The sequence below is a fragment of the Crocodylus porosus genome, unplaced genomic scaffold, assembly GCF_001723895.1.
Source record: "Crocodylus porosus isolate Cpor-Errol unplaced genomic scaffold, CroPor_comp1, whole genome shotgun sequence".
Taxonomy (NCBI): Eukaryota; Metazoa; Chordata; order Crocodylia; family Crocodylidae; genus Crocodylus; species Crocodylus porosus.
In genome coordinates this window covers 56653988-56720059 of record NW_017728931.1, presented here as the reverse complement: position 1 = coordinate 56720059, position 66072 = coordinate 56653988, and the positions used below count along the sequence as shown (strand labels likewise).

General features: G+C 40.7%; 1 long non-coding RNA gene across 1 annotated transcript; it reads right to left on the bottom strand.

Moving 5' to 3' along the window:
- Positions 1 to 6981: 6981 nt before the first annotated feature.
- LOC109316078 lies at positions 6982 to 18541 on the bottom strand. The gene is made up of 3 exons (XR_002102668.1): positions 18531 to 18541; positions 17919 to 17925; positions 6982 to 7082 (listed from the first exon to the last, which is right to left on the bottom strand). It is a non-coding gene; the product is annotated as an uncharacterized LOC109316078 (long non-coding RNA).
- Between the last annotated feature and the right edge of the window lie 47531 nt (positions 18542 to 66072).

Sequence of the window (66072 nt, the reverse complement as noted above, 5' to 3'; positions counted from 1 at the left end):
CGGCACCACATTGGCCTTCTTCCAGTCTTCTGCCACTACACCAGAGCGCCAGGAGTTTTCAAGGTAACTGGTGCTGAGACAAACTGTCACCCCCCAAGCCTGCAGTTGGTCCAGGGCAACCAGAAAAGTCTAGGCGGGGAGTGCCGGACAGGCACGGCTGGTTACATAGTGGCATTTCATTTTAATCGTTGACAATGATGGATTGGGGGGGGCGTTAAATCAAAGAATTTTGGATTTTTAAACAGAGAAAACAAGGATCCCTGGTCATAATGTGTTGTCACATACTTAAAAGGAAAGATTCCTGAGTCACATATTAAGTTTTTGAGGGTTAAAAAACCCACACCAAAAATCAAATAACTGTAGACTTGGGGTAGATTACAATATATCAGCATGGACACCTCATATTCACATATTGATGAGTTACAGAAATAGGCTGGAAATCCTTAATGGATCCAAATGATGTTACCTAAGGCCTTCCTGAATCTCTTACAGGATGAAGGCCAAAGAAAATTCACTCTTAATGCCATGGCAAAAGCATAGACACTCAAGCTAAAAAGTGGTTTCGACTGCCTGAACTATGAGTGCTCTTGGCCCAAATTCTCAGGGACTTTGCAAGCTCCAGAATTAAACTCGCTGTTTTTTAGAGCCCACACTTTTAAATATGCCATGATATCATCAGTAATGTTGTTTGTCTGCAATGTGGTTGTACCATCCTGTAAAGGAATTTTCCATCAAACTAACAGTGAATATTTCTACCACTTGAACAGGTTCACCACACTTTTTAGCTGACTGTGCCATATGATCTTTTGTCTGTCTATACTCCTACCCATCTGTTAAGATGGAATGGTGCCCACTCTCAAATTGGACAGACCCTGTCACAGAGGTGCCAGATGCAGAATGAATACTTGAACAAGAGGGAAAAGTAGTTCATAGATACTTCTGTCTGCCAGCAAGATAAGACTGCATTACAGACAGCATACAAAATACCAACTGTGACTAACTTTCCAAAAAGGTAATTACTGAATTACAGTTGCAAAACAGACAATTGCCCAGTCAATCAGTGTGAATACATTTGCATGCCTATGAATATTTTCAGCAGAAAGTAAATAAAAATTAAGGTTTACTGAGTGTATAAATTAAAGAAAAAAGTAAGTTGGTCAGCTTAGGAGGATATTACTATTTAAATGTTCCAACCCTCATGGACGCAGAGGAACAGAATTCCACCTTCAGCTTCCTCTGTGCAAAAATGAAGTTTATTTTCTACCTATGGGGACTTTTTAGCATCTTTAATTTTCCCTGAGCCTGAGAAAGGGCGTGTGCACCCAAAAGCTTGCAGAAAAATATATATTTTTTATGATTTCTTAGTTGTTCTAATAAAAGGTATCATCTCTGAACCAAGAGTACTGGAGTTTTACATTTCTTTCCAGTTTTCAACATGCATATGAATGATGAAAGGGGCATTGACTAGTGTCCTGTTACCAGTGTAGCAGGCTTGCCTTTTGGAGCTTGGGTTGAGTCCCAGGCTTGAAATCTTGTTGTTCTGATTGGTGAAGCTCATCCCCAAACAGGAGACAACAGGAGGAGTTCAGTCTTGCCCCTTTCCTGAGGTGGGGGAGGGGAGAGGAGTTCCCCTGCCCTGTGGACCGGATTGAAGACTGCAACACTCAAGTCTGCAAGACTTCAGGGGCGGAGCCCTGGAGCATATAAAAGGAGCTGCATGCCCAGCATGAGGGGAGCACATCCAGGAGAGTGAAGAGAGAAGAGCAGGGCTTAGAAGAGCTGAGGGCAGCTGCTTAGCAGGGCGAAGCAGTAGCCCAGAAGCACCCCTGAAGACTCCCATGAGCGGGGAATGGCAGATGGCTCCATCAGCTAGGCTCTCAGTGTGCAGCATGGCACAGGGCATCCAGACCCTGGGAGCTGCATGAGGCATCTCAGCTCTGCAACTTTTTGCATGCAGCCAGAGACACAGTGCACAGGTCGGTGCATGGAGTAGAATCTTTAGGAGCACTTGGGTGGCTCAGGTCCTCAACCCCTGAAACAAGGCTGGAGGAGGTGCTGCATGAGGGTCTGGGAACAGACTGAGCCTGGTGGTGTATGAGGCAGCCCAGGCCTCTAACCCATAGCAAAAGGTTGAGTCCAGAGAGCCAGATGGTGATTGGGCCACTGAGCCAGCCAACTGGGTCAAACCAGAGGCCCCAGAAGCCCTGCATAGTGGAGCCCTGTACTAGGGGACAGTGACCCCCCCCTCCCCCTGCCAAGCCCACTACAGGAGACAGAGCAGCCTGGCACAGAGGACGAGGACCACCATCTAGGCCTGGGAGCTGTAAGTTGCAGAGAAAAGAGGATTATTTGAGGGCTCCTGAAAAGGGAAGTCCCACTGAGAGCGCCCCCCTAAAGTTACCAGCTTCTTTGTGGGGCTTGGGAAAAGTTTATCTTTGGGGTTTATCTGTTTCAGATCAGATACTTACCTGTGACTTACCTGTATCTGGAGCACTGGTATAAGGTTTTATGTCATTTATGCAGAGGGTATTGTTTATGTTACTGATTTAGATATATATTTTTTTCTATATATATATACACACACACACACTATACATATGTTTATATCCATGTTCCTTTTTTTTGTGATAAGTTAATGTAAATAAATTTATATATAGTTAAGTCCCCTGACTGTCCTGGCCTGGATCTATAGGGACAGAGGGGAACTGAGCAGTCTGCAATTCCCAACCCACAGCACACCTGCCAGCTAACAATCCCCTTCAGTTGGAGAAGGGGAGTATATACCCAAGTTACCTGGGCTATACCAGCATTAAAAATCTTCACTGAATTACCCAAAAAATCTAATGACAGGTTGCATACACCACTGGGTCCACACTAAGTAAGTTTTTGTGAGAGAACAGTGAACATTCTCTTATTTCTGGTTGTACTAGGCACCTCAGAAAAAATATTATTTGCATGCACAGTTTCGCACGACTGCACCAAAATGTGTGCTTAAAATTAATTTTACAAGTCTAGCCCTTATCTTTGTCACCTGCTATATAGCTGAATAGTCTCCGCAGACAAATAGACACAAGAGGAAATATTTTATCACTGAGGAGTGAATTCAGCAGCGTTCCAAACCAAGTAATACACTCTGCTAAGTCAACAGCTCTATCAGGCTATGGTTATCTCTAGAGTTCCCTTAGCCTTCCTGGTAATAGAGTTATTAGAAACACCTAGATAGATGATCAGATAAATAAGCAGGGTTTGGTCCAGTCTGTACTTCAGTAAGAGACATCCAGAAAGGAGAGAGAAGCTCCTGGTGGTAATAGTCTTGTTGAACCAGTACCCCAACAAGCTGTGAGGTATTTCTAAGGGTATCATTTGACTGCCTGTGACCACCATGCCTTCCCTCCCCCCCTCCCCCTTGGGCCAGGTCTCAAATGCTACTTACATTCTAAAAAAAATTGCACGTTAGGCATACTTTTGTGAAATGTACATGAAGGTCCCACTAACACTGATGGTAATTGACATTGTAGCAAAGACCTTGCTCACGATTGTTTTGTATTTTTCCCCTGCTGTGTCAGTTACATGCACCCCTCTACTTTTCACCCTGCCCTGAACTATTGTGTTGGGGCCTTTTTTTGTGAACTAGTAAAAGGTTTCTGCAGTTCAGAAGAGTGAGAAGAACTTAATGATATCATAAGAAGAGTCGTGAGAATAGCTAGATAAGCAAATAACATATTTTAACAGAGAGACCATTAGTAGTCTCAAGTGTTTTCAAATTTCTAGAGGAAATAAATCTTGTGGGTGATTTCCTTTATTGAACCAACTGAATGGTTGGGATAAACATAGGCAAACTTTCTGGTATCATAATATTCTTCCTTAGGCCCTTGGGAGAGAAGTAGCTGCAGCAGAACTAAGTAGCATATGGAACAAAAACTGGCTTAAAACTACATGTGTGACTAAAACAGGATATAAGAGAAATTATCAGGTAGCCAGCAGGCAGGAGAGATGCAGTAAAGTCCCGATAAAGGAGGAACATGATTATTCATGAGGTTTGTTATCACCCAGGAAGTGCAAAGGTTAGCACGGATCAGGGAGATTATAATGCACCATGAAGTTATTGTCTATGTAAAATACCTGGTATTTATTGTTCAATAGGATAATCAATGTCTGTTCCCATGTTCATCTTGTAAAGTTTTTGGGTAGATTTCCTCTGAGGACAAGAACTGTCAGGTCAGAAAGTGAGTGATTTTTCTGTAGAAAAAAATGTTCTCCAACTTGTGTTCTTCTACAGTGTCTCTGCCCTTTTTCTTTTTTCAGTGATCTTTCATTCTGGTGTGCTATTTTTGTCTGGTTTTTCCCGCAGAGTTTCCAAGATGGCATCTGGTGCACTGGATGAAATATTCTGAGATAGAGAGGCAGATGATTCATGGATTCTGATAGTTTTATTGTAAGGAGTATTGATTGTTGTGGCAGTAGACGTGTGTTAATAGGTCTTACATTTGTTGTTGGGCAGGGCTAGATCACATTAGGTGCCTGTTAATCATCAAGGGCTGCTTACAGACATAAAAAACAAAACAAAACAATGCTTTAATTTTAAACTTTGCGTGCCCCCACACTGAGCCCAGCACATGTCCAGAAGAGTTAGTGCAATAATTTGACCCAGATCACCCAACATCTGTATAGACTGGGCACTTCAGCAGGCTGAGTAGTTTGTGCATTTCAGTGGGCTTTTTGGGGGTGCTTTTATCTAATAGATGATTGAATCAGCTGTCCTGGGGATAGTGAGAGGAGGGGCTGAAAAGCCCTGCTCCCAGGACCCGATGCAGGGAAAAACAGTGAAATAAAGAAAGAAATACAAAACAGTTACTTACCTGCAGGAGGAGCGGCACTAGAAGATCCAAAAGAAAAGCCTGCATGGTTTACAAGCCATGCATTTATGCAATTGAGGCTGGTGGGGTGATTTCACAAGAATGCACCGGCCTGCAGGAATAAAAACCCCTGCCGACAGTAGGGAGGAGAGAGCCAGTGAGGAGGTGGAGTCTCTCCGTGCCGGTGGTAGGCAGGACCGGCACACAAATTAGAAATGCCTGAGTGATGGGCAGTGAGAGAAGCACTGAGAGCTCCTCACACCAGAGGCACTAAGATCAAGCCCCAGGAGGGGCAGAGTGTGGGGAGGGACTTCCCCCCTGTGCTGCCAAGGAGGTGCATTGAGGGAAGTGCTGAGCAGCGGTGCAACCAGGAAGACGAGCCCAAGAGAGAGGCTGAAGCCAACCTTGGGGAAGCAAGGGTGTCTCCACTTGACCACTCCCAGGTACCAGGTCAGGGAACTGGGCTAGGGGTGGAGAAGAGAGGGGAGCCCTGCAGGACCAGCATCAGGGAAGCACTGCCGAGTTCAGGCAGGAAGGCTGAGAAAGCCGACTGGTAGGACACCGGATAGGGAGACCTTCCAGTCCCTTTTTTTGGTTTCATTTTTTGTTTTATTCCTTTACCCCTGCTCAACAGGGACACCCTTGGACCCCAAGAGGAGAGCCAACCAGCTCAAGGGAATCACAGGCCTAGAGCCAGGGCCAGCTAATTATCCTTCCCCAAAGATAGAGGGGGATACGATTGGGCACGAGGAACATCTGCACTGGAGAGGCTGCCATGTCAAGATCTGGCACCCCACCAGAGGTTGGCATAAGGCTGGGGTGTAGGGAAGATGGAGACCCACGAACATCCTGCAAGCAGAGTGGTCATTCCTGAGGGGAACTTCGAGGCTGAACCCCACACTGATATAATATTCAAAGATGTAGCAGGTGAGTTTGGGGAAGGCCAGAGGAACAACCAAAGCCTGCCTCGGGGAAGCCATGACATTAGAGAGCATATACCCTCTACCACCCAGACCAAGGTGGCATGCGAGCGGGCATTCGAAGCCAGACAGGCACAAAGTGGTGCATTGGCCAGGAAGTGCAGTGAAGATTCAACCCCTAGAGGACCTCCTGCCATGCAGCTGGCAGCTATGACCCCTCCAGATGTGCTGGGGCAGAACTTGCAAGCCCTGATGCAAATCCTCGATGCCCAGCAGCAAATGAAGGAACGGCAGCAGGACTGGCTGTGGCACAGTTTGACCACATTCAGAATGCCTAGGATGATGCGGGAAGATGATCCAGAGGCTTACATTGAGGACTTCAAGAGGCAGCTTGGATCAGAGAGCGTCCTGTTCAAGCCATCCTAGATTCGGGGTGTGCCCATCTCATTGGTAAGGGCTGATTTGATCACCCTATGGCAAGACCGGCAGGTGGGCCCAGTGAAGTTGTCATGCCTTCATGGGGAAGTGAAGCATGTTAGCCACCAGTGGATATGCCTCCGGGTCATGGAATATCCAGGAAAGCAGCTGGTGGGGATGGTGCCCCACCTGGCTTGCAACATGCTGCTAGGATGTGATTGGACCCCTATATATAATGCACTTGAGAGGGTTCAAGACACCGAGGCCATGGGGAGAAGACTATGCAATAGAGAGGGGTGGCTTGGGGAACTCTAAGGCAGTGAGGAGCTGATGGATGATACGGACTCACTTGACCTCCATGACATGACCAGCACCCAACAGTTCCAGGAGGCTCAGGAAGAGGATGCCAGCCTTCGAGACCTGAGGGCATGGGCTTTGAACCTCTCCACCACCTTGACGACAAGGACCAAAGATGCCCCTCAGTTTGAAGTAAGACACCAGCTCCTGTATCATGTTTACCCCAAAAGGGGAGGGGAGCCCGAAAAAATGCAGCTCGTGGTACCTGCCCGCTTCCGCCATACTATCTGGTGCCTCACTCATTCCAACCCTACCAGGGGCCATATGGGTTGAGATAAAACAATGGCCTGCATAGTGCAGTGGTTCTTTTGGCCAGGGTTGGGGGAAGACGTTGCATGCCACTATGCTGCTTGCCCTGAGTGTCAGAAAGCTAGGGAGGATCACCCTGCAAGAGTGCCTCTTCAACCCCTACTTATTATTGATGAACCCTTCTCAAGGATAGCCTTAGATGTAATCGGGCCTCTTCCCCGCTGTAGTGTGGACCACCAATATATATTGTTCTTGATAGATTACGCCACCCGGTACCCTGAGGCTATACCTTTATGACCGGTGATGGCCCCACGGATTGCAGAAGAGCTCATTAAGTGGATGGCCAGGATGGGGATTCCCCCAGAAATCCTTACCAATCAAGGACGCAACTTTATGTCAGGAGTGTTGCAGACAGTTTGCCGTACCCTGTAGATAAAACATCTTCATACTTCAGTGGATCACCCCGCAGACAAATGGTTTAGTGGAATGTCTAAATGGGATGATTAAGAGAATGCTACATCATTGCATACAGGGGGACCCCCAAAAGTGGGACCTACTCCTCTCTTTAGTTCTGCTCATCCTGAAAAACACCCCACAGGACTCATTGAGATGTTCTCCTTCTGAGCTGGTGCTAGGTCACTGCCTTCACAGTTTATTACAGGCACCAAGGGAGGATTGGGAACTCGGCAGCAGGGGGGACAAATGACCCAACTTCATACTGCCAGGAGTTCCAAAAGTGAATACAACTAGCTCTTGATTTTGCTAGGGGTAACCTGTAGGAAGCACAGCTCCACCAAAAGGAGCAGTAAGACGCCCACACCAAGGAGAGGGAATTTAGACCTGGGCAGAGATTGCTGGAGTTATAACCCACATCTTCCAGCAAATTGTTAACTCAGTGGCAGGGTCCCTTAGAAGTGATCCGTCAAGTAGGTCCAGTAGACTACGTGGTACGCCACCCCGGCCATCTCTGAGAAAAACAAATATATCACGTTAATCTCCTACAAGAATGATGTGGACCTGAGGGGTGGGTGGCCTTCTTGGCAGCCAAGATAGAAGACCTGGGACCACAAGGCATGACATGGGGAAAGGCAGCGGAGGAACTGGAAAGACAGATCCAGATAGGAGGAGACCTATCTGAGATGCAGAAATCTGAGGTGAAAGCTTTAGTAGAAGAGTTCCGTGACACGTTCAAGGGGGAACCAGGATGGGCCCGAGGAGCCTATCACTCCACACAAACACCCCCAGGGACCATAGTTTGGGAAAGGTGGCAGCTGGTGCCTCATCATCTTTCTGGAGAGATACAAGATGAAATCAGTAAAATGATAGAACAGGGCATCATATGCCCATCCCATAGCCTGTGGTGTAGCCCTCTGGTCCCAGTGCCAAAACCTGACAGTTCCTTATGACTGCATTGATTACCAGCGGCTAAACACCATGGTGATTTTTGATGCATTCCCTATGCCTCATCACGGAGCTGGTGGAACGTATTGGCAATGCCCAGTATATCTCATCCTTAGATCTAGCCAAGGGATATTGGCAGATCCCAGTAGCGCACAGGGATCGATATAAAACCACTTTTGGGACTCCATGGGAGCTATACAAATTTGTTCGTATGCTGGTTGGGCTCTACAGGGTGGCCGCAACCTTCCAGCATTTGATACAGCACAGAAACAGACTGAACACCTAGGATTTCTGGTTGGACAGGGCACAATACAACCCCTAAATGATGAAGTGGAAACCATCTGAAATTTTCAGGTGCCCCAAACCACCAAGCAACTTTGATCCTTTCTTGGTTTAACTAATTATTATAGGCAGTTCATTCCCTAATTTGCCGAATTGGTGGCACCCCTCTCGGAAGAACTAAAGGGACCACGAGTGGGGGGCAGTAAGGTGGATGGATGAAATGAGGTGAAACTTCAAGCTATTAAAAAAGGTCCTATGTGAAGAAGTAATGATATAGACCCCTGACTTCCATAAACCTTTTATATTGCAGACCGATGCCTCTGAAACAGCAGCGGGGGTCGTGTTAACCCAGGAAGATGCGGGGACTGAGAGGCCATTCGCCTATGCCAGTAGAAAGCTACTGCCAGCAGAAACCAGGTATGCCACCACAGAACGGGAATGTCTAGTGAGCCCCTGGGCTATGGAACACTTCAGGTATTACCTGATGGGAAGAGAATTCACATTAGTAACAGAACACGCCCCCTTGAAGTGGCTAAGCTCAACCAAAACAGATAATGCCTGCATTACAAGGTGGGCCCTAGTGCTCCAACCCTTCCAATGTCATATTTTACACCATCCAGGAAAAAATAACATAACAGCGGATTTCCTATCCAGGCACAGAGATGACTACAAATATGAGCTCAGACAACAACAAACTAAAGAAACAACCATCGATGCAGGTAGAAACCCAATGCAACGGAATAGACAACCAAAGGTGTGCAGTCAGTGGGGTTTTTTCCTCTGTATTGTAGTTGGATGCTGCAGGGTATCTGGGTGGCTCTTTCTAAGTTACAGTCTGTTATACTGCTGGAGCATCCTTGTGGCTGAAATTGTGGTATATTTCCTGAACCATCATGGCAACAATACCACTTCAACTTATTCAAACTTCTACCCAGAGTAGGTTAATTAGTGTTAATAGTTTCACTTCATTATTATTATTTATTACTTTTGACACCTGGAATTGTTTGGAAATTACATATTCAGAGATTCTGTACTCTCTGTTCTAAAGAGCTCACAATCAAAAGAGGCGAGACAAAAATGGAAAAGTACCGTATAGATGAGAAACTAAACCACAAAAGGATTATGTGACTTGCCTGCAGCGACACTGGACATTTGTGGCAGATCCTGAAACTAAACCTAGATATACTGATGACCACTCCAGTATGTTAACCACAAAACCATCCTTTTTGTAAACTTCAGTTATCTTTCATGTTTTAGGGCACATGGGTCCAAGAGCACACAACAGATGAAAATGTATAAGAATGTGGCCTGAAACTGAAACACATCTGTGAAAGCTAATGTATATTATCTTTCATCCAAGTTGACCAGGATCTTACCTGACACTCTAAGTTATGCCTGATATCTAGGAGTTGGTTGCATGACTCCTTTCGTAGAGGTTTGGAAATATAGCTACCCTGTGAGCTACTGAAATAGCTAACAGTTCAATGCTGTGACAGCTTCTAATGTTATGTTAAAAATCAATCCCATTTTGAATATTACAATGAGAAACAATGTGAAAGTAGAAGAATGTTATATCAATATTAAGACCAAGTGATATTAACATTTACTGACCTAAGGAGGCATTGAGAGGACTTCAACATTTGAAACGTTTGGTGCCCTCCAAAAGCCACTTTACTAGTTCATCTTTTCCCTAGTGCTGTTGCTCAGTTGTCTACACTGCTACTATCATTCTGTCTTTTGGTTGTTTCTGTTTGCTCTCCCTGAATATCTAAAGCATTTCAAATGTCCAAGAAGATAAAAAAAAAATCATTTGAGTCCTGATACATATTACATTGTTTACATGTGGCATACATAGAAGATAGGAGGGTATGGCCCTGCCATTCTGCTTTTTTACTGTTGAAACATTAGCAGGTTATCAGTGTCTCTTAACATTGTGGCAATTTGATTTTGAAATTGGTTTCAGCGCTGCCCTCTTCACCTCATTTCTTGGAAGATTTGATGTTACATTTTCCATTGATTCTCTTCCTCTGACCTTAAGTAGATTGAATGGATACTTAGATTCAACTATAATATTCACTAAAGCTGAAGTAAAAATGTGTCCTCACTTTTCTCTGCCAGGCCTTTGTTTTGATCAGTCTGCCAGCAGATGCATCAGCCACCTGAGCAAGCTACATAAATGACTATATTAGTGATTTTGGAATACTTGTGGATCTGTCAGAGGGCTGCAAAATCTGGTTACTCATGGTAAATATAAGCAATTATCTGTTACTTGAACACAACCATAAATATAAAAAAAACTTTAAAAATATGCTCTGTAAATAGATTTCAGCTAGATGCCTTTGTCAGTGTTGTGAGATATACGTTATTGTTTCATCTTACACTGGTAGGTCTTTTGGTGCCATTGATATATCCCTCACTTTAAATGCTGAATTCTATGTCTGAATAAAACTAAGGAATGTAATCTCACCTCCGGTTTTTGACTGAGCAAAGAGGATGGTATTCAGTTGGAACATTTGTCTACAGGAAGTATTGTCTTTATATGCTAAGACATATTTTTTGCTCATTCCTTGTGCAAGAAGAATGTTGAATGTGCTCTAAGTGCAGGAGTAACAGCCATTTACCCAACTATTTAACCCAAGTCATCTGATAGACTACCCCTGACCAAGAATGTGTGAAAAATCAATCCTTCTATCTTTGGTCAGACATTCCCGCTTTCCAAAGTACTGTTTCTGAAGGCCTGTCTTTGATTTTGACAGGAACTTTAATTGTTTTATCTACTTGTGCACAAGCTAATGACTTGTGGAAGATAAGCATTTTTCTATGCCCTACATAGAGAAACATTAATTCTGTAGACATCTATGTCCTTTTATTGCAATTACTTATGTATCACTTTGCCCAATGATTCATGGGGAAAAGGCAAATTTGCTGTATTGTACTACAAAGTTATGCATTTTTAGAAAGCATGTACATGAGTATGCATTAATTTCTTTCAACTTTAAATCAATCCTTATGCATATAAGTGGGGTTTTTATCTGCAGAGAAATTTCAGCAATGAAAACAAAGACTTTATTCAGAACAGGTATAGTAAGAAAGTAGCTTCTGTCAGCAGCATCTTTGTTCATCCAATGTCTGCAACTGCATACAATGAAGATTGCTGCAATTTATAACCAATAATATACCAACAGTATGTTACACTTCACTTATCAAGAACACCAGAAGAAAAACACGTGTTCACAGTTCTCCATATCTAACAGAACATTAGAAGTACAATACATGCTAACATGAATTTTCAACATAATGCTCAATAATACATTTTCATCTTAATGGCATCTTTTATTTGAATCCTTAGCTAAACCTTTTCAAACCAATAGAGTGAATAAGCAGGGGAGATCCTAATTTTGTATAAATAAAGACCACCACTATTGAACTTCCAAGTGTAATGGAGGACAGATTCAGTACCTATAACTCAACAAGACACTGAATTTGAGGTGAGTTAGCATTTCTAATTTAGAAAACTTCTGAACATACACAGAAAGCTAATTTACTTCTTAAGAGATCAGTCATTTTACCATTTCAATCTAATTAGAACAATTTGTGTTTAAGACAATATTGATTTTAGATTATAGCTTTCTATTGTATTACACGAGGCAGCATTTCCCTTATTTAACCTTAGCGACAACTATGTCAAACTCAGATAAAAACCTATTTATTAAAGAGCACTGTTGAAACAACCTTGACAATTAAAAGAGAAAATTACTTAAATTGCTCCTAATTGTTCTACCAAATAAATATAGGTTTTAAACTATTAAATTAGGTTATAAAGAATGCTCATGTCTAGATAAGGTTTCTCCTGTGGCAGATAAAGTTTATTAGGTTTTTTCTACTATGACTGCATTCACTAGAATTATTGTTTGAAAAACCTGCTCCATGTTAAAGAATTTTTTTTTCTTTTTTTTCTTTTTTGATGTTTGTATTCTAGTGCTAAGTCTCATGGCTGATTCTAAAGTTGGCAGAATAGTATCCATTCTTCAGCCTTTGTAGGACTCTACTTTAAACTTTCCTAAAATCTACTGTTAAAAATATTTAATGTTCTTTCATAAAGAACTGGATAGAGTGGGGTACCTTTTCGTTCACAATTGATCAGCTCTCCACCAGAAGACAAAAATACTGGGAATTTGGAGTTTAATTGCAAATAAAAAGTAAAGAACAACATCCATAAGAGTTCAGAAAAGCAACAGGATTACTGCAGTGCATCCTGGGGAGAGTAGCAGTGAAGTTCCCCACAGTCTTCCCCTACTCAGACAGTTTTCAGACATAAGATCCTCATGAGTTTGGACAAATGGGATAGTAGAATTAGCACCATGTCGATGGATCAGATCCAGTTTATGCATATTAAGTGCATACCACAGGTTTGTGGGAAACCTACATAGCCGCTTTCCCAATTTCAGGAGCAATTCTTGAATGAAGGTAATAGGAAGGGAACTCCAATGGGCCTTCTGAAGATCATAAAGGCAGCAGCGTATAGTATATGTTAAGGCAATGAGGAAGAAAGCATTGCTGCCCCAGTACCGCTGCCGTCTGGCTCAGTTCAGGAAGATTTGTGGAAGGGAATCTGAGAAAAAGGATAAGCAAGGAGAAGGGGGAAATTAGGAAAAAGGATAGTATAGTATACCTGAGGAATGTTTGATTGGTTTGATTGATAAGGGAATTTAGGTAGAAACTAAGAAACTGCATGGGAAAGAATTTTTTTGGCAGCAGATCTTGCAGCAGGCTTCCATTTGTACATTGTACATTCGTATAATTGTACATACTAGCAATAGTCGATTTTCATTTTAATGGCGTGGTTTAAGTTTTCTTGCAGCCAGGAAAGTGGCAGAAATTGAAGATGAGTTCTCAGGATCCACAGTTTTGAGACTATATCAGTGCAGGCCATACTGCATCAATTTCTCTAAGTACATATATAACATTATTTGTAACTGCTGCAACCTTACCAGAGTAATGAGTAAATTCTTATTTACATAATCTTTTTTTTAATAGACATGTTTAACAATTGTAGACATAATCCATGTTTCCTGGTACCTCTTTCCATATATTATGTAGATAAAGTTGTTTGTAAGTTTGTATTTACTACTGGTTTTTATTAATACTTTCTCAATGTTATGGGGATTTAAGATATTAAGAATTGCCAATGAATATTTATTCTGGGCTATGAGCTCTTAGTTTTCTTGTTTCCCAGAGGAGATCCAAAAGCCTATGCCTGCTTCTACGTGAACTTGGACAGATTACCCTTTCTGACTGTCATCCCAGTGTTATTCTTATTTTCTTAAGAGCATGTCTTATTTTTAATGGCCAGATAAATGCATGTATTTTAAGTGATAGTATGGAAAAAAATTAAGTATTTTAAGTAAACGTCATATGTAGTGTATTCTTCATAGTTCTTGATGATCCTGCACCCTCTTTTATACCTTTTAAACTGCTGAGAGGAGCTATGCCCAGCCTACGCATGCTACTTCTCAAGCCAGAATCAGTGGAGTTAGCATATCTTTGACATAGATAAATTAGTATACCACTGGTGGAGCAAAATGGCTGAACTGCTTCAAAGAAAGAATGGTGAAGGAAATAGCTCCAAGAGGGGTGGGGAATCATGTAAATTATGACAGTTTGTCTTTTTCTGGACTGTTTGCTTCTTCAAGGACTTGGAACAAGAAGCCCCATGCAGTGCAGAACACAAAACTCCCTGCCCTTCAAGACATCCAGTCAGGTGTTTCAGCTTATTACACTTATCTTGGGAAGGATTACTAGAATCATGAGATGATAAAATGGCGACTCAAAAGGAAGCTCCAGACCCAGTCTAAAAGTGAGTTACTAGAGGGAGAACTCAGCCAGCACAGCTTCATAAAGGAGAAGTGCAAAGACCTCAAATTTTAGAAGAGACACTAGGGAGAGGGCAGGACTGAAGATCCATGATTCCAAAGAGGAGGGTTACAAGACTCCTAAACTAAAAGGAAAGCTATTCTGAGAGGGTAGAGGTAGGTAGACACTAGATGTGGGAGCTCATGTAAAAGAAGGGAGGACCATCCCAAAACCTGAAGGGGATGGGTGAGGGGAGGCACTCAATAGCATTAATCTCCATGTACCTATCTGGGGCCCTGGATCCTAGCTTGGAGTCCCTAGGCTGTATTGAAATATAATAATGCTAGGCTCTGCTGCAGTAATAATTGTAGACCCTGATCTTGCTATAAGCAATACATGTAGACAACCAACAATAATAATACTCTCTAATAGTCTACAAAATTCTCTCATATAGCAGGGATTATACCATGGAGCTGAACAGTAACTAAGGACACTTTCACCTTTAAGTTTTATCTTAGTAGAGCATTTATTATTAGAAATGCCAAGCACTGAGAAACCATTGTTACAGACCTAACTTTGCTGACAATTTTACCTGAAAAAGTATAAGGAATAATGAACTTCATTTTGTAATAAGTAATACTTTTAATATTTTCTAATATCTAAAGTATTTGGCAGGAAAGAATTGTGAGGATTCTAGACCAAATATAAATGCTTTAAAGCCATCCCAAGACTAAGATTTGTATTACAATGTCTTTTTAAAAAAAGCTATTTGTAAACAGTGGATAATAATTAATTCAATATTCAGTTCTATATTTCCCTTAAGCCCTTAAGAATTGTTTTCCAGTTTTAAAAGGCCTATCCATTTAAACTTATTTTTTATTACCAAAAAAAAGCAATTTTGGAAAAGAAGCATTTGTTTCACATTAAAAGAAGGGAAAGTAGATTGTTTAGGATTCAATTATCAGAACAGCCTCTGCACATAAGAAAAAGTCATAGAATCATAGAAAAGTAGGACTGAAACAGACCTTCAGATCACGTAGTCCACCCCCCCAGGCAGAGGCAGGTTTATCCCTATCCAAACCATTCAATAGAAATTCCATTGTCTAATACATTGTCTAGCCTCTTAGTAAGACTACACAATCTACACAGCCCCCCTTCCCCTTCAACTGCCCCGCTGTACGTGGGGTAAATTTCTTCCATGGTCTTATATATGGCGATCGGTCTGCTTCTGCATGGAGGAACATCTAGGTTCAAGTCTCAGTAAGAGTACTGGCACATCCCAGTCAAAATCCCCAGCCTTGACCACAGCCAACACCCAAGGTTTCTGAGAAAGGCAAACATAAATAAAATAAATAAATAACCCTTACACATGTAACAACAGGGGAGGGGAGTGCAAAGACTTTTTGTTTCCCCTCAAAATTAGATCTCTGTGAAGAGGCTCTCCCATCTTGGAACAGGACTTGCCCTCAGTCCTCTGATTACAGCGGTTAAACCTGAAGGTTACTTTTGGCACCAAGCCTTTTTCTTTCAGCAGCAATTTCCCTGTATTCCTACCCAGTTGACTCTTCTTTGCAGACAAATTGCAAAAACACATTTACTGCTGTACAGTACAAGTGGGTGAACTTATGGACTAGAAGGTACTGAATATAGTTAAGAATGACTAAGTGATCTAGGAACTTAATTCATGCTGACTTTCACTTTTGCCCATCATAGTACCTCTGTCTCAAGAGGCTCATTCAATTTGACCATTATTCATTGCTAATTTTCAAAGCAACAAACCTGTGTGTCAAACATAAGATGATGTTTTGTACATGTATAAAGAGTGGCCAAATCTTCAGGAAATATAATTGTATTCACATTAAATATTTTACAGTGAAGATAATAAAGAAAAACAATGGAACAATTTTTTTCTATAAATATTATTTTCATTCAAGTTGGTTCTTCTATAAAAATTCCCCTTTACACCTGGTGAATGAATTATGATTGTACCTAAGAGAGCCCCTGCATTGCCACAAGTGAGGAAGAAAGAGAAGAAAATCTGTAAAATTAAGGGAAAGCCTATGATTGCTATCCCAAGTAAGCTAGGAGATTAAATGGCTATTCAGTAGCCAGCTGTTACAAAGTCAGGTTTTTAGTTCAGTTCAGTGAATTGACTTGCTCAGTTGTGAATAGTCTACTACTGTTAATGGGCTTCTTGGACAACAGCACATCTTGATAACAGTTTAATTAAAATGAATATATGTCTAATTTGCTTTTTGGGGTCTCATATGTGACACTAGAACATCTACTGTATCAGATGCCAGTTTTTAAAATTAATCTGTGTATAATTGCACACTGAGTGGCTGGGAACACAGCAGATATTTTCTTCCCGTTGCCTTTATTGCTTTGATTTTTAGTCACAGCAGCTAGCTGTGGGTACAGGAGTAGCATTTTTCCACTTGAAGAAGGATCCTAGGTTTAACTTACTGACTGATATTGATACTGAGACTCAAAATACCTTGCAGCATTCTGTACACACATCCCACTTCATCTGCTACCAGAACATAGTAACTTCCAAGCATGGTACTTAGCAGCCATTACAATGACACACAGTAGTGCTTGGCAACTGTTCACACCAGGAAATAAAGAATACCTTACCTCTTGTAATTAACTTAAGACTTGTCTATGCTGTGGCAGTTATATATCCTGTAGGGCTATGCAAAGCTTTGGGTGCTGATTCAATTTGGAGGAGATTCGGCCAGATTTGGTGGCCAAATCTCTGAATCCAAATAGAATTAGGGGACCAATTAAAAGGTTCGAAATGATTTGGATAGCTTCAGCAATTCAGGCAGTCCCTGCTCACTGCAGCAGGGAGCTGGACCTGGGCACCTTGCCGGTAAGTAGGGGGTGGGGAAGGGGGGGCTGAAGAAGGGGACCATGGTGGGGATCCCTACCAGGCCCTATCCCCTGCCTGCTCTCCCAGCCCCCTGAGCACCCCCCAACCTCTGCCCACTCTCCCAGACTCCCCATGGCTGCCCCACCTGCCCCAGCTCCCAGTTGTTTAAAAAAGAGCCCCTACTCACCAAGTATTGTTGGGTAGGGGGGCTATCCCCACTGCCCCACACTGTGTGAGGGGCTCTGCCGTGAGCCCCCCAGCCCTCCCCATGGCTGCTCCACCCAGCCCAGCTCCCGGCCATTTAAAAAAAGGGAAACCAAAAACCCCAACTCACAAGCTGCTGCAGTGGCCTAGGGGCTTCTGGGGGCTCATGAAAGAACACCCCCATGCAGCGTGGGGCAGTGGGGATTGCCCCCTGCCTGGCAAGAGCAGTGATGGGAGCACCCTCAGGGCAGAGTCATTGCCACATTTCCAGGATTGGTACATAGAGAAAGAGGGAGAGTGGGTGAAATGAGCTTCTTGGCAGTGCTTCCAGGAGGCCTTGGAAGCAGAACGGACGTGTCCCACATGGCCCCTGCCACCACAGTGCCTGATGCACAACACCCCTGTTGGGGAGGGAAGTGCCATTAGTTCCAGTTTATAGCTGGGGAACTGAAGCACAGATCCTTGCCCAAAACCACAGAGGAACTTGGTCTCAGAGAAGTGAACCTGAGTCCTCCCAAGTGGCAAGCTATCAAGCTATCACATTAACCCTGGATCAATTTTCCTCCCAACTTGAATGATGTCACCAAAATCTGTTGAATCCCAAACATTTGTCTTGTGAGGTACATCTCATTCCCATCGGTGATGGTCTCTTCTTGACCTAATAATTCAACAAGGCCCTTCATTTCTTCTCATGCTTAGTCATGTTGCACTAAGAAATAAGCCTCCCAGTCCTAACATTTCAGTCACTTGAAAAAAAATTCTGTACTTCTGAACATGTAGAAAGGGCAATAATGCACATTTTTGTTTAGAAGGGGTTTGTTTTTTAGCTGTAGAAGCAATGCTTAAATTAAAAAAGCAAAATTTGAATCCAAGTTTCTTTTGGATTTGTTTTAATCTAACTAAATTTAACTACATAAGGATACTGAAAAACGTTAATTCACGGTATGGATGTAACAGAATCAACACAGAGCAAGACTTCCCACCTTGCCAATGCATTTCAGCTCCCTTCTGGAACATGTATCTTTAGTGATCATAAAGCTAGTTCATTTTCCATGCTCCTAAACTCTTCTCTGCTGAGGCTGTCTGTCTGTGATAGGGATTTTTCCACCCCTCCACCCTGTGGACAGCTGTCCACTTGGAACTATCTAAGCCACAAAACAGCTGTCAGACAGTAACAACTTTTGGTTTCTATGAATTAGGGTTGGATCTAACCCAACAATAACTGAGAGGTGAGAGACTTGGTATTACCTTATCAGTTCTCTCAGCCATCTGGTTCCAAACATGCAGTTTAACAGTGACATATTAGCAACAAGAATCTAATGACATTTGTGACATGTAATACTAGGATTATCATTTGAATATATACAATCACGATATTCAAAATATAGAAACTGTGTGACCATGAAGCAAAGACGCCATTAAATCTAATGAACTTTGGAATAACTTTTGTATGTAGGTGAAACCACCTCCAAATACTTCCTCTAATGTCAAATTATCACATGTAACTCCAGGTAAGTTTAGACATTTAGTGCCAATATCCATATTCAGGTCCAATGTAGATTGCTTTTACTGACCTAGTGCAGGCAGTTGAACCTCTCAGAATATCTCGGCTGGAGGCACTTGGATTAACCACAGCAGAAGAAATGCAGAATTCTTAATTCTTGTCTGAACGAGTGAAAAGAAGCCCTTTTGATTATTTCTTTAGTCTATCCTAGCTACTCATTCACTTCCATTTCCATACCTTTTCAGCATCCCAACTGTGTTCATCCTCATCCCTTTTTTGCAGTACAGAAATACCTGTTATACCTAATTTCTAGACAGGAAACTGAGAATGGATCATTTCCCCAAGGCTACAGGGAGTAGCCCAAACAAGAAGTAATTTGTTTCTCCCGAGTTCCAGGTTAGCAGTCCAAGCCCTTACCACCGTTCCTATTTACGTCTTTTCTAAAAATGCATTTATTGCTTTTAACTTGGGCATTATTCTGGTAAGGATTTGGAAGCTAAGACCCCAATTCAGATCAAGACAGCAGGTCTTTGGCAACTCTGAAATCCTGTTGAAGTTAATGGGTCTCTGTCTGCATAGATTTGACTGAAGGATCTGAGCCTTGAGGAGTATTTTATATGAATTGTGTAAAACACTTTAGTTGGTTTTTAGGAACATGGGGCAGGTGCATGAGCATTTTACCAAAAATAAAATTATTTAAAAATTAGGGGAAATGGAACACCAGACCCTAGCAGTGTTGAGGTATAGGATCATAGAAATATCCTATCATAGGATCATAGAAAATGAGGGGCTGGAATGTTAACTCCCTTGCAGCATCTTCCTATACAAAAATGTGCAGAAGCAAACTGGGAAAGTTGTCCGGAAGATCAAACTCAAAACCAACACGTCCAAAATCTGGACGCTGTTTCCTGAACATCCAAGATATAACTGAGCTCAGATTTTAACTTTGATTGTATATGAAGTTTGATTTTACTGTTTTAAGAGTTTTAAGAGTACTGTTTTAAGAGTCCAATACTGTAGCTTCATGACCGGATATCCTAGTGAAATCAATGAGACTGCTGTTTGCAAAACTACTGCAGAATTGTATTCAAGATAGCCGTCCGCCTGTTCTCACAGCTGAGGAGGAAGACACAGTTGCGTCACTGACATCAGTTTCTGGTGAGGTGTTTAAAGCCCTTTTGAAATAGAACAGAATTATGAAGGCTGTATGGGAACAAAATTATTCTCTCTAACCAACATCTGCATGTGCATTTGGCAGATGCCACACACCGATAATTTAAATTAAGGCATTTTTCATTCTCAGGCATTGTGATAATTTCAGGGCATTTCTTCCATTATATTTGTAACCTATTCATTAAACCATTTTACTGCATAATGAAGACAAATGCCAACAGTTTAGCAACAGATTTGGATAATGACAAGATGTACAGTAATACAGAGTAATATGACCAGGCCCACAAATTCTAATTGAATATTTTTGCTGATCGTTTCTTCATTAATCTTCTTTCATCCCATTTCATTTTTACATCTGTTTCCTTTTTACCTTTTCAAAGTGTAGACCTGAAGCCTTTTAGAGAAAAAGATTTTGCTCCTGTTGTGGAATCAGGTTTTCTCCTTATCAATATTGTGCTGTTTATCTGACGATGAGCCATTGAGTTTCTGAGGGAGGAAATAGCACACAACCCAGACATAGCACTTAATTGGTATGCTAGCCCACGCAAAGCTATCTGATTGCATTCAGTAACTGGCAGGGACAGAAAGCATTTCCAAGGGAAATAATATCTAGCTGTGAATGTGGGAATATGTGTGTAAGAACTGAACAGTAAACACTAGCCTTAATTTTAATATCTCACATTATGCAAAACTTAAAAAAGATGAGTGTTCTGATATTCAAGCGGACCCCTGCGGGATAGGAATGTTATCATAAGAATATTATGGGAACCAATGTCAAATATCCAGCTGCTATGAAAAGCATTGAGAGTTTTAGGGGCATCAGACATTCTTGAATCACCATTTCCTTCCATAAATGAAAGTATTTACCTATTAAGAACAGCAAAAGTCTATTATTTTACCAGGCTATGTGACTAGAGGCCACATTGCCTTTCAGGTTAGGATTTGATGGGTTAGCATGTAATGTTCTAAATAGCCCTTAAATGCTGCAAGGTGGAAATGTAAAACCATAAGCCAATGTTAAATGGTCATTTTAAAAGCAATCAATCCAAAGCTCAGAAGTCGCTTTATCTGTTTACAAGGCATTCCACCTAAAACACTTATACTAGAAATGTGTTGAGGATGATACACATTTAATTTTATTTTTTTCCCTCTATAATGATAAAAGGTAGTTGGAACTACAGCAAAAGCCTAATTCTGCTCCCTTTACTTACCCAGATAATCACGTGGTTCACCTCATGAGTAGCAAGCAGGATTTGGCCTGAATTCTTATGGCACCATTAATTATCTCTCTTTACGACCAGATTCTCTTTTTGTCCCATCACAAATTTTATTCTTGTATTTCCAAATGAAATATGCAGTAGACAAAAGCAAAGATGTGAAAACAGCAGAACAAAATGTTAGTTAAGACTTGAAGATTCATACTTAAGGAACCAAAAAAAAAAAGAGAGAACTACTTGACAAGGATTTGTTTGCTATACCTAATTTTATCCTAGGCTGGGGGAAGGATGTTAGAAGGAGGTGTATTTACACAGAGCTATTCAGACAATACATGTATTGGTCATCCTTTAGGATTTAAGTCTACCTTTCTGAAAATGTGAAGGTGGGAAAGGATTTGTGATCTTTCCAAACAATTAACATGCAAATCCTGACACATTCATAAAGCTACTGTAAATGTTAGCAAGTATTAGAAATGTTCTCTCTCCACCCTAATTCTTCTTTTGTTTTAAGGAACGTGCACCAAAAGATAATTAAGAGCTTATCTGATTGGACAGTCCTTCAGATAAGGGAAGTCAGCACAAACTGCCTGCAATGTATAGGATACTATTTAAATCCTGCCTGGTGTGAAGGCATATAAGCTCATGCTGGGAGCTGTTCATATCTCACAAGCTGAGCAAGGGCAGGCTTGGTCAGTTCTTGGCAACAGCCACTTCAGGAAAATCTGCCTGGTGCTGTTCATGATAGACTGAGTCAGCGTTCCAGCATGGCTGGAGGCACCACTTTTTTGGAAGAGTCTTAAATATGAGGTCTACATGACTTGTGTTCTTTAAAAATGTCACTGTCTCTTTTGAAAATAGGGACATTAACCCCAGAGTTATGGCCCGGCTCCAATTTGGATGGCTATTAAGGGTGTGCGAAATGGGCCATATTCAATTCAGATTCAGCCTGAATCAGGGACAGTGATTTGATTCATTGATTTGGATCACTGTCTCCATTTCAAGTTGGCCAAATCTGAACCTGAAAATTTGGAGCTTATTAAGAGAATCAGTGATTCGGCCATAGACAGCTTTAAATGTTTTTTCTACCTACCTCGAGGTACCAGGCACGGCTCATGAACACTGCAATGGTGGGACAGATGGAGAGTCCCACAGGAGTGAAAGGGGGAAGGGGGCCCCTGCATGCTCAGCAGTAACCCCAGAAGTACTTCCAGTCAACTTCTGGGTACACCACCAGGTGCACTGGGAGGGCCCCCTACATCCACCCAGCTCAGTGATCAGCCATGGAGGAACCCCAGATGCTCCCCCCAGACCCAGGAGGCGCTAGTCACCAAGCTGGGGTGGCCCTCAGCATGCTCCGTGGCAGACCTGGAAGTGGATCGGTCTGTGGCCAAGCTCACGGGGCACCCCCCCACACACTTCTGTGGGACACTCCATCTGCCCCACCATCTCAGCATTCACCAGCCGCCTGGTACCTTGAGGTATGTAGGAAAAACATTTAAAGCTGTCTATGTCCAAATTGTCAAAACGCTGAATCTCTCTGAATTGATTTGGAAGGTTCCAATTCAATTCAGAGAGATTAAAGGGTGTCCTGATTCAATTCAGATTTGGAGATTCAGCCACTGAATTGGGCCGAATCGCCACCAAATCAAATCAGCCACCAAAGCTTCACACAGCTCTAATTGGCTTCATCTGCAAAAAGCCCCTCTAGAGCTTCAGTTAGAAATGGAAAATTAGTTCCCTGATTATTTCCTCTCTGGAACTGGCCTTTTCCCCAGCACTGTAATAGAGGTTTTGCCTACTCTGCTAATACTGGATCAGATGGAGAATTTGGCCTGACAGTTATACTTGTTCTTGGGGTTCTTAGCTTTCCTGTTTCTAATTATTTGTAATCTTCTGGGTGGTGGGGAGGTGAACCTCTACATCCTAGAGAAAATAATCACTTTTCTTGTTAAAGATGAACTTCTTCACTCTGTAAGGGCACACAAGGTTCTTTGGGTAAAACTGATCTCTTTTATTAAACCAACTTAAATAGTTGGAAAAATTCTTCTTAGCAAGCTTTTGGGTATAAATAAATAAATAAAATAAAATAAAATAAATTTATACCTGAAAGCTTGCTAAGAAGAATTTTCCAACTATTTAAGTTGGTCTAATAAAATATATCATATTTACCCAAAGAACCTTGTCTGCCTAAGTCCTTAGACCCACGCGGCTACAACCAATATTACTCTATAAAGGGATTTGGGGATCACCTTCCTTTGATATGCAGCAAAGAGTAAAAGTTAAAAGGAAGGGAAAGGAAAAAGAACTATAAGACCCAAATCTTCATCCAGAGAAGGGAGGGAATGAGATAAAATGCCAGATTCTTCTCTAGAAAAGTTGAAAACGGTGTAGAGAAGACTAAGAAAGTTTTATTTTCTCAAAAGTGATCTGGTACTTGAGAATTACCAGACATCACTGTAAGTGTACTCTATTGGGATTTAAAACTAGAAACGGACAAATCAGAAGAGAACACAGTTTATTACATTGAGTGAATTTTTAATTTAAAATATTTGTAACTACCCAATTCTATAGAAAAAGCTACTGACTATATCTTAATTGGAAAAAAAAATCAAGCTCATTCCCAAAATCTCTTCTGATATCCAGAGCTTTGGGGAGCAAGCAGCAAATCTCTCAGTGATGGATGAAATCTTAAAATGTTCTAGTGGAGAACTATTTAAAGGACCAGTGAATAACAGAAATCTTCAGCTTCCCATAGTTAATCATCTAGTTTTCTTCAAAAGCTGTACATTAAGGTATTCTGGGGACAAAGGATTTGATAATAGATGTGAATATATGCTTCAGAACAATTCAAGATGTCAAGCTGAACTGTCAAGGCAAAAAAGGAACAGAGATAAATGGTCCCTGTGCTTCATAGCTATGCTTATTGCAAACTAAGCAAAAATATAGTCGCTGCATTAGTGCCCTAACATTTGAATAGGTTAGGTTACACTTCTGAATGCAAGGAAGTTTCCATAATTAAAGGATTATAAAGTTAAAAAAAATGTAGCCTACCTGTGAAACTCTTAAACAAAAGGTTGAGAAAGGGAAGATTAGCTTTATCTAAGCATAGGTCTATTTTAAATTTCCTGTCTGAAGTTTCCCTGATTTGATTGCCCCACAGTAAATTGGGTGAAAATGCTAATCTTTACACATGAGGATCCTCACACATTCCAATGAGAAAAGACTGCTCTTTGGGCGATACTTTTGAAGTCTAAAAAAACCCAAAGTCTTCCCCTTGAACTTTACATATGCATTGATTGAGTCCATGCATTTTATATAGTTTAAGGCTCCTCCCCAGCTTGCCATGCTAGCTCAAGGGAATACTGTTGTAAAAGCCATTTTCTTTCTACTCAATAAACATATTAACATTTGAGAGGAGAACATCTACAAAAAGACTTTATGAAAGTCTCCACAAAATCTATTAATCCCAGAGTTTTTGTCCATGCCTTCTTGCAGTGTTATCAAAGTATCTAAGCTATTGACCTATAAACCATTAATTGGATTTTTAAGAGTTCTGTCATGGTCACACTTCAGGAGGCAAATGAACAGATGGGCAAGATGGTCATCCTATTGCTATAACCATTGCCTAACAAAGCTGATTTAGTCAGCCTTTTTAGTTGATAAGGCATCAATGATGACTTTATCTACAGATAATTAATATACAAGGGAGACGGAATCTGAGAAAGTGCCAGCAAAGTTAACTACCTAGGTTAAGTCCTGAAGACTGAAGATTAAACAGAGAGGTGATATTAATGATACCATAAGTAACATGTCAGTACATCACCATTAGTTAGATTAAGTGTACATGGATGTAAGCATACAATCAGGGGAAGAAGGACATAAGAAGAACATTAACACCAAATCAACTGACAGAGTAAGCTACCTGCACCACTTCTGGAAGCGCAACTCCTGCCTACTGGTCCTACTCTGTGCATACCAAAACCTGGAAATAAGGCAGGATTACTAACCTAGTGCAGCCCTGAGCATTTGCCAAACAGCTACAACGAAACCAAATTTTAACCATGTTATTTAAATGTACACAATAAAGCACACAGAATACCAACAAACTGTCAGCTAAGGTGAAGATATGCTTATATGAGACCTATGTAATGTCATCCCTGATTTATGGTTCAGAAACTAGGACTACTTGTGCTAGGTGCATCAAGGGACTGAACAGCTTGCACGAGATGTCTGCATAAGATCCTGAAAATAAAGTGGGAACACAGAATACCAAACACAGAAGTGTTGGAGGGTGCAGGACTGACACACTTAGAACCTCTATCAAAAAGAAAAGGTTGCAATAGATCAGCTATGTCAGGAGAATGGAAGGAGATCATATCCCCAAGAGTATTTTGTATAGTGAAATGCGAGATGGCTCTATTTGAGATTTCAGGGTTACCTTCTATGGCAATACCACGATGTGTGCAAAAATGATATGAAGTCATTCAACATCAACGTAGAAATCTGGGAAGAGCATGCAGAATCCCACCCAATCTGGAGCATCTGGCATTGGGTGCAGTTCAACATGAAGCAGCTTTGATCTAGGGGATGGAAGAAAAGCAAGAAAGAAGAAAGCAGCGTGCTCTAAATTTTGACTCAAACTCAGACACCATATAGATCTGTGAAACCTGTAACAATCTGTTGCTCTCGAATTGGGCTTGTCAGCCACAAAAGGGTTTATCAGGCATCTGGCTAGACCTCTTACACATACACCATGATGCAGAGGATTGACAGTTGCCTAGTTCACTACACAACAAAGGCCCAAGCTTACAAACAGGTTTGTGCATGGCTGGATACTTTTCACAAAAGATGCCAAAGGCCCAGTTTTTCATTAACACTGCTTTCAGGAACACTTATTTTAGCAGCTCTAAATGAAGCCATTACCAAGGTTTCATGACCCAGATCTACAACTGGAATTAAACTTCTGCAGTGGGTCTTAGAACAGTGATTCTTACAACCTCAGGCTCAGCTGCCAATTAGTCCTATAGGCACCTAAACTTCATATGCACCTCAGTTTTTAACATTGAAGTTCTTTACTCACTGAAGTTCTGCTTTACACATGTCCAGGAATGCCTCAGTCTTGACAGGGTTTATCATGTTAGCACTCATCCAGATTTCCTTGATGCTTCAGTAAATTTACAACATAATGCTTTTTTTATTCAGGTATGGACAATAATCCAAGCTCCTTTCCATACCCTCACCAGTCTAGGAGCATTCTCTCAGTTCTCTCCAACATATCTATCAAGTTAGATGGCATTTGTAGCATGAACAGAAAATTGACAGATTCAGGGCAATTCTCACCAAAAAATAACTGACCAAATTGCCTGACCAAAGTCCGGGAGCCATCCCACCTGCCTGCTGATTCATTAATAATGAGACAGGCAAGTAATTTTAGTCAGTCCATACATATATTGGCGACGCATAGGGGGTGCATGTGTAAAGGCAAAAAGGCGCCTCCAACACCGCCAGTGGTGTCTGCAGGTAGTTGCCACTCTTCACCCCCGTCCCTCACCACCGACACCACTGGTGGCGTCTGCTGGTGGTCACCGACTGCTGCTTGGTGCTTGCCACCCCCACTCCGCTGACAGCACTGCGGCTACCTGCTGGAGCTCCCTGCTTGCCGCCACCACGCTCCCATTTACGGGAGCTCACCATGCCCTCCCAGCCTCTGGGGGCATGTGGTATTCATGCATGCATACATTTAACATGTATTATTAGAAAGGGTGCACTTGGAGAAATCCTCCTCTCTTTCATGTGAGTAGTACCACCCAAGTCAGAGGGGCTAGTCATGTGAGTAGAGCAAGCGGAATGAAGCCCCTTCCTGAATATTAAAGCCTGTAATAATCATGAATTGAACTTGAAAATCAGGATAAGCTTGAATATTTACTAGTACAATTATGTCTGTAATCATTCATAGATCGACCATAATTTTTGTTGCAATTTTCAAATCATTAGCACATTGTTTTCCTAAATCTTATCTCAGCTAATAGACAGGCTCTCCTTAAATGCAACTCATTAGCAAACACTCCATTACTGTATCGTTTTGCAGTGTGTGCTCAGTGTATTGAGTTATTTTGTAAGGTAAAACAGTCTGTATATGAAGCAAATCAACACATATCTAGAAAAGGTAATTACAAGTGTAGCCTTTCTTGTATTATATTGAAAATATTTTCCACTTTTTATCAAATAGCTTTTAAATAATCAAGTTTATTTTAGATGATTAATTAAAGCAGTTCTGCTCATACATCTATGTTAATGCATGATATATTAATCTTCTAAACAGCATCAGGAATGGAGATATTAATATATCTAGAAATAATTTGGAATTTGAGACATGTCTTTATTGGTTCTCAGTATAGCTCATCAATTATTATGGCTTTTTAATCTCATCTACATTCCTACAACAAAAGGTGAATCAGCATAAAAACCTTCCTTATAGCCTTTCAAAAAAAATTCCCATTGGCTTGCATGTTGTCAGAGTTTTATAGGCTAAGGACTTCAGGAACAGCACTAGGTGACTACTTGCCCTTAGAAGAGCAACTCTCAATTGCTAAAGGTTTTCCAGCAACAAAGATTTTATTTGTCATTACAACTCCTGTATCATTTACTTGTCAGGGGTTGTTACAGAGAGCATGCATGCTGTAATGGTTACACAATACCTGCTGGAACTCACAGAAGGACAAATTGTCATCATAATAGCTACTGATTTGTATTTCAGAGGTTTAAAACATTTCTCAGCTTGGTCCCAAAAGCCCAGCTTCATTTTTTTGCTGACACCCACCCATTTACCACTTTGTGGCTGCAGAGGATTGTGGAATTTATGTCTGTTCTTTTTGGGCACCAAGAAGGGGGCTAGGATTATCTCTGGGAGTCATTAGTAGGTGGTTGCATCTTGGATGGGGCGGCTGTTGCGGCACAGAGGTGGAGGAAGCTAAAGTTTAAGAATGTGGGGACGGGTACTTTCTTCCAGCTTTAGACTAGAGGTTGTGGAATTCTTGAAGTGTTCCTCTTAATCCCTCCCTTTCAGGCTATCAGTTACACACATAGAGAAAGGGTAAATGGGTGACAGCGTCACTGAGACTGCATAGGGAGGGGCAGCAGCAGAAATGGTAGGGCAAAATGGAGCTGGCAGCCACCCCCTGGCTGCTAAACTCAAGTGTCCTTAAAAGTTTGTTTTATTTTTTTTTATCTATGTACATATGTTATGGCCATTGGTGATGCGCAGTGGGTGCACATAAGTGCACGTGACCCCCCTGAGAGAAGTGCCAGCGGCACTTCTGGGTTTGCCACTGGACAACCCAGGTGCAGGCTGCTGTAGCAGGGGGAAAAGGCATGCCAGGCTCACAGCCAGCCCAGCACAGGCAGGTAGGTAAGATTTCTTGTGGGGGGTGGGATCAAGACCCCCACAGTGCAGGAGGGAGTGGGGTACGAGCAGGGGTGAATCATTCACCCCCACCTCTGCCCCACTCCCTGCTGCACTGTGGAGATTGTTCCAAGACCCAGCCCAGCTGGGGCCCCATTCACTGTGAATGGGGCCCTGGCTGGCTGGGTCATGAGGCAATTGGAGCCCGATGGCTCCCACCACTTTGTGATATCCAGGGGAGGGGCGGTATGTTCCCCCAAACTTTTGGCTTCAATGCACCATGGCCCTGGACAAGCCACTGGGCTCTGACTGCCCCCCCAACCTGGCATGGCCAGGGCCCCATTCATGGTGAATGGAGTCCTGATTGGGCCAGGTTGTGGGACAAGTGGAGCCCAGTGGCTCCTGCAGAGTCATGGCACTGGGGAGCTAAGTGGGGGCATATGACTCCCCCCGATCTTTGCACAGGGCAGGAGTGGACTGCAACTGTGAGGCAAGCTGGTCTCTGCCTGCTCTGTGCCTCTGCAGCTCACTGCAGCCTTCAAAATTAATACAGCACAGTGCCATGTGCCTTGCTTCCTGGCCCACCCAGCAGTGGGACACACATGGCGCTGTGCCATGCCACTTTAAACGGCTGCAACAAAGCATGGAAGCACAGAACAGACAGAGCCCAGCTTGCCTCACAGCTGCAGCCTGTCCTTCCTTGCCCCGTGCAAAGATCGGGGGGGGGGGCCATGTGCCCACCTTGGCTCCCCAGTGCTGCAATTCTGCAGGAACTACTGGGGACAACTTAGGCAGGGTGGAGTGGGGGTCCCAGGGACTCCATCTTCTCTCACCTGGTGGTGCAGCTGAGACTGGTCCCACTCTAGCTCCAGGCCCTGCCAGGCAGTGCAGGGCGGGCTGAGGCCAGAGTGGGGCCAGTGCAGGGAGGCAGCCACGGCCAGTGCAGGGCTTGGGGGTGGTGGATGCCAGTACTGGGCAATGACCCCTGGCACAGGAGAAAGGGCAGCAGCATGGGTGCAGAGGACCCCAGCCCTGAGTGCAATCCCTGCCCGGTATCAGTCCCCAGCCTTGCTCCCTTTCCCCTCCCCCTGCCCCTTCCCCCTCAGACCTTTGCATGGGGGAGCATGCATGCACTCAGCCCCCTCCCACCCCCCAAAAAATTTTTCTCCATCTCCCCCTGGTCCCCCAGTTGGTGATTGGCCACTAGGGGACTCCCCCTGGTTGGCAATCAGCTGCTGGTGTCCCCCCAGTATTAGGAGGCACCAGTTGCCCATGGTTATAGCACACCAAGTCCATTACACCTGCAGGGTAAAGTTGTGCAAAGTGGGCCCTATTCAATTTGGATTTGGCCAGAATCAAAGACAGTGATTTCATTCATTGATTTGGATCACTGTCCCTGATATTGGGCCGAATCTAAAGATTCAGTGCTGATTTGGAGAATCAGCAATTCAGACAGGCACAGTTTTAGATTTTTTTCTACATACCTTGAGGTACCAATGCAGCTGGTGAACGCTGCGATGTTGGGGTAATGGAGTGTCCCACAGGAGTGCGGGGGTGGGGGGGCCTCCATATGCTTGGTATCAAACCTAGAAGTGAACTGGATGTACTTCCAGTCCACTTCCAGGTCCACTGGGGAGCATGCAGGGCCCCCCCCCCACACTTCCCCAGCTTGGCAATCGGCTGCAGGCAGACCCCAGGTGCCCCCCGCAGAACCAGGAAGCTTTGATGCTGATTTGGAGAATCAGCGATTCAGACAGACACAGCTTTAAAAGGTTTTTCTACATACCTCAAGGTACCAGTGCAGCTTGTGAATGCTGAGACACTGGAGCAGATGGCACATCCCACAGGAGTGTGGGGGGGACCCTTCACATGATCGGTGGTGAACCGGGAAGTGAACCATAAGTTCTTTCGGTCCACTTCTGGGACCTCCGGGGAGCACACTGGCCCCCCCTCATGCACCCTCCGGCTCAGCAATCAGCCACAGTGGGACTCCAGGTACACCCCTCAGACCCAGGAGGCACCAGTCACTGAGCCAGGGAGGTGTGGGGGGGCCCCTACACACACTCCCCAGCGACCCACAAGTGGCCCGGAAGTGCTTCTGGTCCACTTTCGGTTCTGCCGCCAGGCATGCTCAGAAGCCCCCCATGCTTCTGTGGGCCAGTCCATGTGCCCCAGCATTGCAGTGTTCACAAGCTGCCTGCTACCTAGAGGTAGGATTTAAACATTTAAATCTGTGTCTATGCTTGAATCACCGAATCTTTCCAAATCTCTCTGAATAAATTTGGAGGGTTCCAATTCGATTCAGAGAGATTAAAGGGTCCTCTGATTCAATATGGATTCAGAGATTTGGCCACTGAATCGGGCCAAATCAAATCAGGGACCAAAGCTTCGCACAGCCCTACTGTAGGGCATGAACTTCTGGATAACATGTCTTGGTGTGAGATTCTGTGCTGAACCTGTAAAAGCAGCACAGTTTTTTAGGTCATGGGGTCAGAGAACATAAGGATGGCCTCTCATCCATGGGCATGTATAGATGAAATGGGGGCCCTAAATTGGAGTCATGGCCTTTTAAAAACACCACTTCAATTTAGGACTGGTTAAACCTCCACGTCATGCACACACCCCACTAATTTACCTGCCTGTCCTGCAGCAGGGAGCTGCCGGCGGGTGGAGCGGTTCCTGGGATGTGGGAAGGGGGGTGGTGCTTCCCTCTGCGGCAGTGACAGTCCCCCCCCCACCAGGTGGCACCCACCCGCAGGCACCCAGATTGGGTGGTCCTGCAGGGGTGGCACCGCAGCTGTGAAGGGAAGCACTGGGCCCCCGTGCAGCTCAGGCAGGCAGGCAGGCTCCAGGGGGAAGGAAAAAGAAAAAAGGATCAGGCTCACTGCTTTTCTTGGGCAGAGCCTGTTTTCCTGTGCTGCTTCCAGGCTGTCTGCAGGGAACCTGGACCTGCACAGAGCCTGATGCTTTGCTCCATAGCTTTCGGGGCATCACCCCAAGGTGTTTAAGACGCATTATGCCGCTGAATTTCCTACAGCAGCTGGAATTAATGTGCGATACATTGCCGAGGCATGCAAACACTGACACCATTAAAACAGTGCAAAAGCATTTAGCCCACTTTAAAGTGTCATACACACAAGCCCCTCATTTCTTCTGTTCACGGACCATATTTCCAGATTTCTTGTGCCTGTCACGCACCATGTGAAGCTGGCATGGAGAGAACTATGTAGGACTGAAGAATGCTCAGTGCAGATGAAATCTTCTGAAACTCTGCAATCTTTGTCTTGGTCACAGTAAAGCGCACATGTTGGCATGCCTGGAAACCTGTATTTTGACCAGCTCTGTTAAGAAGTGCATGGTTATTTAGCAACAACAACATAGCCTGGCATGTAATGGTCAATACAATACATTTTATAAATGAATGAGTGAAAAAAACAGTTAAAGGCTTTGCAAGTAGTACAGTTTTAAGTAATAATGCACAAACTAGCACTATTTCCAATGATATTAAGCCTCAGCCCTCCCAACTTTATAACACCATTGATCTTTCTGTAAATTAAGGTATAGACTGCATATAGCTGTTTAGGGAAGACACTAACTCATGGCACTTTACACACAGTTGTATGAGTTAGAGCACTATTGAACCCAACAGTTGTTTGCCTGTTGGGCTGTGGTGGGGGGGAGAAGTGGGGTGGAGCTCAAGCCTACCTGCACCAGCCCTGGCCATCAGGCAGGGGTGCTGTGGCAGAACCACCCCTCTTCCCAGTCCCACCCCCCCAACTCCAGCCAGGGCAAAACTGAGCCAGCAACCATCTGCTGCCTCCATCTTGGGGGCTTGGGTAGGGGGTGGGAGAAGGGAGCATCCCTATCTTGTGGCTCCCCCCCCCCAGCTACTGTGGCTGGGGTATTGGGAGGAAGCAGGCTATGCTCAGAAATTGCTGGGGGCTCCCCTCACCTCCAGCCTCTGGACTGTGGCAGCACACAGCTGCCATCTGGGCTTTGCTGTGGCCAGAGCTGGGGATGCAGGGACAGGGTAGAATGGAGTCCACTCATCTTGTGTGCCCAACTCAGCTCCCCCAGTACCCCAGCTGGTGTAGCTCGGTTTCAGTCCCCTCCACCTCTAGCCATAGCAAAGCCCAGCCAGCAGCTGAGTGCTGCCACAGTCCAGAGACTTGGGGGGAAGGTAGCTCCTCCTGCCCCACAGGCCTCCCCAGGTACCCCAGCAGGAGTACCTTCCCCTACCCCTCCCACGCAGCACAGGGAGGAGACTAGGGGCAGTGCCAGCTGTGAGCACCAACACAATCCCTCAAAGGCATATGCAAAAAATTAACGCTCAAGGCAACCTGAGCAGAAGTTCCTTAAAGCATTTCGCTCTAGAGCACTTTTAGCTAATAGCTAATATACTGAGGGATATTTTTTCCCCCACAATTGGCCATTTTAAAAGTGCTACAGCCATGAGTGTTTGTTATGTTATGGCTGTAGAGCACTTTCAAGGGAATGAAAAATGTAACTTGTGTTAGTGCCCACAGATAGCTCTTATTGTGCTATATTATCATAGTACAGGGGAACCTGGCCGTAAGTTTTTACTTGGTGTTCAACATGGCAAAACTTCCAGATTCTGAGGTGAATTAGAAAATGTCTAGATTCCTTTGAAAAAGGTGAGTAATTGTTGTTTATGATTTTTTTAAATGGTATAATTTGTTTTTGTTCTATATAAATGAATAAATAATATTTAGAGTACTGAAGTAAAGAATGAGGATCATGTAAATGTACAGGGATGTTACTAGGAGACCTGTAAGACCTATAATAAAGAAAATGAAGCCTTGAGAAGTAGCAGCATGAAGTATATCATACACAATTTATGCAGCATAGAAAACCAAGTTCATAGATCATTGTTCAGTTGTTTTCAAAATGTATTAAAGAGAGATTGAATACTGCACTCATGGTACTAGAGGAAGAAATAAGATTGTTTGTAGTGGTTCATTTGACATTATCCTAGGCTTGGGTATATTTATCATGGTAAGCCTGTATCTCTGGATGAGATATTCCAAAGGGATGGTGTATCTGATTAAGTTAAGATAAACTTTAATAAATGATGTTTCATCTTTAGGTTAGTAAATCAAGTGAGCCTTCTTAGCCAAGTAGAAACATTTATACATTAATGACCTTGTACAATGGCAAAATTGATCCCTTAAACTAGTGCCAAGGAGGAAGATCTAGGGAAAATCAAGCTGAACTTATTGATTGGATCCCAAATTCCCAGTTAAAAGCAATGCCAGGATTTGATGGGTTTTGTGGGTGCAAAGCAGCAATAATGGATCACATAGAATTGAATGGTGGCTCTTTTATCCTTTGACTGAGTTCCACCAACTTGCCAGTTTCACCTATGAGGCCTCAAGAAGGGAAGCCAGTGTATTTTTTCTTAGTGCACAGTCTTACTCCATGGGATATTACATAGAAAGAAGCCACTTGTGAGTGACTGGTGTTTTAATACTTGAGGATATCGAAATCATTTAACTTTTAATCATTGTAGCAGGACAGTATTCTGTAATTTGTTGTGAATTTTTTTTCTGTTGGAAGTTCCTGAAGAAGCCCTGGGGGGAAAAGCCTAATGAGATTGTAAACTATGTACTCATTAGATGATCAGCTTAACTGACTAGTGTGGGAGTCTAGGTGGATTCAATATCCATGTTATAGAAGAGTGAGTGAACGAATGGAAACCAGAACAGAAAGTAATTAATGCACATGTATATCACCAAAGGAGAGCATCATTCACATTAAATAAGATAATGTATTTGAGCATCTGACAGGCATATTAAGTATATTATATTGCATCATAATGATTTTCATTATATTTTGAAAGAATGGTTGAAAAACTGATTGAATTAAAAATAACTTCCCCCCCTTTTTTTCCTTTTAACTATGTTTCATCTTCTCATGGTCTCACCTAATTTCATTCTTTTCTGATCATATTCTCCTTCCTCCTCCTTTTATTGTCAAGAATTGGGGAATTATTCAGAGTGATAAGTGTAGGCATATAAATAAAACATTAAAAAAAGTAATTGGTAGCAAATGGTGTTCTACTGAAAACCACCAGGAAGAGGAATTAGACTGGTTAAAAAAATATTTCCTATAAATTAAAAAAGAAAAAATATTGAAAAGCTGAACTTAGTCAATTCTCTTCTGATGTTAGCACATTGCCTCCAGGCAGGTGGACTGATAGAAAATGACTCTGAAACAAAGTTGTCATGTGGAAAATTTATCTAAAATAACATAGGTAATAGTCTTTTCAACCTGGAAGAGAAACAAAGGGAAAAAAGAATATGGCACAAAGTATTTCAGTATCTATGAGTCTAGAAGTAGTCAGAAGCCATACTTCACCCACATTGTGAAGCTACACCTCACACTTGAACTTTTAGCCTAGAGATTCACTGAACACAATGTGTTATAGCACTTCAAAAGGAAAAGCAATGCAAAAGAAGTTGTTCTCTTTATATGCCAGTGCAGCCTCATTCCTCTCCTGCATTTTGTATAGTACGATAATATTCTCACAATTCTGAGAGCTATAAAGTAACCTCTTACAAATTAGGCCCTCTGTATCATTCTGGTAAACACGTCAGATATGTCAGCATTTCTGTTCATGACTACTTATATAGCCAGTATGTGTGATGAATTTTATTTACAATTGTGCACAGTGCCAATTTCACTAAATAGTTTTGCAGCAGGAAGCCTGGAAGATCTGGATCCCCATCCGGGACTCTTGACTGGGACATGGGAACCTAGATCCTAAAAGTCCTGACCACAGCAAGATCTCCATGTATTCCCAGAAAGTTCTATTGCAGAGAGTTTGGAAGTCCGGAGACCTTCGACTTTCAGTTGGAGTTTGCAGGGCTTTTAGTTTCCTTGTTGTGAAAATAGGAACTAAGCCCTGGCTCCAAAAAGGATTCAGATGCGAGTGAAGAACCTTGGCTCAGCTGGCTGCCCTGGAGCTGAGAACTGTGGAAGAATAAAAGTCCCCGTAACCCATTACGGCTAGGTACAGATATTCAGAAAGCCCGAGGAAGAATCAGTCTGTTACATGGTTTTCTGTAAGTGGCATACTTTAGATAGGTAGAAAACAGAACCCACATTTGCCCTTTTGCGGGGCGGGGGGACAACAAAGCTTAAACAGGGTTCTGCCATTTTTAAACCATTCTGCACCAAACTTCTGTTCAGTTACAGGTATAGACTAGTTTTGTGTGCCAAATTTCTGTTCTGTTATGGGTACAGACCAGTTTTCAATCATGTTGGCAAACAAGTTGTCAGAATTTATACATACAAAGAATTTTCTTTCTTCATCTGAAAACTTCTGACCAGCCATACTTCTCAGTTACCAGGGGTACTTAGCCTTCTGCTTTCCACAGTGAACATGAAGAATGCTCTAACAAGCAGCACAGGATCTGTTACGTGCTGATACTTAAAATGACAACCCTTGACATGTTTGTAAGAGTGCAGTATTCATCACTTGCAAAAAAGCATCACTGAAGCATCACTGGAAAAAAGATGTGCCTTGTTGATCAGTAGTTGCCCAAAATCTCTAAGGCTTCTTTGTTCATTGACAAGGCTCAATCTAAATAGCACTGCATTTTTTATTCTCAATAGACATTCTGCCACATCACAAAACAACCCTCAAATGTAGCAATTTATTGAGACTGACACAGGAGAGGTTGGGATCAAATGCCATAGTGCACCTTCAGGTCAGGATTGCTGTACCGGACAGAGCTGTATGATGATACTTGGTCACCATTTCTGTCTTGACTCTAGTTAGTGGCAGGAATCTCCAGGTGTCATGATGAGGACTAAACTACTCTCAGTATTAAAGGAAATAAACCATTTGTGTAAGTGAAAAGAAAATGAAACACCATTATATGGGTTGACTTGCCTTTTGAATTTCTCTCTCTCTGCAGGTGCTGTACCACAAAATCAGTATTCCTGGTGAATTAATAACCCATGATCATTACAACAACTTTTTGTAAGTCTCTCGAGTGTCTGTAATTAACAACTTAAGCTGTACTTAAAGTGATATAAAGTCTCATTACACTCACGATAAATCATTCCAAATTACTGAATTATTTGTCAGTAAAATTACCCAGGTAATTTTCTAAACTTCACTAATAAAAGGTTTCATTCACTATCATTTATATTGGATAGAACCAACTCATAAGAGCTTTCACAATTTAAGAACTGCATTAGAAACCTAGTCCCCATAATGGAAATGGTACTGCTACTTAAAAATAAATAAATAAAACACAATACCAAATACTAAGCTCAATTTATTCAAAATCTAGGTCTTCATTACTTGAAAAGTCTGGCTTTACAGTAAGCCAGCTAGCTCTCAATAGCCATCTCAACATCAGTTCTTAGTGGAGACAAGACACAGCAGTTTTCACCTCACTAATCAAGGTAAGCTCTAGGTGGGATACAGGGTTGATCCTGACTAGCTATACCGAGAAAAAAAACTTCTTGCAATTTATCTCCTCTAGGATTTGCCATTGTGACAGCTATCTTGAGTTAACTATTTCAGTGCCACATCCTTTTTTGGAGGGATACAAAAGGTCAAAATATCTGTCTTCAACCTTAGGGCTTATGAGGCTAGGAATTTTAAGCCTGTTTCTGCAGCCAACAACACACAAAGGACTGAGGTGTCATTCCTAGCTGCCTCTGAAACTCCAGCCTAAATGACCAGACACAGATTTACAGATAAATCATCTGAGACAGTCGTTAGTGCAAGTTTCAAACTCATTCCAATGAATTTCTAGTGAGACCCCTTAACCCCACTACCATCATCTGGAAGATCAATTCAGGCTCAACATTAGGAAAAATTCCTTCAGTCAGGGGGTCCAGACTGTGGAATGAGCTCCCTCCAGAGGCGGTGCAATCACCTACCCTGGAAATCTTCAAGAGGAGACTGGACAGTCACCTTCCTGGGGTCACCTGACCCCCAGTTATCTTTCCTGCTTGGTGCAGGGGGCTGGACCTGATGATCTTCCAAGGTCCCTTCTGGCCTTGCAATCTATGCATCTATGAAGCTTTCTTTCTGTAGTGAATACAAAGAATAGAGTAGCAGAAAACGAAAGCTGGACAAGAGGTCAGGAGGTCATCTAATCCAACCTCCTGCTCTATGTATTGTCTAAACCACCTCATACAAGTGTTTATCTAACCTCCTCCTAAAAACTTCCAAGGATGGAGATTCCACAGCTTCTCTACGCCAGCCATTCCAGTTCTTTAATCACCCTCATAGTTGGAAAATTCTTCTTATATCCAACCTAAATTTCCCTTGCTGTAACTTCAGGTTGTTACATCTTGATCTGTCCCCTGTGACCATAGGGAAGAGTCTATCACCATGCTCTTGTTAACAGGCCTTCAAATATTCGATTATGAAGTCCCCTCCTCCCTTCAGCCATCTAGCAGTCTTCTCTTTTCCAGGCTAAATAATTCCAGTTCTTCCAACCTACCTTTGTAGGTCATATTTCCTAGACCTCTAATGATTTTGGTTGTTCTCTGCTGGATTTCGTACAGTTTGTTTGCATCGTTTATGAAACATTGTGCTCTAAACTGGACACACTACTGCAGGGGAGACCTCACCAGCTCCTAAATTTACTGCTAACCTAAATGCCAATGGAAGGTTTTTTGCTAATACAAATGGTGGCAGGGAATGGGAACTGGTGACAAAGTGATATGGCCAGCACAGGTGGAATCAGTGTTTAATAAATGATCAAGGACATTATGAAGAAGTTATATTGGCTGCACTTTATGTTGTAGTACAGTTAATTAAAGCTTCAAGTTCTCTTCTTTTCAGACCTGAGGCAGAAACACTGTCTGCTTTCCAAAAGGGGGTAAATAGGTTTGGCATGGAATGTATATATAGAATTGGACTGTCCTTATCCAAGCCTTGAGGACTTCTTTCTCACTAAGGCATATTTATAAATATTCTTTTAAGTGTTTGACAAAAGAGAAAAATGTTCTGCTTGATCTTGTTGTGTATAAATAACAAAAATCTGTTGGGTTTTTTTGTTTTTGTTTCTTTTAAATGAAGCCATTAATTATTTTGTCAAAATTAGAATATACTGTTAAAAGTTGCAGAAATTCTGGTTCTCACAGAATGTAGGTAATGTTGGATTCATGCATGTAACCAATGCTTGATTATGATTTAATTATAACAAGAGATTAAGAGAAACAGCACACTTTATCTATAAGCCATGAGTGTTTTGCTACCCAAAGATGTTTGTATAACCTTTACAGACTATTATATGCAGAATACTGTGGCTAAACAACATTAAGATTGCAAATTCAAGCATTCAGAATTTAGGACGTGCTACAATCCAGGTTATATTTGTCAGTCCTCCTTGTGGATTATGACATAATCTTTAATTGGATAACTATACCATTTTTTCCCAAGAACCTGATCTCATCTGATACTTTGAAAGACTGGACTTACTGATTAAGCAACCATTTGACATTGGTTTTATCTTCAATGTTCTATGGTTGGTTTCAAGCCTTTTTAATTGCACAGCATTTGAACTAGAATACAGATTTGCTAACTTCTTTATGGACTTTTCAATAGTGATCATTAATAGAGTGCCTGAATCCGTCACAAACATAAATTAATCTACCTTTACTATGCTCTCGCAAGGTGAGGGGGGGTTTATTTAAAAGTTATGGGTGGAGAACTGAGAGAAATACACACTAAAGTCAGAAGTGTCCACCTATTTTTAGTGTTCAATCTGAAATACCTAGGTCCTGATTTTTCCAAGACTAGCATTTTGTACATGTTCATTGCACATCTCCCACAGACTTCAGTTGCAGCTATGACTCCATAACACTTCTGCAAATTAGAACCGAGACATCTGGTTTCAGGCACCCTGAAAAAACACACACACCAACAGTGAAAAGCTTAGTTTAAGTGACTTGTCAAGTACCACGTAGGAATCCTGGGTTAAAGTATTTGGATCCTTCTCAGATGCCACCTAATGCTGGAAGTGTCTAAGATCTCATAGGTGCCCATATGATTGGCAGTAGAGGTCCCTTGGTGTCCAAATGTCCACTAGTATGCATCTCAAGGAGCACTTACATTTTGGCAGCACCAAGCATCTCAGTGCCTAACCTCCCTTATACTAGCAAAGTTCATGCTAAGGTTCAAATCGCTTTTTGGCTAAGGCAACATGAATTCACACCTCCCACCTGTACCACACAGGATGATATCTTTGGCAATCTCAGTCACTTTTATTGAAACTGATTCACTTTATGTGAATCATTAAATAGCCATAGGGTGCTGCTACACGTGCAATGAATGTGAAGCAATAAACTCCAGACCAGTCTGAGTTGAAGTAAAGTGCTGTTGAGTGCTGCACAGCGGAGCAGGCCCCTCCACTGCCTGGGCTGACTGGGCACAATTTACGCCCTGGTCAGAATCTACACATGCATTTCAGCACAGTTAATTACTCCGCCATAAGATAGTACTGTCCCCAACAGTACTATCTTTCAGCGGAGTTAGTTACTACACCCTAATAACAGTGCACATGTAGATGGTGACATTTTAGTGCGGTGCTAATTCGTCTACTGTGCAGTAAAGTGCATGTGCAGACACAGCCATAGGAGAGCAGAGAGGGAGAGAATGTAAGCCCTATGCGAAGCAGCAAGTATTGGCTTCAGCTTCAGATTTGGCTGATTCGGAGGGGCAGTGATTTGATTCGGTGATTTGAATCACTGTCCTGATTTGATTTGGTCAATTCACATTTGGAGATTTGGCCACCAAATCAAGCTAAATCTCCTCTGAAATGAACAGGCGGTGGGGACCTGTTGGCAGTGAGCGGGTCCCATGCCCCATGGCTGCCCTACCTGGACCCAACGTCCAGGAACTTAAGAAAAAAAGAAAAAAGCCCCGTACTCACTGGCTACATCAGCAGCAATCAGGGCCTCTGGGGGCTTGTGGCAGAGCCCCTCTGTGCAGAATGGGACAGCGATCACCCCCCCACACACACACACACCTGGCACCTGCGTGGCAGCTGTCACATCACCCGGGTGCCCCAAGGCTCCACTCACTGTCCAGGAGCTGGGGCCACTTGGGCTGAGTGCTGCCAGGCTCCAGGTGACTGCTGGAGCTGCCCCAGCTCTGGGACAGTGTGTGGTGCTCTGCCGAGCCAAGCTGCACCTGCATGATGTGACAGCTGCCACGCAGGTACCAGATGGGTGGGGCAATCCCTGCTGCTCCGTGCTGCACAGGGAGGCTCTACCACAAGCCCCCAGAGGCCTCAATCACTGCTGCTGCAGCTGGTGTCTGCAGGACTTTTTTTTTTTTTTTTTTTTTTTAAGTGCTGGGAGGCTGGGCAGTCATGGGGGGTGCTGGGGGAGCAGGTGGGAGTGCTCGGGAAGACTGAGGGAGCTGGCAGGGGATGGAGCCAGGCAGGGGTCCCCCTCATGGTCCCCTCCCCCCTCCTTCAGCCCCCGTGCCCCCTATTTACCAGCATGGAGTCCAGGTCCGGCTCCCTGCAGTGGTGACCAGGGACGATCCGAACCTCCAAATTGATTCAGAGGCTTCCAATTTGATTCAGACCTTTTAATGGTTCTCCTGTTTTGATTTGGATTCGGAGATTTGGCCCCTGAATCGGGCCAAATCTCCTCCAAATTGAATAGACTACCGAAGCTTCACACAGCCCTAATAGATTGTATGTGAGAGTTGGTATACAATTTCCTAGTTAGGGCAGCCACCTGGGAGGGGAGAGACCTGTGTTCCAGTCTCTGTTTCAATGAATAGGTACATATTTTATACAAATTAGAACACAGTACTATTATTTACTCATAGTGCATACACATAAGGTTGCACAGGGTATCTTAATCCTGGCATGTCCTAATTTTTGAGTGCTTGACTTCAGAGCCTGTAATATTTGCAGGATTTTTTTCAGCAGGGGAGGGTGTTCTTGTGTTTGGTTTGGTGTCCTTTAGGTTTCTGCAACAGAAAACTAAGAAAGCCCAGAAATTCCATCCTATTACTCCTTTATGGTTCCTCAATAAGAGTGATTAGATCCACAGCACAGGCCCCTTCCCCTTATGCTATCATAGCATCTGACAGTAATTATAGATCACCATCCTCAGCTCTGGGGAAAGATGAGACTCATACTTTGCCAGTGAGTCCCATAGTTATTTGCTCACGGCAAATGAACTGTGACACTCAGAAATCCAAGTCATAGACCAGGGTCTAAAAAGGAGTGAGCTGTAGCAATGACACTACACACAGGTGACACCCATGCCTTGCACCTTTTTTACTTTGGTTTTTTGTTACTCCCCCATCCAATCCCCTGCTATCTAACCCTCTGGGCTCCTCTTCCATATCTTAGCCCCAGTCCTAACCCCTGCACATGGTTCTGTATTGCATCTCCATCCAACCCTCCCAGACTTTGCTCCCAGTTCATCCCATACTAATTCCTTTCTTGCCCCCTCCAGATGTCTCATTCTAGTCATTCTCTCACTGACTTCATATCACAGCCCCTCATGTTGCAGTGTTGGGTTTTTTGTTCATTCCCAAACCAACCTGTTGGCCAAGCCTTGGCTCCTCACTCCTATACATTCCAGTCAGTGTGTTTTCTCCTTTTCTAACAAGGGGAGCACTAAGATCACAGAACAAACCATCTTTCTGAACCATTGTATGGAACGCTGTATTATGCCCCTGCTGTGTAGCGTTGAAGCAACTTAATTATTCTGTGTGGACGGAACACGCTCAGTCCAGTTGATGGGGCTGGATCATGCTTAGTGCAGGCAAAATCTGACACATCAATAACATAGAATTTAGCTGTGAACCTTTAGCCCATAATAATATTTATGAACTGTCATCTTCAGATCCCATCTTTTGGGCAAATCTCATAGTGGCAACAAAATGTATATCCGTGAAACAAGGACAAACTGTCCAATTTGAAGGCCCAACTACAAAACATGAAACTATGACTAAGAAAAAAATCTCTAAGAATGTTTTCATATGAGCAAAACATGTTTTACTTTTGTACCTGGCCTCATTCTTTAAAATGGCTTGAACCATTTTCGCTGCAATTAAAAACAAATAAGCAACCCCCGGCATACCTTAAGGCAGACCCACAGGCATGGAAAATTTCAGACTGAACAGCATTCATCATCAGAAGACAGGGTCTTCTAATGAAAACTATTGGGGAACCAGAGTTATAAATGTCACTGTTCAGGCTGCTTAAAATTACAAAGTCTTAGATCTTCTATAGCAATTTTCATTCTTAATATGTCAAATCATGTTATAAATGAAGACAATGGGAGTGTCACTACCTTCACTTTGACTAAGAAAAGTGGACAAATTCAAGATGGACTTAAATAACATGTAGCAGCTAAGTCAAGTGTAAGCTTTTTCCTAGTGTGACCAATTTTAGCTGGTCAAGTTATAGCTAAGGCAGGGATATGATCATTCCTGTCATCCTATCTTCTTCAGAAGTTGAACAAGGATGTGAAAGGTACACATGTGATGTTTGAACAAATTAATTCTGATTATATCAACTAGAAATCCACAAAACATTATCTACCTAATAAATGTATTGAGGCTAGAAACATGCAAGAAGGATCCTAACACTTCTTGTTTCACTAGGGATAAGAAAAATCACAAGAAAAAAGAATATCATCGTTCTGGTACTTCCAAATGACTTATCTTTGTCCAGGAAGGAGAGACAGCTAGAGTCCTTCACCACACTCCTTCCTTGTGGCAAGTACTAATTTGAAAGGAACACTTCATTCATAAAGCAAACACCTCTTGTAACATCCAAGTACTAAGTTGAGCACCCCCTGACTGCACCCTGTGGTCAAGGACAGATATTATATTTATGCCTAGAGAAATATCTTTCTCCTGCAATAAAAGTGTACAGCTGTTCAAGAGGTTTCTTGAGGAAGAGAAATGGCTCTTCCATGAGAAAATAAGACCACTTCCAACCAGGAAGATCTGTTTTTTCCCCACACTCGCCTGAATGGCTCACCTCAGTTTGTGGATGGTGCAGAAAACATTTCTCTTTGGCTATCAGGGACCCAAGACAGCAGCTGGAGCTGACAGCTAGGCCTCATTTTGCCCAGACTGGAACTCCGCTATACTCCCTTTCATGCTAGGACTTTTAGCACTGCAAATTTCCAGAAATTTAGAGATCTGGGACTTAATGCCTGTCCATACCCTGTACAAAAAGTCTAAAAAAGGTCTAAAACAGAACCAGTGCTGTTGTTTTAGGAATAAGTTGTAGAACTATACAATAATACCATGCAGGGAAACTGAGGGTGCTTACAAGGATGGGACATCTTACCACCATGACTGATATGTTAGAACTGTGGTCTTGTGTTAGCATGGCCCCTAAGACGACACAGTTCAAGGCTGCGAGACATGGTATGTGGGGCCCTGCTGAGGAAATCCTATAAGGCGGGAGCAGAGGAGGGCTCAAATGGTTAACTAATGTTAGAAAAACCTTGAATTGAAATTAGATGATTTCCTACTCTTTCTATACGCCATTACAAAGGATTTTAGTCATTACAATGCACACTTACAAGACTAGTTTTGCTGCTACTGAGTTGCAACAGACTTGTCTCTCTGCAGCACTGTGAAGCAGAATGGCTTATATGGTTAGGCATTATCACTGCCTGCAATTTTTCAATAGTTGCATTGAGGTTAGGAGCTCTCTTGGCAGCTGCTTCTCATTACCTGATATTAAATGTATTTTGATGATACACTGGCTCATCAGCATCGAACTGGGAAAAACAAGCACCCACCAACCCAGTCGGCAATATCTAATCTGGGCAAAATAAGTCATTTGCATAAATATTTGATATTAAATCATCTACATTTTCCAGGAGCAATGGGAAAACTAATACTGAGGTTCAGGATTGCTATTAACACACTGGATTCTGAAAATATATATGTGCATTCACCCAAACTTTAATGTGTGGCAGTCAACAAACTACTAGTGATGTGATGTGAGAGGTAAGAACATTTCTAACAACATGTCATAGTCGAGTTCAATTTCTCCTTTGGCATTAAGTGATAAGAATAGAAAAGAGTGGACATTTTCAGACTGTATCTCTTCATTCTGTAATTATAAGGAGTTACATTATCATACTAGAAGAACTTAGTACGGGATGTGACACTGGCAGCAAAAAATGTGAACTAAAGAAAGAAGCACCTACTACCTTTGCTTCAAAGAAACTGCTTTAAGCCTGAAGAGAGCAAATAATGAGCAATGAAAGGAGTCTTTGTTATGCAGCGATTTCAAAGCTCTGCCAAAATGTCAAATAATCCATTTAATCAATCAGAAAATTAAAGAATGTGGTAAATTCTCAAGGTAGCTTGAGGTTTATAGCTGTGCCAAGTAATTCAGCTACTGCAGAAAGCTTGTGTCACAACAGCAATTACTTAATAAGTCATTTTTGTCTAAGCATGTTGTGTTAAAAATACAATTTAGTTTTCAAATTATTTGCAGCTCTGCTTTTATAGAACCCACTCTAGCTCAGGAAATGTTTACATCCATTGCTTCGACTACCATTCTAATGAATTTGATTTTTCCATCAAAACTACTACCATTACAAGTTCTTACTACACCAAGAAATGTAGTCCTTTAAACTATAGATTTGGAAGAATGTATTTTTATCAAATGACAGCTTGATCTACATTTTTTAAATGACTGGAAGCAGGAGAAGACCCTCTACGGGTGTTTAGATATACTCATTTTTTTAAATTTATTGTTATTTATTTCTGAGCTTAATATTTGTTGGCAGCTTAGATTAATCTTTAACATACAGTCTGATAAGCTGTTTACCATTGATAAATTTCATGGAAATAGAGGCATTGGTTTGAACATCTGTTGGGTTATAGACAATGGTTCAATTCCTAACCTGCTGTGACATATCTAAATCTACATGACTGTTTGGCCAAAAAACCCATGCATTTTGCATCAGGAGAGTGATCCCATTTCACCTAGAGAGGTGCACTATTCTCCCATTCTGCTAACAGACAACTTTATGCACCTCCAGAGCAGGCAGCCAACTAGAAATGCTATGTACTGGGGTTTCTCCAAACTTATGGTTGCACATTCTGTGCCTCCAGGATCCTATTTTGGCAAGATTCTAATATGTACAGAGGAGGAGGTAAGCCTACAATTATGGGACCTTTCTCATCCAGAAGAGATTTAAAAATCCACATTTCCCACTTTATAGGCGAATACTATGGCCGCCAACCATAGGCTAGGCAGGTTGGAAAAATTTTACTTACTTGTTCCTACAGTCATTTTTTTCTTTTGAACAATCAAAGTAAAATTGCAATTCCAATTTGCCAAATTTTATGTTAAATACAAATTTTATATTGTATTAAAAGGATCCATTAGCAGTTTAGACAATATAATAGTGGGTTCACTTTACAATAAGTACCATAAACATTGATCTAAAACATAATCCATTGCCTAGAATGAAAATTTTCAATTTACTTTTCTCAGGTCTTCTTTTAAAAGAAATCTTAAATTTAACTTGTTTTATAATCTAGGTATTTGGATATATATTCCTCAGGATTTTCTGTGTGAACATATGGTTTGTTAGCTGCATGGAATACATATTTGTGTCTTCCTCCAACAAGTTATGTACAACCAGTCTTTCCCCCGGCCCAACATTAGCACCATTAGATGTACAAACACCTACATGATTTGCAAGATAAGCCCAGAGATTTCAAATAGGAATTCATAGTATCAAAAACAGTCTGACCTGTTGTGGGGTTTTTTTGGGTTGGGTTTTTTTGGGGGGTTTTTTGAGTTCTTTGCAATGGAAAAATTGCTCTGTTATTTTCCGGTAGTCAAGAAACAGGTGAAAGCTAAGTTTCCCCGGGAGTGCCTTGAATCTAACAAGTCTGACAACCACTGGTATAGACTCATGAGTGTGTTCTCCTCCTATGGCCAGATTTATAAAGAACAGCCCTCAGAATCTAGAATGAGTTTCAGAGAAGGACATTTGCAGTGGCATGTTGGATTGAATTCAGCATCACATGTACCAGTTCCTAAATCCACTACTATTTATTTATTTATTTATTGGTCTTGAACCTCTGTTGATCATCTACTGCACATTTTTCTGGACAAGTTTGTTATTCTTCACGGGGACAGGTTTTGCTGATGATATTTAAAATTACCTGCAGCAATCTGTTGATGTAGGTTTTATTTATATAAAACCTACGTCACGGGATACCTGGAACAAGCACGTCCACACACATGCAACTTTTTCAAGAATATTAGTCAAAAAGTATATGCCAAGTTTGGTCAATCAGGCTTGTTCTTGGCTTGGCAATTTTTTTTTTTTTGCCAGAAGAAAGCTTAAAAACCCTATAATGATTTTTTTTTCCCTAAAAGAAAGGTAAACCAAATTTTGTTTACATCAAACATCTGTTCAAGCCCAAACTATTTTTCATGATCTTTTTTCATATTCATTTCAGCAACAAAGATTAAAAATTTCCATTTCAGTCAACATGGGGGTGGGGGGAAGCTTGTTTTCATTTCTCCGATCAGTCAGTGAATCATGAAATCAATTATTCCCACAACTCTAACTTGGAATGTTTAGCATTGCTGGAGGAGAGCTGTAGTTTTATGGGGTACGTAAACAATGCTTGCTCAAAGTAAATAGCCCAAAAATGAAGGCTACATGTGTCTATTCAAAAGAGAGGAATACTAAAATTAATTGCAACATTTGTTAGGTAACTGAATTCTAAATGGTAATTCATAAATGTAAAAAAAACAGTAGAAAAGCTATATTTTAGAAAATAAACAAACATAAATCAACGTATAGTAAGTATTAAAATACTGCAAAGAATAATGCCATGCCACACTGACATGATAGCCTCTCTCTCTCAAATTCTCAATAATGTAAAACAGAATTAAACAAAAGAAAAACTAGCAGATAACAACATCACAAAAACATTTCAGTATTTAAAAGATATATTTTATTGTCTGTCACAAAACTAAGAAAGCGGACTGATCTTTTGCCATACAAGGCAGCACCTAGTTTCCTGGGACCCAGATAACATGGGATTTTGGTGGATGGGCAACTGGAGTTCACTCCAGACAAGAGAGAGACTGGGCTAGTAGATGAATTGAAAAACAAGGTTGTGTACATGGACAGAAGCTGGCTGTTCCAATCCGCATTTATATGGATGTTTACAACCCCCACCTTCTTTCTCTGATATGGCACTCCAAACATTTAATGCCTTTGTTACATCTAGAGTGGATTACTGTAATTTATTCTATATAAGGTTACCCTTTGAGGCTACTCTGAAGTGATAACTAACAAGGTAATAATAACTGACCTTCAGTTAGTGGTGTTGGTCTCGCACATTACACTTGTTTTCAAAGATCTGCACTGGCTTGTTCTTCATTTCTATGTGAAGTTCAAGCTGTTTATATTGATTTAGAGACGCATTCACAATAGTGTTTGGAAAACAGATACCTAAGAGATTGCCTCCTGTGAATGTTGGCACACTACTTATTTGCATATTTTGAACAGCACCAAGTGCAAGTAATATGTTGCCTAGCTCCAGGCTGAGCTGTTAATCTACAAAGGACGTGTATATGTGGACACCTATGGCATGTTAAACAGTAAACCACTTCGCTGGAGGAACAGGCTTTTGAGTTTAACACTTCATCACAATGGCAAGAAACTACACATCAGGGGAAAAAAAGGAACCTTTACTTAAATACTCATTAACAAGAAACACATGGTCTTTTGCCATTTGATGTGTTGCCTATCACTGGAACTTATAGTCCTTAAAGTATAAAATGGATCCTGACAGCCTGAAAAGGAAAAAAAAATCCTTCCTATGGGAATAAACACACAGGCTAACAGGCCACTCATGAGAGATAGGAGAGGACAAAATAATTTGGTGAGAATAGTGAAACCTACACTCTAATTACCGACTTCCTTTCTTCCATTAGCCAATCCCCTCTGGATGGACCACTAAAGTATCTCAAAGTTTTCCACTGCAATTTTGTGAGAACTTTAATTAAAGCCTACATTTACAAGACAACCAATATTTTGCAGACCCTTGGGAGGGTGATTGAAATCAGGTTGAGTTAATTATAGATCCTAGTCACAAATCAGAAACTACAAGGGACAGAATTTATTTTTTTCCAGTGTTATTCCACTGGGGTCAGTAGAATTATATCAGCAGGCAATTTAGCCCATACATTTTACACAAAGGTAAAGGTGTACCAAACTGAAGAAAAATTACTGGGTTATTCTGTTACGTAGATCATAGAGGGTCATTGAAGTTTAATGTTGTTTCAGCATCTTATCATTCTGTTGGCATTCTTCTTCATATATTTTTGAGGACAGCTTTGGGAGAATAGACCACTACATCTGGAAGCCACGACTTTTTATTTTCCTAACCTTGTAATATCTCTTATTAACCAGGCTGCAAAAACAAACTTCAAAAAGTGAAGCCTGCTGTAACCTACATGAGAACAATAGCTTTTTTTCTATTATATATATGGACTTTGTGTGTTGCAGAATTTCTACTTATTCTTCTACAAGTGCACACATGACATTAGTCAATGTTCCAAACTATGCTCTATCCAGAGAATGTGCATCTGTTACAAGTCCCAGAAATAGACTCTGCCTCTACCATGAGCTGCAGAGGCTTTCAGTACTCATATCAGTTCTTGCCATTGGCCAAGACAGAGGCTGTCACCTGTACGGTGGGGTATATAATGCACTACTAAAGCAAAGACTCTCAACCTTGTATTACAGGTAGTTTTACACCACAGTAGACTACCTGTTTAATGAAGTAATATCATATTCTACAGATCTGTTCTACTGTTTTCATCCATGTTTTCAGACTGTGCATATATTTCCACAGCACCTGATGAAGCGAGCTTCATTCAGTTAGAGTATGAGGTGCACCTCTACTCTTGCCTTCTGCCACTGTGTTTGCAGTTACATGTGTTTAATGACAATAAGTGATTTATAGAGCCAAAACAGCTAGAAAGAAAAAGACGGAGACTTAATTCTTGCGAATCATCAACAGATTTATTTACCAAATTTCAGTTAGTTACACCTGAGAAAAAAGACAGAAAGAAATCTGTTTGCATAGGTGTTCCTGGAGATATAATCTGAAGATTCTAGTAGTAGGCACGGGAACTGTTGCGACGGGCCAACACCACACTGTGCGTGTGAACAAGGGTTTGGAGGACCCAACTCAGGTTAGGTGGCTTACTTCGAGCTGTCTAAACTGGAGTTGGGTTCTGCTGTGTTAATAGGTCCATGAAGTGGAGGGAGAGCGCTACCTAGTCGGGGGGATATGGTGGTAAGGGTAGGAGGAAGGGAAATAGCCTGCCCAGGGCTGGGGGGTAGGAGGGAATTAAAATAGCACAGCACCATACCCATGGAGTGTCTGGACTTTCCCAGCCACAGGATTGTTGTGGGAACCCATGCAAGCATTCACTAGGCTGGGTTACAATGTTAGGTCAGGTTAACGCATACCTATCTAAAGTTAGTTCTTGTCTGACAAGTACTAACTTTAGATCAGACATTTCACTTTTAGGATGACTGAAGCCCTGTGACCGCTTGCACAACTGGTGATTTAGATCACCCTAAGCTCAGAGTGATCAAAATATAACACTGGTATGCACCCTATGAGGCTGGACATGTTTTGTGAGAAGACAAGAAACTCATCTTTACTTTTAGTTCCTAGTATCAGTAGGGTAACTAAGTGGGGGGGGTGGAGGAGGAGGAGAGACAAAAGTACTAGTCCTGGGTGCCAACTTGGGGGAGGAGGGAAGGGAGTACAAAACTAGCAACTGCTGTGTGATGGCCTAGCAATGGTCACTGCTGGCATCCCATTTGCAGCTGCTGCTCCGTGTGGCACAGTCTAGCAAGGGCAGAACTGCTAGTTATGCCTCTGCCTAAATTCAGACTGCAGTACTGCCAATGAAAATCTCTTTACCTAAAAACAGAGCACATTTAGATCTGTAAATCGTTTGGAGGCAACAAGTGCAAGATCCCACAGTGCCATTTGTAAAATTATTTTTCAGAATGTAAGCGTGCTTACAGGCTTAGTGTAGGTGAAAAGGAGTCCCCCAGTTGTTTATTTTCCAATAGTGACAATATAATTCAACTAAAATTTACCTTTGGCAGAATAAAAGAAAAAAAGGGAGAAAAGGAGGCTACCATTTTACTCACAAGTACCCACAATACCATTTGAAACAATTTAAACAACTGTATCCTGGATTACCAAAAATGAGCTGCTTTATCCAATGTAGATATTGAAAACCCTAGGTGGGGAATGATAGACAATTTTTATCTTAACCAAATAAAAACAATTGGAAAATAAGTTCAGTTTATACTCTTGGCAGTACATCCTGTGTAGTCTTGGAAGCAATGTTGTTAAAAACATAAAGAAACAAATACTTTGTCTTTTAATAGGGGCCTGGTCTGAATGTAACCAGCTGCAAATTTTGTAACTATTGCTTTCACAGAACGGGGGTGGTATAAACTGTTGCGTACCATCCTTGTAAACCAAGGTAAGGCTGCAAGAGTTGCCACATTGAGACTACACCTGTGATTGGATTAAGATTCAATGCTTTTGAGTGTTTTATTCATTTGACAAATCTTTAAATAAATATAAATGACAAGTGAGAAACTTATTGAAATAAAAGGGGGAAAATATCTTCCATCTTTGATTATATCTAGGATCTTGCGTCAGAAGATTTATCTACCTATAAATAGAAATATAGTGCACTTAGGAGAACAAGCAAGAAATCCCTCATTTTTAAGAGAAATAAAGAAGTCAAAGTGCCAAAAAATGCTTTATTAATGTGTGGTTTAGAGAAAGATTACAGAAGTTTGTAAAAAGATCTCTTTTACATAACATTCCCAGAACTGTCCCATAAACAAAATGATACCCAAGACAGAAAGATATATAAAAGCTAACAAAGTTTGCATAGTAAAGCAACATGTGGAATGGCAGCCCTGTCAGGAATGTTCTCATAAGTGTTTTTTCTACTGCCTCTGAACTAGAATCCTTTGTCTTTTTTCCAGACTAGAAGAGCATGCAGTTTGAGAAATAGAAAAAACAGTTTAATCTCTAGTTTATTCAGGTCTTTCTGAAGTATGGGAGTAAAAAACCTGGCCCATTTGGTAAGGTGGCAACTCACTTTGTCTCGTTCTAAATTTAAACGTGAATTCAGACATTCATAGGCTTGTTAGGTTTTTTTTTTTTTTACTATATTAAATTATTAGTTCAGTGTTTCATGTACAGTGTCGTCTTCAGCAGAAAATGAAACATATAAAGACTTTAAATAGTGAACACTGGTATAAAGATGAATCAGCTCATTATAAAACTAATTTCCTTTCTTGACAAGATATATGGGTGAAGGATGAAGAAACAAAATGGAAAAACATGGTAGTCAACATGGCAACATGCTAAATCATCTTCCAATAATTTTCAATCACTACAACTATAACATTTTCTATTCTGATGGCCCCATCTTAGTTGATGATTTTTCACAATGTATTTCATGGCTTCCATCCCTACATGAGACTTTATTACTATCACATAGGAATAAAAAGCCATAAAACACTAGAGTGAATTTATCTTGATCAGATGCAATACTTATTTTCTTCACATGATTTCACCACCATTTCAAAACTAACCAATAATTTCATGCCACATTACTGAACATTTTAAACTACATTTCGATGACAAGAAACACACTGGAATTGTTACATCACAAATTAACAGAGCTTTAGCCTTTAAACACATTCCTATCTACAAGGATCAGGAAACAGTCACAACACACAACCATTTAATTCACTGAAAAAGACAAGACACCACAGAAAATGTCACTCCCACAGACAGCTTTAAACACATAAGGAAAGACAAGAGACACGAGAGAAACTGGTGCAGAAGAAAACTTTAAGGTTCGCCACCAAAAACCTATTAAAAACTCTTTCCCATAGGAGCTTCCTAGCATGACCACTTCAAAAATGGACTTTTTAGTATAAAATATCCAGATGCCAACACCCTGGAATCCTTAAGACATCTGAACTTAATTGGAGATGGGAAAGACCAAAATTCCCCTTATAACACTTAACAGGCACAAACACAGGGCCAGTAGTACAGCTCTCTGTTCTCTAGAACTCATATATTCTGGTCTACAATAAATTTACTATGAATCCAATGCTCATATTTCTACTGAACAAACCCTAGATAAGACAAATTATAACATACTCTTCTTTTCTAATCCATACTATAATACTCTAAATCCTGGGCTGAATACAGTTATTTATTAATGCAATTACTATTCCTCTTCTTATTACTACTATTACTACTAATTGGCCAAGTTGAAACACAAGTCTCTAGGGTCATTGAAAAGTCAATACAGTAATTTAATGGTCTTCAATGGCCTTTTGAAAATAATTTTACTCGTACACATACAAGCATACTAAGCAATACCCAAAGTTTTTGCAAAGCTAGGAATCTATACGTTAACTTTAAAATGTTACGTTAATCCAGTTAAAGTAAAACAAATATTACTATTAATTTATAGTTCAAATTAGCACTAACAATTAACTCCATTCTATTTATACCCTCCTATTCTTGCTTCCCCATCAAGTCCTATTTCTTGCCTAGTACAATGTGAATAGCATAGGAAAGAGCAAGAAATCATTAAATGAAAGGAAGTGCATAAATAAATTCAATTATCATGCATAAAACATGCAAATGATTTAAAGACTGCATATGAAACTCTAGTTTATATTCATTAATCTCAGGTTGCACTTTTGAGGGAAAAAGAGATGCTAATTGGGTCCAGATTAATGCACTCCCAAACCTTCCAATTTGTTTTTAGGTGGGGGTTAAATGAGATGTATTAAAATAAACACAGCTGCTCACCTCCCCATTCCTCCCTCATTTGTGGGAGACAGCCAGAACTAAAACACATGCTGCTTGTTTAGCACGGTGAGAGTTCAGCCTCTCCTGGGCTGCTCAGACCTGTGTATTTGCAACTTACCTACCACAGCTCTCTAGCTCCAGTGTTTTTTTCCTAACATGGGTTGAAAATGAGCACAAAATTAAAAAGCAGTAACTTTTGGTGGAGAGCAGGGCAGGCAGTATTTGTGCTTTGGGTCAGTTCTGTCCTACCTGCTACCCCAGCGATGAATTGGTTTAAACTGTGTGCATTTGCTTTAAAAAGATTAGTTTGAAGTTGGCATGGTGATGTTGTGGGGCTCAGTTATGTGAAAAACATACATTCATGAGAGGACTTGAGCTGCTTTGTTTTGCTCACCCAGCCAGCAGAAACTCGGCACATAACAAAAGTAACAAAGTTCACTCTTCGTTTCTTTGCCCATTTTGCTTTTCAACAGAATCAGCTTTGGATAGAAAGGTTTTATTTCTTTCCTTCCCCCTGCCTTTCTACTATATTGCATTGTCCTGCTGTACCCCCTTGTTGGCTGACCACCTGGAAGCACAAGAGAAACTAGAGGTATAGGGAGTGATACAATGGGGTGAAATCCGTGGTGGCGGTAACTAGAGAAGGAAAAGCTGCATACCTGGGCTGATCCTATGTGAAAAGCGAGCAAGCAAGCAAGCAAGAAATGGATGGGAAATGACTTTTGACCTAGAAACACATATCAGAAAAAGGGTCCATTCTCATAATATGGCAGAAGAAGGCTTGGTAAAGCAAACAAAGAGGTTATCAAACTAATTTCAGACTAAAATTGATCCATTGGGATCATAGGCCCAAATGGGAAAGGTTATCAGTTAAATTTTGTATTTGTCCTTTGCTTAAAATGAGTTGGAGATTAAGAAAATTAAGATGGGGCATCTTTTTGGGGAGGGGGGAAAGGGTGCAGAAACCAAAACAACAAAATATTTCCTCTCATACCTTTGAGCTGAATTAAAACCCCCCAATTCTTCTAAGCCACAAACATTACAGACATAAACAACAAAATACATGTACATAGACTCATACATATATTTACATATATGCTGTCAGACAGACACACACACTTCTGTTAAGACTCACACCCCGAGAGCCTTTTATGAAATTAATTTTTGCATGTTTGCACGTATTAAATTAGTTGTAATAAATAACAACAATAAGGCTGATATTCAATCTGTCACCATCTTGACAAATGCTCAGAGAGCTATTTAGTTAGGAAATATGCTTATGATATTCATTGCTCCTAAAAGAGAAAATGATTATACAGTAACTAAACCCTAAGTAAGAGCTAAAGATATTCACCTCATGAAGCCATTTCTCAACTAGCCCCTTGGCACTTGCTGGAATTATTCACAGCACGAGCTCTACTTTTTCATTTTCTGCTGACTCCATGTGGGTAATTTCTTTCTCATGATTAAAAGTGAGCTTGGCAATTCCTCCTTCAAAGCATTTCTTTAGGTGTGGTTAGGTGTGGAGTGGATCCTTTGTCTCAGAAAAGATTTCTAAGAGCTCATTGTTGCGTCGAAAGAAAAACCTAAAAGTGATAAAAATGAACTTTATAGATATTTATATAAACATATTTTAGACCAACACCTCCAGTTGACAGATGAAATGGCCTGTTTACCTTGGAAAGAATACTCTTTTCTTCTCCAAATAATCATTCAAGGCCTTTCTGAATGTCATCCAAAAGCAATTCTGCCTCCTTCAACTTATCCAGCATCTGGGGCTGCGAGATAACCCTCATGGCATTGGCCTCCTTCACTGACTCCTTCATTATTAGCCTCCTGGTGGGTGAGATAGAATACAGTGAATGTAATAACCATACTTCACACAACAGGCTCTCTCTCTCTTTTAAATTGAAAATCCCCTTATTACAAAACAAGGGGTGTTCTTTTTCTTCTACCTTTAAGTAGGACTGCCACATTCATTGCTTTTTACAAAAACGCAGCTGCTTTATAAGCTACAGATAAATAGAATCTGCTAGGCGGTAATTCTACTCAGTCTGAATGCATTATTTTTTAAGTCACTTTGGTGAGGGACTTTTTATTATAAATTGGAATGAACAAGGAAAGTCCTTTTCTCATCTAATTATGATTCTGCTTTGTTCGATACTATTAACCTACAATGCCAGATTGATCTGCTATTTTTTCCCTTCAGCCAGTTCAATAAATCAACATGTTTTTCTGGGAAATTAGAGAGCTAATTATTAAGACTTCATGGACTAATGATGAAAATAGAAATAATGCAAGACAATAGAGGATGGTGTATCAATAACAAATGAAGACAATAGATCAGTCCTTTGATGCACACAGTGTAATGTCATGTTTTAACGTCTCTGATTAGGATGGATGGGCATTATATGTTTTAACATCACAGATTAGGATAGATGGGAGTTACTCCAATGTGAATTTTATTTCCATAAAATATCAATCCATTGCAAATATTTTTCTTGCGATAAAGGTAGAAAACTGAACTGCCTTATTTTTCAGGGCTCACTTCATGAGAACTGTCCCTCATTTTTACCATGTCATTGTCACCTTTTCAACGCAATAAGTCAGCAATAAAACAAAAACAATTGTTTACTTGAAAGAATCTATTTCTATCATTTTGGATGTATAGTAACACAGTGAAAGAGGAGATTCAAATCATTTAAAAAAAGAGCTCAGTTTTGAGAGAAAATTTAATATTTCTCAATATCCTCAAAAAGGCCATAACCCCGATTCTACTGAAAGATAGCCAGTCCAGAAAGTTTTGTTTTGACTACGAAAAAATATTTGATAGCATTCCAACTGCAAAAAAATTAATTCTGCTCTATTATTGGCAATAAGTCAAAGCTACTGGTACATAAACACCTCCGATAAATGAAATTTGCAGATTTAGACCTCACCACACATTTTCTTTTATGCAAGAGACACTAACACAACATGAAGACCTGTGTGAAAATAAATGAGAAGTCCTTTTTATTTATTATTTCAAGTTTACTTTCAATATATGTGAGATTGAAAACTATCTGAGTACCAGAAAGAGCTCAAAAACCAACAGAATCCTGTCTGTACAATATTCATAAAAAAAACCCAAAAACCCTGAAAATGCATGTGCAGTAAAAGAAACTCATATTGTGATACTCCTTAAAATATTGCTTGCATGCAAAACAAGACCATTCCTAGGTACTACTATTCGAAATATTATGAGGGGTTATTCTTTATCACTGAGATGCTGTCTGTATTTTTTAAAATATACACTGTAAGAACATATATAAGTATAGTCAATAGTGATGACATTACTTCGAGATTCTAAAGCTTGCTACTGCCATGAGACATTTTTCTGTCCTCTGATATGCTTGGCAAACAATGGGTCCCTTTAGGTTGCTGGTCTCAGTATCAGGAGGCCAGCCTAAAGCAGGAGCACCAAGAGAAGCCTAATTTGCTCAGAATAAAGAACAACAAAGCCCTTCCATGAAGTAATAAGTCGTACGCATATTAGAAGAAACTTCAAAGATGAGAGGTTAAATATAAAAATGTGGGGGGAAAAAAATCAATTTACCTGACTATTCCACAAATGTTACTTTAAACTAGGAAGAATTCCTCATTTATTATGTTGTTAAAAATGAAATTATATTTTAGTTACAGCTGAGGATGCTTCAATATAATCACGATAGAGATCTTATCAGTTGTTATCTTCTTAGCAAGGATGTTAACTGGAATAGTCCTGATACAGGCAGAATATCCTTCTTAGTGGGGATGTCTACAGGAGATGCTAAATGTGCAACAGACTAATTCTACTACTAATAGCACGTCACAGCAAAAGCTGTGCTATTGCATTAATGTGCAGTACAATTAGTCTACTGCACATTAGCATCCAGTGCCAGATTTAAGCTTAAGGGCCTCACAATATGAGGGGCCTCTAAATAAGAAAAAAACCTGACTCAACATCAAGTTTTATAATAATCAGTTGGTAAAGAAAGGAGACAAAGGAGATATGGGAAAATGACTCTCTAAATATGGACATTTTCATTCTAGTATGACAAAAATATACATACGCTGGATTATTTTTATCATATGGAGCCTCTTAAGCTGGACATAGTTTAGGGCCTCAGCACTGTTAGCATCATTAAAAAGGCGTATGCCAGTGCTACTGCACAGTAGTGCCAATTACTGTGCATTCAGTTAGTACCTGTTATTAGAGGTACTAAACTTAATGTGCAGTACCTACAGCACATTAATGCATGTATAGACATTCCCAGTATAATATAAAAATAATCCAGCACTGCATCATCTTGTTTCCTTAAACATCTTTAGAAAAGCCAATGCATCTTTTCTTGGACTGGCAGTTAGGACCATAGAAAAATAATACCATGGAAGGAAGAAAGCATTGCTCAATATGGGGCACTACTTCTTCAAAATTACTTTCAAAATTTAAGATTCTGCATGATTGGTTTGCTCTCACCATTTTGTCCAGAGCACTGGTAAATATGGCTTTCCTATGGGTTAGCATATGTCTTGTATACCTCTACCTTACAAGTATCAGTAGTATACATGTAAAAGTATTAACTGCTTTAGAGACCTCTAAATATTTCCTGAAAACGTGATTTTCAATACTGGGTGCATTGTTAACAGTAAGAGGGATGCAACTAAGGTTTAAACTATGCAAGTATAGAAACCCTGTAATAAGGGATCAGTTCTACATATTTTTGTGTGTAGGACTGGATTGGAAGAGGGTGTGGAATCAGGGCCTACAGTAGTTAACAACAAAGCCTTACCAGACCACTTACTGACAGCTTCCAAGTATTTTTCTTCTACTGATATTTGGTTACATGCATCTTGTGAGCCAAAAACGATTTCCAGGTAAAACCAGGGCCTTTTGAATTCATAGTCAGACTCTCATAATCTCTCACATAAATCACTCCAGAGGCAACAAGAATGTGAAATTTAATTTGTTGTAAGGATAATGCAGGTGTTTCCTTAGCACATTTAAATAAATGCTATTTACCCTATATATTAAAAATAAAAGTTAGCTTTTGCTAGATATGAAGCCACCTGATGCCACTTCACTCCTAAAGATTAAACACGTTCTTAATGTCTGTATTCAGTTCTACTTTGTGAAACACAGTGAAGATGGGCCAGCACAGCTGCCTGTTTTTACGTCTCACTTGGATGATTCACTAACTTACCAGTGACTGTGTCTATTGCTTTTGGGCTCACATAATAAAAACTAAAGTGAAATCAATTTAACATAAAGAACTTTATACTTTATTTCCCTTCTCCTTCATATTCCATACAGTGCAAGTGGCAGAGCTAAGTTTGAAAAGTTTTATATAATGAAAGTTACTGAAGCATAAATCACCAGCACAGGGTGGTGAAAACTGAGATGTAGGATGGAGATGAAATCTGAAAGCTAATTAAATTCAACAAGAGCCTCTCAAAAGGCAACATACCAGCTTAGCCTCCCATGCTAATATTTCGTTTTCGAAGGGTGCAATAAATGGAGGGCCTTTCATGGTTGCAGTGTTCACAATGTGATCCTCCAGCAAAACCTGAGAGGGGAGAAAAAAAGATTAGATGCATGGATTACAGTACTGAATGGATGCCAAGGCCAAGATAAAAAGAATAGATAAGTTAGGGCTTCTGAGGAGCTAAATTTGAAGCCAACCAGCAAAACGGATTGAACCTTATTACCTCTAGTCACTGAGAAATTCCCCAGACAGTTGAATGTAATTTGAAAAGGTCAGAAAAAAATTTCCTGCACGGTATTACTGCTTCATGGTTTAAGGGTGTACATTTGTGAGATGCCAGCTCTAATCATTTTTATTGACTTGCTATAGAGAGATAGACAGACGTGCAAGGAGGCAAGACAGATGGATAAGATATATCCTATCTAGGTTTCCAATTCTAAAATATATTACTGGTTTGGCTTTTTAATGTTAACCATTTCAGTTTGTCTTCTATTTTTATTTAGAGAATATACCTTGCTTTTCTCCAAGTCACATGCAAAAAGAAAAAAAAAAGTGTACATGTCTCATAGAAAACTTAGTACAATTTTTAGGTATCTGATATGGGAGTTTATTGAGTGCCATGGGAATCTGAAATATATCTGAAATCTTGCAAGCATAATAGGATCTTATAGACAATTTTAAATGCACTTAGTTTGGACTTTTGTGCTTTCAGGTGGTAGATCTCACCGAAAAGAGAAGGAGTTCAACACTAGCCCTTAACAAAAAAAATGTTAGAAACATTTAATTTCTTTGATTTTAGCATACCCAAGAAGTTTTTGATCAATATAGGCATTTGCTAGCATTACACTTAGAGTCTTTATCGTGCAATAGAGTCAAAAGAGATTTAACACCACAAAAGTGGTATTATCCACACAACCCCCCCCCCAAAAAAAGTTTAATTAAGAAGTTTAATTAACATTAGCCTGCTTTCACTAAGAAGTCATTCATCTTCCAGTCATAATACAAACAGCGGTATTCACTGTGCACTTGCTCTGAATCCACTGCAGAAACATTTTTTTTTTTTAATAGCTGTGTGAGTTCACCTACTGTCTTATGTTTATGGAACCTGCTTGAAAGCACACTCAACATGTTTCCACTTGGGTAGAAAAATATTTCCATATGGTTATATTTCCTCCCTTAAGCTGCCCCAAAACGCAGTTGCAACTGAGAATAGTACATATCTTCAGACCTACAGAGCATTACAGTTTTAAAGCAAGTCAGAAAGGGTTAGTTGTAGCAAGGAATAAAAAGGACTGGGAATTGTTCCACTAATGGAAGACGATAGTTTCAATTTAACTGGGGCTGTTCCCCAGTGGAAAAGAGATACATGGGCCCCTAAATGCAATGCTTTCTTCAATAATTTAGGAAGCTTCTTAGGAAGAAAAACTAACTTGCACATACCAAAAGGAAAACATATACCGCATGCTAGGGTTTAAAATAACTAAATTAGGCTCCTGTAATTCACCTTAAAAACTTGAAATAACATTTTTATTGGTTTCCTACGGTTGTCTCCAAGGTCCATGAAACAGGAAGAGAATTTAATTCTTTAATAGGATGGACGCATGTGAGTGAAGACATGTGATCTCACTACATTCTTTGTGGCCGATGTAACAACAGTATTTTGATTTTCCCTAACATTATTTTGCAAACAGAAGGACTGGCACAGAAATAAAGTTTCTGTCACTCTCTTGCTTTGAGCTCAGTCAGTGATGAGCTCATCTGTTCTTAAATCTCTTTCCTGGCGTACTCCTGCAGGCTGAAAATGAGGAATATTCAGATGCTAAAATTTAATGAGCCAAGTCTTGACTTTTAAAGAGTTGTCCTGCCTACGTATTTTGATGCCATTTACTGCCTGTCTCCATCTGGTTCTGTCTTTGCAAGGTGCCTCTTTTTCAAGCCTACTGCTTCCGACTTCTGTACTTTTTGTCTCGTCTTCTCCAACGAGCAGCGCAGCGTGTGAGTAATGAGAACCGCATCCTCCGAAGGATTCAGTACACAGAGGCAAAATAAGACAATGACAAGAATAATGGATTTGTGCTGTTGATAGAATGAGCTGTTTTGAGTTCTTTTACACCATTAATAATGAAGTACTGACTTGTCTCTAGGTGCCAGTAGCAGTGGATGATTCAGCTTAGGGGGTCAGAGATTTTGTTCTCTCCCTTAAGAACAATTGTATGGGACAGTCAAGGACAGTCAAGTTCCTCTTCTTCCCAAAACGACAAACTTATGAAGTCCTACTATATGAAGTTGCAAAGACTCTTCTCTCAACCAATGTCCTATGCAACTAATATAGGGAGACATTACAAGAACTGTTGGAAAGTTATGAACTATGGTGCTTTCAGCACACTGATAATACCCACCTCTTTCCCTCCCATTTCAGTGGGATAATGTTTGGGAGCTAATGGGGTATGGAAAAGGCCGATGTTGCTGAAATCCTACCATCTAAAATTTTAATATGTTTGTTTCTCAGGATTTTCCCTGCTGGCTAGTTAGAAGAAAATACACAAGAATGGTGAAGGTGACATATTTTTTCTTTCATTGAGAGTATTTGCCTGTCATTACTGCTCATGCCTGAAATGTTGATGACTGGGAAACAAGACACAACCCTCATTCTGAAGCAGTGAGGTTATACAATCAGTGGAACAGACTGTTTTACTTTTCTTGTTACTTTAAATCTAGAGTAGAAGAAGTCTTTCTTTTTAAAGATATGTTCTTCTAGTTCAACCACAAGATGCTTGTTTAGATGTAGACATTATACTAGACCTACTAGGCCTTCATATTAAATTCTGATTAGGAGACTTAAACTGCTTTTTTAGATGCTGACCTACCACTACCGTATTTTCCCCAGTACACTGGTGCTTCCTGGACCCCCGTAGACCAGTGCCCATACCACCACTGTCTTCTGAACACCAAATTGCCAAGAAGTGTTTGGATATGGCACTTCACTTGAAATCAATCCCAAACCAACCAAGTGCAAAAGGTGGAGCCCTGCTTAATAAGAATTGCTTCCTGATAAAAGCACATGACCTTGCTCTGTGGTCTGCACTGCTGGAGTCCAGATGGAGTTTTAGGTGCTGCTTCTAACCTGTAACACCCTAAGTTTTGAGACCGACTTCCCTCATTGCTCCTGAGCAGTCCATGCTGCTTACCTGCAATCACACTATAATGAAGGTGTGATTATTTAGAGGCAGGTGATGGCATCTTGTGTCTGGAAGGAGTTTCTTCAGGGGGAGTTGACTGATGAGCAGGGAGAATTGTTAGCCACTAGTTTTATTATTTATATCCATAATTTACACCAAAAGAATGAACTGAAAACCCTTTAAAATAAAAAAAAAATCTCAAGGAAAGCAGAGGAATGGTGTGTTATTTCTGATATAACATAGAGAGTTCAACTACCCTTACCACCTTGAAAATATGTCTATTAAAATATTAACTACCAACATGCTCACTTAACTCTGAATATCACAGCTTTTGAACTCCTCAGTTATTTTATACATGCCATGTAAAAAATGTCCTGTAAGAACTGTAGTTTACTTACTAGCTGTAGTGTTTGTTTTTTAAATACTAACTCACTCTTAAAATAAATTAGACTTCTTAAAGACAGATAGTATAAAAAGAGTCAGAAAAAGGTTGTGGATGTATTGTGTATAAAAAAATTAATTTACCAAATCTCTCATGTGAACATTGATTCAGCTCCGAGCACTGATATCATTAGAATTAACTTTCAACAAATTAGGTTTGAGAACAATGAAATGCAATTAAAATACAGTGTGTACTGCAGCAAGAGCAGATAATGTTTCACATATGTTAAAAGAGAAAAAAAAGAAAAACTTCTCTCTCTTCCACTTGTTAAACGTGTTAGTTAAAGCCCTTCTAAAATGTACACGATTTAGTCGAGAGGCAAAGATTTCTTAGGGTGATATTCTGCAAGACATTCTGGTTAGGTCCATCAAAGACCTGATCTGGCCTGACCTAACTCAACACAACCAAGAATGTCTTGGATTTAAAAGCTTGTCTAACTCTACTACCCAGTTGGTCCAATAAAATACATCACTCTAGGAATCCTTGCCTCTTGCATAATTTCTGTACCATCACAGCTACAGCATTACTCCTACACTACCAAGATTTAGTATGTAGTTACATAAGCATTTCATTTTTAATTTAAGATCCAAATACCAGATAATCACATATGGTAGAAGGTATACCTGAATGTCCTCAACAGCTGTGAGAAGATGAATTCCAGTGCCTTTGTAAGATTAAACACTAAAATGTCTTTCCAACCAATTTTCACTTTGTCAGGAGCTTTCTACATAGCATAGACTTCACTGGTTTGGGAGCTGCAAGGGTTTGAGTCTTCAAATGAATTTCCAGGAGCAAACTTCCTCAAGAAAAGATCCTTCCTGCAGTATAATGTTGAATCCAACCTAAAAAGAACATATTAAACAAAAACAATAACTGCTTAAGTTAAAACGTTTAAAGAAAATTACTACCAAGCACAACAGAGAGATAAGCGCTCCAACACTTGCAATGAAAAAAAGCTCAAACATGTAAATCAGGAAAGAAAAGAAGACTAAGAAATGGAAAGAACTATGGAGCCCCACCAGACCTCTGGGATCCTTCTAAAACAAAAAGCGGGGCCAAGGTGCAGGAAGGAACCTCTGAGCTCATTCACCTCCTGTAACCAGATCAAACCCCTATCCCAGCCTACGAGTCCTAGAACTGACACATGATGGTTTTGAGTTTGTTTGTCTGCCTAGATTCTTATGCCATGCCCTTCATTCAGTGGGGATCTGAGCATCTCTATATATTTTACCATAAACATTCTTCTATCCACTGAAATAAAGGAAGACTCAAATTCTACAATTATCACCCAGGCAAATTCCGAATGATAACAACAGAACTGGAGTATTAATTTTTCTCAGAATTACAGATGAAAGTTTGGCTTGAGCATAGAAGCATTACTGGAAAGTTTGGGGATTTTCTGAAGTATATCGTTAGAGATAAAAACAAGTTCAATTATTGAAACATTCATGCTGAGATCTGAAATGGCTGGTGCATTATATTTTAGGAGACTGAGAATACTTTCGCTAATGTATTCCCTGCAGGGTCTTGAAGCCCTGTGAGATGCTAATCCATTTCCCATGGACTAAAATATTGACAATACTCAGATAATTTTTCATTTCTTAAGTTTTCCTATTTCTGTCCATTATAGCATAATATATTTTAACACATCCCAGAATTCTCTCATGTTACATACAGGCATGATGGAAATCTTGTTCAGTTCTTACATTTTCAAATTATGCTCTCTGCTTCTAATTCTTATAAGTTAACTTTAGAATTATTTATCTGGTAGCTATGGGGGTGAGACCGTTTTGATCCCACGCCTTCTTTAGGATCTAAGATTAGCTCAGGAGTTTGAAGATGATTACATGATTTTTTTTTCCTAATGAAATACATTACTTTTTGGCCTTCTCAACTTCTCCCCACTCCATTAGATACATGATACACAGGCACCTATAATGCGAATTTCCTTTTTGCTATGCTCCTTTTCTCCTCCATTGACAGCCTCCAATCTTTTTAAGAATTAAATAATTTTATGTTTATATTACTATAGTCCCCAGAGGGTGTAATTGGGATCAGGGAGCTGTTGTACTTTGTATTGTACTAACAAATAGACGTGGTTCTTGCCCTGAAGAGCTTTTGATTACATTTTAAATTATGCTGTTAGATAATTTTTCCATTGTTCTTGGTAGTCCCATGGTACTCCATTATTTGTTCACCTACAGTTCATCATTGCTGACAAACAAGTATTAACTTAAGTTTAAAAATATGCTGTTGGTGTTTAACGATACTTATGCCTCTTTTGTGAGTCCTTATCCCTGCAAATGTATCATTATTGCTGATTATTTTATATTGTGGTAGTAGTAGAATCACCAGCTGAAATGTCACCATGTAATGCTGTAGAAAAAACATTAAAATACCTCTCATTTTTCAGTCAGCTCTACCAAGGAGCTTACATGGTGTCTAAGGAAACGAGACAAAAATTAGCAGACAGTTGACTTGTACAAAGACCTCTTTATTTCCTGAATGAGGGACAGGTACTACAAGACCAACGTAGCATAAGTTATGTAAATAAAGAGACATAATGCATATGCACAAGGGGACAGAATCAAGTTTGCATATGACTATTTATTACTACTGGAGCCCAACTATACAGGTCTTAGACAGGAAGAACAACAGAAAGCAAAAAAAAAATTCTATGAACTAAAATAGATTTTTCTATACATATTTATGCAAATGTTTTGGGTGTAATATCTCAGGGGCTAACAAGGGTAAAAACAAACATTGTGTATTACAATGGGATTCTGGGAATTTCTTTCTGCCTTCTGAAAACATAATTTTCACTTCTAGATCAGGTGGGTAGAGATATTTGATTTTAAAAGGGTCATTGATACAAATTTGAATATTTCTCTATCTAGAACCTGGGATTGATATAAATATGGGGAAAATGCCTCATTTTGAAAAAAAGAAAAATTGTTTTCTTGGCGATTGTTTAGTGAAAAGAAAATTTGGTTACTTGAAGATGCTTAGAGACTTGGAATCCCAGCAGTTTCAAACAGGATGAAGTAATAGACAAAGTGAAAGTGAGGTGGTTAAAGGGACAACTAAAAACCAATTTCTCACTTATTTCCTGCCGCCACATATAGCTGAGATGTACATATATGTATATCTGTGCATCACAGACAGACAAAGAGAATGCACGCACGAAAAATTATATAACAACAAAAGTATTTAGCCAATTTTTTCATTAGTCTTAGCCAGTGATTTCTTTCATTACTCAACCAGGTGTGCCTCCAGATCCTTCAAAGAGTGTCTCAAAGTGTG